Source organism: Leopardus geoffroyi, chromosome B1, assembly GCF_018350155.1.
Source record: "Leopardus geoffroyi isolate Oge1 chromosome B1, O.geoffroyi_Oge1_pat1.0, whole genome shotgun sequence".
Taxonomy (NCBI): Eukaryota; Metazoa; Chordata; class Mammalia; order Carnivora; family Felidae; genus Leopardus; species Leopardus geoffroyi.
The window spans coordinates 87898166-87970254 of NC_059327.1; positions in this window are offsets into that span (position 1 = coordinate 87898166).

The following is a 72089-nucleotide window of genomic DNA, read 5'->3' on the forward strand; positions in this document are numbered from 1 at the left end:
AAAGCTTCCAAATACATTCTAACTTTTTTTTTTTTAATTTTTTTTCAACGTTTATTTATTTTTGGGACAGAGAGAGACAGAGCATGAACGGGGGAGGGGCAGAGAGAGAGGGAGACACAGAATCGGAAACAGGCTCCAGGCTCTGAGCCATCAGCCCAGAGCCCGACGCGGGGCTCGAACTCACGGACCGCGAGATCGTGACCTGGCTGAAGTCGGACGCTTAACCGACTGCGCCACCCAGGCACCCCTAAAAATACAACCAAAATACCAGCAAGATAAAAACAATTCTATTTACAATTGCACCAAAAATAATAAAATTCTTAGCAATAAACTTAACCAAGGAAGTAAAAACAAATGGAAAGGCATACAATGCTCATGGATTAGAAGAGCAGATATTGTTATAATGTCCATACTACCCAAAGTAGTCTACAGATGTAATGCAATACCTATCAAAATACTGACAGCATTTTTCACAGAACTAGAACAAATAACCCCAAAATTTGTATGGAACCACAAAAGACCCCAATAGCCAAAACAGTCTAGAAAAATAACAGAGGTATAACAATCCCAGATTTCCAGGTATACTACAAAGCTGTAGTAATCAAAACAGTATGATACTGGAACAAAAATAAACACATAGTTCAATGGAACAGAATAGAGAACCTAGAAATAAACCCATGGCTATATGGTCAATTAATCTACGACAAAAGGAGGAAGAATATACAATGGGGAAAAGAGAGTCTCTTCAATAAATGGTGCTGGGAAAACTGGACCATTTTCTTACACCATACATAAAAATAAACTTAAATAAATCTAAGATCTAAATGTGAGACCTAACACCATCATACTCCCAGAAGAAAATATATGCTATAATATCTTTGACATTGGTCTTAGCAACATTTTTCTAGATATGTCTTCTCAGGCAAGTGATTTGTTTCAGCAAAACTGAACTATTGAGATTCAACAAAATAAAAAGCTTTTGCACAGAATAGAAAGCAACCAGCAAAACCAAAGGGAACCTACTAATTAGGAGAAGTTATTTACAAATGATATCTTTAATAAGAGGTTAATATCCAAAATATATAGAGAACTTATGCAGCTCCACACCAAAAAAAAAAAAAAAAAAAAAAAAGATTAAAAATGTGTAAATGACCTGATTAGACATTTTTCCAAAGAAAACATAGAGATGGCTAACTGACACATGAAAAGATGCTCGACATCACAAGTCACCAGGGAAATGCAAATCAAAACCACAATGAGGTATCAGCTCACACCTATCAGAATGGCTAGAATCAAAAAGATAAGAAATAACAAGTGTGGGTGGGGATGTGGAAAGAAAGGAACCCTCCTGTATAATTGGTGGACTGTAAACTTGTGCAGCCACTGTGGAATACTGTATGGACATCCCTAAAAAGTTAAAAATAAAAATGCCAGATGATCCAGTAATTCTATTGGACATTTACCCAAAGAAAAAGAAAACACTAATTTGAAAAGATATATGCAGCCCTGTGTATTGCAGCATTATTTACAATAGCCGATATATGGAAGCAACCTAATTGTCTACTGATAGATGAAGTATAAGAAAGAAGTGATACACAACACACACACACACACACACACAAGAATGTTATTCAGCTGTAAAAAAGAATGAGCTCTTGCCATTTGTGATACAGAGAAAGACAAATACCATATGTTTTCACTTACATGTGGAATCTAAAAAAAAAACAAAAATAAACAAACAAAAAAGCAGGAACATACCCATAAAGGTAGAACAAAATGATGGTCGCCAGAAGGGAAAGGTTGAGGAGACAGGCAGGATATATGATGAGAGGAGAAAGAAAAAGTTGTGGAATGAATACGTCATTGGGATTAAAGGTACAGCATAGGGAATGTAGTCAACGATACTGTAATAGCATTGTATGTGACAGATGTTACACTGTGGTGAGCATGGCATCTTGTAGAGAGTGGTTGAGTCACTACATTGTGCACTTGAAATTAATGTAACATTGTCCACTATACTTCAATATAAATAAAAATAAATAAAACAGAGAGCAAAACCATATAGGAAAGGAAGAGGGAAAGAACACAATGAATAAAATGATGGAATAAAACCTCAACTATGTATAATAAATGTAAATTACATAAAATTACTTAGTAAAACAAAAGTATTCCTATATTTGAAGAGAAAATTAATCCAAAATATGTGATCTTGTATTAATGAAAAGCTAGATCCATAACCCAGCTTTCCCAATTTTGAGCTATGTGTCCATAAGTTAAGATATTTTTACCTCTTTGAGTCTTTTTCCTTTATCTTTCATTGGGGCTAATATAAGTACCTATGCCACTGGATTGTTCTGGAGATGAACTGCTAATATTTGTACGGTACTTATAACAGTGACTATCTTATAACAATCGTTATGGAGATTGCTAAATAAGTAAATTAATATGATGATTTATAAATAAACTATGAGGCATACATATTCTGGAAAAGGATATCTACAGTGATTGGAAAATTGTTAAAGATATACAGTGAGCAGATTGCAGTGTTGTATTATGTCCTTTGAATGTCTCCAAGTACTAAAAACAAATACAAAAAAAACATTTTAACAATGGCACCCTCTGGGTTTTGAGATTGGCAAATTTGGAGTAATTCACCTAAAACAATTCTCTTGGAATTATGTAAATTTTTCACAATGAGTAAGCATATATTTTTTTAAATGTTCATTTATTTTTGAACTAGAGAGAAAGGGAGTGGGGAAGGGACACAGAGAGAGAGGGAGGCAGGAGATCCAAAGCGGGCTCTGCACTGACAGCAGACAGCCCAATGTGGGGCTCAAACTCATGAACTAGGAGGTCATGACCTGAGCCAAAGTCAGATGCTTAACCGCCTGAGCCACCCAGGTGCCCCTAGGGATGGTTATACTAAATTTATGGAGGGAGGACCGAGAATCATTTGAGGAAATGGGAATAAAAACACCTTTTTGGTCCATATCTATTGCCTCTCCTTTCACATGTCTGCATGAACATAACCATGGCAAAATGACTTTGCTAAACCCCAACTTATATTTTATTCTGCTTAGTTGCCTTGCCAACTATGGAGATTTCAAAAGTGAGCTGGTGCAGATTGGTGCATCAGCATAGGGGCTTTTCATAGTTTTTCTCTGCTCCTTGCTTCCCAAAGTCTAACCCACACCCCCCCTCCCCGCCACTGAACTCCTTAGCTTTCATTTCTGACCGCTAGCAATAGGCTGTACTTCTGTTTAGATCTTTGCCTTATTTTACAGTGTCTGCTGCCTCCATAAAGGGTATGGAAAAGAAGATAATAAACATTGTAGGCTCTGGGAACAAAGTGCTGGGTTTGAATCCTGGCTCCGCCACTGACTCGATGGGTACCTGAATACCCAGTTTTCCTCTGTCAAATATGAAGAGAAAGGATGCTGCTGCCCTCAGACAGCGTTGAGAAGATTGAGTGGGATATAGCCATGTCTTTCTCTTTCTTTTTCTCCCTCAATACATTTCTCTTTCTTTTTCTCCCTCAATACATTTTTCTTCCTCCTCCTCAGCAGTCATTGAGTTATAAAAATGCAAGAGTTCATTCATGTTCTGTAACAATCAGTACTATGTTTCACTGTGTTTAGTGGCTGTTTGAACAGACCTTACCGTAACTCTGAAAGAAATGAGGAATCTCTGTCTACATTCTTTGTTCCTCACTTGCAACGTTATCTGTGAAATGCAGATTTACAGACTTTGCCTTGACTTTATCTTTCTTAATACAATGCCTCTATTCAACCTGTGTTAACTTAAATTACTTTATTAATGCTATAACCTTAAATTCTACCCATTTATGTGTACCATAGATCTAGTTTTAAAGGATTAATCATTTATTTCCCCTGAATGTCGTAAGTTCTCCGACGTTTTTAAAATTTCGGGAAATGCACGTAAAATGGAAGCTAAACTTTAATCCAATTTAAGTAGATCAGACAAAAAAAAATGTCTTTATTGGGCTAATGTACAATGGTTTTCTCTGCAGGTAAACCACAAGAAAGAAGAAATCATCAGTTTTAGTACTCCTATATCCAAAAATATTTATGGAGAATCTCAATTATCAGTGACCAATGCCTGGCAAATTCTATAATCTTTTGTTTCTTTATAATTAGAAGAAATTAAGTAGTGATGATACTAGGAATTATTATTATGATTAAACTAAATGATGCAATGAGAAATCACTCAACTTAGTGTCTGGGATGTATCAAATGCCCAATAATTATTTAGTTTTCTCCTCCCAGAGAATTGGCCCACACAATGCATGCACATAAAACAGCCACCCTCTCTACAAGGTACAAGGCCAAGTAAACAACATGGCAGTCCCCAAATAAGATAATTCTAGCCAGAAATCATTTGGGGGGAATACAAAACTGCAATGCCTCTTTCCTCTCAGTTCTGAGAAATGTAGCGTGGATAGGTCTATCTCCCATAGAGTGGCTTTTTTGGCCTTTGCTCTATCTTCCTGTTTGTCCAAACCCTATTTCCTGCCAATCCTATTTCACAATTGACATGATTCCAGGTGCTATAACTGCCAGTTCTACATCTTACCTGCTTCCCATCACAGGACTGTGAGAACAGTTTATGAAAGAGACAGATCTTCACTGCCTGCTGTGGCAATGAGCCTGCCCCTGTGGTCACCTTGGCTTTCACTTTCTTTATGTTGGATCTGGCTCCACTTTTAGATTACCTGCCTTGGATTTGGAAGTAAAGCTTCTGATATTAATGCCATAAGCCTTACCTCCTAAATTACCCCGACTATCCTTTCCATTATAGAAATGCTCATAGCATGAATGGCATTTAGCAGACATTCAGTAAGCAAAAACTAATGATCAAGTACTATGTGAAGTATTAGGGACATAAAGATAACTAACCATGACTCCCTACCCTTCAAACCTTCAGCTAATAACTTTTAGCAATTTCCTTTCCTATTTTTGTTGTTATTCACATCCTGAAGAGAACGGAGATCCAGAATCAGAAACTCCACGTCTCATTCGGCCAAATTGCTGTACCAGATTTCTTAGCATAAATGTTCAGAGGATATTGCTGGCAAAGAGTTTCAACAGGGTAGTAATAAAAATAACATCCAACATTTACTGTGAGTGTATTCAAAAGGGTTTTACATATATTAACTCATTTATTCCATATAATCATAGTGTGGTGCCATTATTCTGTCTTTTTTACTGATGAAATGGAAGCACAGAAAAAATAACCCAGGTCACATAGCTAGTATATTAGAGCCATATTTTGAACTCAGCTCCATAGAACTGGAAAAAAATCACTCACATACACACGATTACTAGTAATAAATATAAATATACATAGATATATTACTACACTAGTGGGAGGCTAGAATATTACTATACTAGACTATTGAATTACTTCACTAGTATTTTGAGATTCAAGTGCTGCAAATTGAGTCATATACTACAGCCATTCCCATAAATATATATGGGTTTTACTTTCAATGAATCTTTAAATTATACAGTATAAACATTTCCTTGATACATAACGGAAAGACCAATAACAGGCAAAGGTCAACACACAACATACATATACTACCCATCCCCTGGATTATTTTCCTGGATTTATACGTTTGGTGTCACAATTTGAAGATTACTATTCATTGCCTACTTATCTTCCTACTTACAGTTAAATTCAAATTTATCTAGTCAAATTCAAGACTTCATGCGAGAATGTGAATTTCTTAAAATACTTGATGGTACTGTCCACTTAGATACAATTTTCTAATTCTGTTATGATGAATTTTGTTGCAGGGATTATTTCAAAATACCAGACACATACAAGCATAAAAAGCTTACTATAATTTGTACAGGTTTTTATATTTCCTTGTATGCTCTCATTTCTAGAAACTTATTATTACATTTAAATTGCTACAGAATAGAGTTCCTATGTAGGAACAGCAATGCATTTTTAGCAATTGTAGTTGTTCTGGTATCAATGTCAAGCTGTATAGATTGCTTCTTACAGAGTTTTTCAGGGTTAACCAAAGTAGTCCAAAATCTATGGCCTGACACATTCTATATATTAGCCCTTTCAGTATTTCACAGTGATTTGAATCCAAGCTAAATTGAGAGTCCTGAATTCCTGAACTTTAAAATAAGTCAGAGCTATCTAAACACTATTTTCTATAGTCTCTAGAAAATTCATAGTGGCATCCCGCACCACCACCCCTCCCCCGCCTCTTCTCCCCCAGTATCTATTATAAAGCCTTCTTTGCCTGGCTGATTTTGAACAAGTTAAAAACCTTATTGGATATAACAAATCTCATGTTCCTTGGACTTTTATCCATATAATTAGAAATATGGCACTTCAAATGTAAAACATACCCAACATGTAATTGAGAATTTATGAACTTATAGAAAATAAGGCTCTTTAAATATAAAAACATCTTGAGCAAATTAAGACCCACCCTCACCTATATGTTGACTGCTGATTAACAGTAAATGCTAGAGCAATAATTGGCAAACTATAGGGTGTCTACAACAATCACTCAGGATACACAGAAGTTCTTAAGGTATGAGATGACCCTGACATAAGTGTTAAGACCCACATTTTAAGAAATGTTTGTTAGAAGGTTAGAATGTCCTTAGAAAGTTTTAACCATCCAAAAAATATAGAACATACTAATAAAACCAAAAAAGATAATGGACACTAATATTAATTTTCTTTGGCAAAAATACAGTGAACAGGAGCCTTTAAAGATACAATATTGTAAGGTGTGGCCAATTGTGGAAATATGCTCTGTAAACTCATACTTGACAGAAAAGATTGCATATGAGGTTTGATTCTTGGTCCTTAGAATTTTACATACTGTTCTGACTTGTAAATATGTGGTTAACTTTGTAACTTGTTATTGTAGGAACAGTTTTCTTTAGACTTACTCTGAATGCTGGACAACGTGGTTTTTAGTCCAGATGTTAGCTATAACTTGCTTACGTGGAATTATCATGGTGTATATTGGAAGAAATGTAGGTATTTTGCAACTTGCAATAAACTGGCTCACTTAGCGGTCAACTTTAGCTATAAGATTTGACAAGCTTGGACAATATTAAGTTTTAAATTATGTCTATAATTTGCATATAACTTATACAGCCTTATCAGTACAACTTTAAAGACTCTAGCCCACTGGCATCACAAAATAGTACATTAATTATTAGAATCTCGAGGAAGGAAAAATGAAATCTAATATGGATTGTTTGTTGCTTAAACTGAAACTTTATAGAATATTTTATATTCTATATTTTATATTCTAATAGGTAAGGCATGTGAAGCTGATTTAAAACATTATTTAAAATGCACTTTTTTCAAAATATATAATAAATTCTTTAATATTTGATTTAATAAGTGCTTGGTATGGCTGAATTTCCCTTTAATAAGATAATGAGCCTTTTCTGAACATGTTCTCCTATGTTCTTATAAAAAACACTCCTGAAGCATCTGCTGTAGACTTGATATCCAAGAGACTGTCCTTTACATCGAGTAATGAAAAGCCATCTGTCTCCGTTTATAATCATTAGAATTGTACTACCTAAAAATGAGACTGAAGATTTTCTTGGAATTAGAAAATATGACTTTCCAACTAATTTTTGGAATATACTATTGTCTCTTCTAAATGGAAGGATTTTTGGGAAAAAAAAATATCTTAAATTTATTTTAGCTCCTAATACCCACTTTATACTTTCTTGGTCAAAATACTGGAAGAGTAACAAGGAAGGTGATACTATTGAAAAATAAATCCTGTCTTTATATAATAAGGTTAACAAAGGCTTATATTGATCATATTTTAAATCATCACTGCACTTGTCTTATTGCTGAGTTTTGTAGTCCCACATCAGACACAGATGCATGTTACAGAATATATTTACCTCTATAGGAGAAATATTAATGCATATTAAAGAGCTCCTATTTTGCAAAGACACCTAGTAATCCTAAAGATATGCCAAAGCAATAGTCAAATAAGAATATACCTGGACAGTTGAGGTTAAAAATGCAGAACTCAAAGATGTTGCAATTTGAGTGGAGGGAAAAAGAACTGGATGGTAGGACAAGTTTTATTCACTGGAGAGTAGGGGGGAATGAACTCTATAAAGTAACTAGCTATCAAAATTAGACTTGACAAAGATACCTGAGCAATAGGAATCCGAGAGAACAAATGGTATAGCAAACTGCAGAGGTCAATTACATGAATAGGATTTAAGGTTTAATCCAGAAGATGGAGAATAACTGTGAAGTCAGTCTAGGGGAAGATGAAAACACAGAGGGGTAACGGAGTCTGGAGATTTGTCTATCGGCAGATGTTGGCAGGGCACAGTGAGGGAAAGGTCTAGCCTTTTAAGAGGCTAGAGAAGTGTTCTTGACTACTGTAAGATTGCCATTCTTTTGAACATGTATTTAAAATTTGGGGTTTTTGGGGCGCCTCGGTGGCGCAGTCGGTTAAGCGTCCGACTTCAGCCAGGTCACGATCTCGCGGTCCGTGAGTTCAAGCCCCGCGTCAGGCTCTGGGCTGATGGCTCAGAGCCTGGAGCCTGTTTCCGATTCTGTGTCTCCCTCTCTCTCTGCCCCTCCCCCGTTCATGCTCTGTCTCTCGGTCCCAAAAACGAATAAACGTTGAAAAAAAAATTTTAATAAAATTTGGGTTTTTTTCCACTTCATATAATTTGTCAGGTTATCTCTTTGTTTTCAAATTGAAGTGTTGAGTTCTTTCTATAAGTATTTCTATATTAATTTATATGTATGGTACTATCTTCTCCCTGTGGCTGGATTGACTTTTAACATGTTTATCATTAACATTATGAAATGTCCGGATTTCAAGGTTTTTATTAAAAAAATTTTTTTCAACGTTTATTTATTTTTGGGACAGAGAGAGACAGAGCATGAACGGGGGAGGGGCAGAGAGAGAGGGAGACACAGAATCGGAAACAGGCTCCAGGCTCTGAGCCATCAGCCCAGAGCCCGACGCGGGGCTGGAACTCACGGACCGCGAGATCGTGACCTGGCTGAAGTCGGACGCTTAACCGACTGCACCACCCAGGCGCCCCTGGATTTCAATGTTAAAGTACTCAAATATATTGTTTCCTTAATGATTTATGCTATTTTGATTCTTGCCTAAAGAGTCCTTCCCTGCCCTGCATTGAGAAAGATTTTCTCCCATATTTTCTATAGTTTTCATGTTTTGCTATAAATATTTAGGTTAACTATGGCTGCAATTGTTTTTATGCATGTATATCTATAATAAATCCAGTTTCATATTTTTAAATATTAATAATCAATTTTCCCAGAAAACTTAATGATTTTACATTTCCCATAGGTTTGGAAAACCATCTCTATCAAAAATTAAAATCTTACTATTGGGTTTATTTTGAATTCCTTATTCCACTTCATTGTTTCTTTGTCTTAATCCCTTGGCTTCTCATCCTCATTTCCTTTCTCTTTACCTTTCCTGTATAGAGTTTCACATTTTAAAATAAATTCATAGAGGGGCGCCTGGGTGGCTCAGTCGGTTAAGCGTCCAACTGTGGCTCAGGTCAGAATCTCGGGGTTTGTGAGTTCGAGCATTGCATTGGGCTCTGTGCTGCTTGGGCTCTGTGCTCAGAACCTGGACCCTGCTTCGGATTCTGTGTCTCCTTCTCTCTTTGCCCCTCCTCCACTTGTGCTCTGTCTTTCTCTGTCTCTCGAAAATGAATAATTGTTAAAAAATAAAAATTAAAATATTAAAAAAGTAAATTCATGTAAGTGTTCATTTTTTTAATTGCCACATAAATAGTATTTTATTGTTGATCCAAATGGGGTACACATAGATTTTCTTGTTTTGATTTTTTAAATGTTTATTTATTTATTTATTTTGGGGGGGGGAGGGCAGAGAGAGAGAGATACAACATCTGAAGTGGGCTCCAGGCTCTGAGCTGTCAGTACAGAGCCCAATGCTGGACTTGAACCCATGAACCACGAGATCATGACCTGAGCTGAAGTCGGATGCTCAACCGACTGAGCCACCCAGGTGCCCCTTTCCTTATTGGTTTTATGTTTCTTAATTTGCATTTGTTAAATCTGGCTAATTTTGGATAGTCTCTAATCTCTCTGGAAATCTATCAAATGTTTATTATATTCTTTTTATTCATTTTTTTGGTCTTAGAAACATCCTTTTTGTATTCTCTTGTAAAACTATGCCTAGTACTTTTTCTGTCCCCCCCCCCCCCGCAAGTGATGCAATTTAACAGTTATTGGTTTATTCTGATTAATTTCTTCCTTTCTTTTGGTAATTTTTATCTTTTCTAATAAATCATCAACTTCATATAAGCTTTTAAATTAATGGATGTGAATCTGTCCATGTTGTTCTCTTTAGGTTTATTTAAATCTCTATTTTATCTATTTTAGTGCCACTTAAAAAAATCTTGTTACTTTACTGTTGAGTAAAGTTGGTTACTATTGTTGACTATTATTGGTTGACTATTACTTTACTTTTCGTTACTTTTGATTTGGTAAATTCCTTCTTATTTCTTTGTATTCCAGCATAAACACAGGGTTAAATGTGGGAACCAGAGCAGTGTGGACAGTCCTACCTAACTTGATTACATAGCCCCAACCCCCCCACCCCCCATGCTTCAGTAGATCTGCCCTTTCCAGTCATGCTTACCTCAGTCCTGGTGCAGCAGGCCCCTCCACCAGAAGACCAGCACAAACTCCCACTAATTCCACGTCTCTCAACCCACGTATTTGCAGGTTCTTGGTTCTGGTGGCGGCAGCAGCAGGTCTCATTTCACAAACAGACCAGCCATGTACCTTGTTAAAATGTGCCCCACCCCTGCTGGGGACCAAACACTTCCCATAACAGACAATGAGAGCCTCTGTAGATGACTGGACAGAAAAGAAAAACAGCTAGACACAATAACAGAACACATGCAACACACATAGGAGATGCTGCTAAAAGCACCAGCCCTGGGGAACAGGGGGCATTGCACTGCAGGGCACTACAGGACCTCTTCTTTGTAAAGCCATTACCTTCAAGACCAGGATACGTAGTTGACTTTCCTAACACAGAGAAACAGACACAGAGATTTAGATAAAATGAGGAAATAGAAGACTATGTCCCAAATGAAATAACAGAACAAAACAACGGCAAGAAAACTAAGCAAAATGGATATAAATAATATGCCTATAGAGAATTTAAAGTATTGAGTGTAAAGATACTCACTAGCCTTAAGAGAAGAGTGGAGGACATCAGAAAGAACATTAACAAACAGATAAAAAAGAACCAATAAATGAATAAATTAACAGAATAAATGAAATTAAAAATACACTTGATGGAATAGATAGTAGGCAAGAGGAATCTGAGGAACAAAAAATGATCTAGAAGACAGAGTAATGGAAAGTAATCAGGCTGAACAGGTGAGAGAACAAATATGCAAAACAAAAGACTTAAGGAACTCAGTGACTTCATCAATGTTAATTCATACATAATGTTCATACACAATGTTAATTCAACATTATAGGGATCCCAGAAGAGAGAAAAGGGAGACAGAAAATTTATTTGAAGAAATAGTTGAAAACTTCCCTAATCTGGGGAAGGAAACAAATGTCCATATCTAGGAGACACAGAGATCTAAATGTGAGACCTGAAACTATAAAAATTCTAGAAGAAAGCACAGGCAGTAATGTCTCTTATATCGTCAATAACAACAATTTTCTAGATGTCTCCTGAGGCAGGAAAATAAATGCAGAATTAAACTATTGGGACTATATCAAATGAAAGGCTTCTGTATAGTGAAGGAAAAAAAAAAAAAAAACCTAAGGTAAACTTGTTGAATAGAAGTTATTTGCCAATGACATGTCCAATAAAGTATTGGTATCCAAAATTTTTAAAAGACTCATACAACTCAACAACCATAAAACAAATAATCTGATTAAAAATGGGCAGAACACACTGTTATTCAACATAGTATTGGAAGTCTTAGCCTCTGCCATCAGACAACACAAATAAAAGGCATCCAAATTGGCCAAAAGGAGGTCAAACTTTCACTCTTTGCAGATGACATGATATTCTATATGGAAAACCCAAAAGATTCCACCAAAAATTACTAGAACTGATTCATGAATTCAGCAAAGTTGCAGGATATAAAATCAATGCACAGAAATCGGTTGCATTCCTATACACCAACAATGAAGTGACAGAAGGAGGAATCAAAGAATCGATCCCATTAACAGTTGCACAAAAAACCATAAAATACCTAGGAATAAATTTAACCAAAGAGGTGAAAAATCTATACCCTGAAAACTATAGAAAGCTTATGAAAGAAATTGAAGAAGACACAAAGAAATGGAAAAAGATTCCATGCTCCTGGATAGGAAGAACAAATATTATTAAAATGTTGATACTACCCAAAGCAATCTACGTATTCAACATAATCCCTATCAAAGTAACACCAGCATTCTTCACAGAGCTATAACAAATAATCTGAAAATTTGTATGGAACCAGAAAAGACCCCGAATAGCCAAAGCAATCTTGAAAAAGAAATCCAAAGCGGGAGGCATCACAATCCCAGACTTCAAGCTGTACTACAAAGCTGTAATCATCAAGACAGTATGGTACTGGCACAAGAACACTCAGGTCAATGGAACAGAATAGAGAACCCAGAAATGGACCCACAAATGTGTGGCCAACTAATCTTTGACAAAGCAGGAAACAATATCCAATGGAGTAAAGACAGTCTCTTCAGCAAGTGGTGCTGGGAAAACTGGACAACAACATGCAGAAGAATGAACCTGGACCACTTTCTTACACCATGCACAAAAATAAACTCAAAGTGGATGAAAGACCTCAATGTAAGACAGGAAGCCATCAAAATCCTTGAGGAGAAAGCAGGCAAAAACCTCTTTGATCTTGCCGGCAGCAATTTCTTACTCAACACATCTCCAGAGGCAAGGGAAACAAAAGCAAAAATGAACTACTGGAACCTCATCAAGATAAAAAGCTTCTGCACAGCGAAGGAAACAATCAGCAAAACTGAAAAGCAACCAACAGAATGGGAAAAGATATTTTCAAACGACATATCAGATAAAGGGTTAGTATCCAAAATCTACAAAGAATTTATCAAACTCAACAGCCGAAAACCAAATAATCCAGTGAAGAAATGGGCAAAAGACATGAATAGACACTTCTCCAAAGAAGACATCCAGATGGCCAACCAACACATGAAAAAATGCTCAACATCACTTATCATCAGGGAAACACAAATCAAAACCACAATGAGATACCACCTTACACCTGTCATAATGGCTAACATTAACAACTCAGGCAACAACAGATGTTGGTGAGGATGCAGAGAAAGAGGATCTCTTTTGCATTGTTGGTGGGAATGCAAGCTGGTGCAGCCACTCTGGAAAACATTATGGAGGTTTCTCAAAAAAACTGAAGATAAAACTACCCTACGACCCAGCAATTGCACTGCTAGGCATTTATCCAAGGGATACAGGTGTGCTGTTTCGAAGGGACACATGCACCCCCATGTTTATAGCAGCACTATCAACAATAGCCAAAGTATGGGAAGAGCCCAAATGTCCATCGATGGATGAATGGACAAAGAAGATATGGTATATATATACAATGGAGTATTATTTGGCAATCAAAAAGAATGAAATCTTGCCATTTGCAACTATGTGGATGGAACTGGAGGGTATTATGCTAAGTGAAATTAGGCAGAGAAAGACAAAAACCACATGACTTCACTCATATGAGGACTTTGAGACAAAGCAGATGAACACCAGGGAAAGGAAGCAAGTATAATATAAAAACAGGGAGGGAGATAAAACAAAAGAGACTCATAAATATGGAGAACAGACTGAGGGTTGCTGGAGGGGTTGTGGGAGGGGGGATGGGCTAAATGGATAAGGGGCATTAAGGAATCTACTCCTGAAATCATTGCTTCACTATATACTAACTAATTTGATGTAAATTTTAAAAAATAAAAAATAAAGTTAAAAAACAAAAACAAACAAAAAAAAATGGGCAGAACATGAACAGACATTTCTCCAGAGAAGACATACAGTTGGCCATCAGATACATGAAAAGATGCTCAACATCACTCATCATCAGGGAAATCCAAATCAAAACTACAGTAAGATATCATCTCATACCTGTCAGAATGGCTAAAATCAAAAGCACAAGAAACAACAAATGTTGACAAGGATGTCGAGAAAAGGGAACCCTCATACACAGTTGGTGAGAATGCAAACTGGTGCAGTCACTGTGGAAAACAGCATGGAGTTTTCTCAAACAATTAAAAATATGTTCCAGTAATTGTACTACTGTGTATTTATCCCCAAAATACAAAAACACTAATTCAAATGGATACATTTACCCCTATGTTTATTGCAGCATTATTTACAAGAGCCAGACAATGGAAGCAGCCTAATATCCATTGACAGATGAATGGATAAAGAAGTGATATATATATAATATATAATATATATATATAATATATATTATATATATATAATATATATATATTAAAAGGGTTATTATTCAGCCATAAAGAAGAATGAAATCTTGCCATTCGCAACAACAGGGATGGAGCTAGTGAGTATAAAGCTAAGTGAAATAAGTCAGAGAAAGACAAATATTACATGGTTTCACTCATATGTGAAATTCAAGAAACAAAAAAATGAGCAAAGGTAAAAAGAGAGAGAGAAAGAGAAACAAAAACCAAGAATCAGACTCTTAACCATAAAGAACAAAAGTGATGGTTAACAGAGGGGTGGTGGATGGGGGGATGGGTGAAATAGGTGATGGGGCTTAAAGAGTACATTAATCATCATGGGCACTAAACAATGCACGGAATTGTTGAATCACTATATGGTACACCTGAAACTAATATAACACTGTATGTTAATTATACTGGAATTATAACTAAAAGCTTAATAAAAAAATATCTATAAGAGAATATATTTTTAGGTAAAATTAGACTTCAGAAAAAAAGTAAGAGATTTCGAGGTACTTTTTCCTGCAAGGAACAGGACAGAACATGAAAATGAACAGAAAAGGGATATTTGTTTTTAATGTCAAGTAAATATGTCCTTTAAAAAAAAATATGCATAGCTTATTGGATCAAAACCTATAACATTTCATTTACTTTTCCACCAGGTCTTTCACTAAGATGGAAGTCTCACTGTCATCATGATAGGTCTGTTATTTCCTACTCTATGTACATTGGAAATAAATCTATCCATATCAAAATCCATTCCTTCCATTTTAATGTCTTTGAAGTGTTTATTAGTATCTCAGAAATTGATATGCCATATCTTCAATTTGTATTAGAATTCAGTGAGAACTCCATCACTTGACTTTGAAGTAGACTCTTATTTTCCAAACACTGACTCTCAAGCTATCTGGCAAGTCTATAGTGAACCACTGCTACCCTGATTTTTCCTCTGAATCATTTTTTGACTCCCTGTTCTAGGTCTCGCTCTACACACATGTGGGCATACACAATATCCTAAGTGATATAATACTTAACTCAAGAATCCTCTCAATCCTCTCTAATTTCTTTAAATCATTCATTAAAAATCAAATAAATCTCTGACACTCCCTGGTAGTACTCATGTGTGCACTTCATACCACACAACCATCTTCTAAAGTCCTCAACAGATTCATAGCAGTCCACTGGTTTCATCAAGTCAGAGTATTAAAAAAAAATTTTTTTTAATGTTTATTTATTTTTGAGAGAGAGCGAGCGAGCGAGCGTGAGAGTGAGCGAGACACAGAATCTGAAGCAGGCTCCAGGCTCTGAGATCATGACCCAAGTCAGACACTTAACTGAATGAGCCACCCAGGCGCCCCATGTCAGAATATTTTTAAAGAACTATACGCATGAAACAAGGCATTTTGTAGTGCTTTCAGTACAGCCAATGGGTACCAAGAGCTGACTCCTGAGGACCAAGAGGATTTATGTGCTTTGTCTTTATGAAGGGGCAGAACTGGTCCAACCAGTCAAGCACTACCATGGTTGCCTTAGAAGTGGAACTCTATGTCTAGGAACTTCCTTAGAGTCTTTTAAAAGAGGCACAGGGACTCTTCCAGATAGAGCTAGTATTTTCTACTTGCCACAAGGAGGTCATCAAAGGCCAGACAGAATTAGCTAAAGACAGTAACAATTAACAGAAGGTTCAGACACCAGACTCCTCTGCTCTAAGGTGGTAGAGTGGGAAGAAGAGTAAAGGGCAGAACAGGCTAGCTTGCACAAACCTGAATGGTGCTTACAAGAGGCAGACAAGTAGGTATGGGGCAGATGATCAGACTCTTAATCACAATATCATAAACACTTTATAAACTCTGGGTTATATGCCAAATATAATGCATTAGTATTTAAATATGTACTATTTAGCATTCCTCTAGATACTTAATTTGATATAGATAAATGGTTCAAATGGTTTCCTGGAATTGGGATATCAAAACAAAGCACTAGCTTTTGAGCTTTCTCTATCAAGAATTGGGCATATTCCTAGAATATAGTCCTATAGTCATAGTCAATACACTTCCTACCCAACCCTTCAGGCATTTACAGAAGGATTATTTTTTTTTTTAATGTTTATTTTATTTTTGAGACAGAATGGGAAGCAGGCTCCAGGCTCTGAGCCATCAGCCCAGAGCCCGACTCGGGGCTCGAACTCACGAACCGTGAGATCGTGACCTGAGCTGAAGTCGGACGCTCAACCGACTGAGCCACCCAGGCGCCCCCAGAAGGATTCTTTTTGTGAAAACACACATACACACAACCTAACAGTAGGTTAGTCTGCTTTAGAAATGAAGGAATAGAGGAAAAGGCAAAAATGAAGGGAGGTAAAGAGGGAAAACCGAAAGGATCAATAGAACGTAAGTTGATGGCGATATGGATTGTAAGAGAAAGAAATGGAGTTATCTAAATGTCTGCATATAGTTTAGTTTGCCAAGGTAAAATCCCAATTAAGAAAATTGACAGGGTTGCTATAAATAGTAACTGACTCCAAAACTACAAAAGTTTCTTTATGCCATTACTTCTGTTGTGAATATTAGAAGTCTCTAATCTCCTGTTGAAGTTAAACTTCATTTGCCATCCCCTAAATGCAGAGAAATTGCTTCTGTTCCCAGACCATTATGGATTAGATCACATAAGCACATTTTATATCCAATACTGATGATTAAGCCATCGTAGTAAAAGAATCTATCTGCTCCAAAGTCAGAAATAATGCTAAAATATAAAGCCCAGCTACAAATATGGTAAACATCAAAATAGGAAAAAACTTTTTGTTGAAAAAACATTTGAAAAAGAATATAGCAGTCCACTTTTGGTTAGACATATATGTTACACAAAGCAGCTGTTTTTTATGGAACACTTCATTTCTACCAATGCTATCTTCCTAATCCAGCTCATCTGTGGATATTAAGTGCCTAAAACTTGCTTTATTTCCTCAGTATTTCACAGTCTTCCTTTAATTTAACAATGTCTGTGGTATGTTTCGGAAAAAATAACTTCACAAGCCTCAAATTTTATGATTGCTGAGTTTTTCCCCTGGGATAACTAATCAATTGTTTAACTTTTATCAGAAGTGGTAATGACAAAGTTGTTATGTTCCACCGTTAAAATTATCAAAAAAGGAAGAAAAATTAACAGCTCAAAGTTCAACTAAGCTTTGGTGAATTTCTCTTGAAAGCAACATCTATTACTTTTATTGATAAATAATGTGTTCTACATGTAAATGCTATATAATCCATTTCCATGCCTCACTTGATTCAAGTGCTCAACTCCCTAATTAGGCATCTGTTAGACAATGAAACTTTGTTTTCCTGCACATAATATCGGTCTCTTCACTAATGTAGCTTGAATAATAACAGCTTCTTTCTCAAGAGATTAATTTGATGACTAAAGTGTCAGGAACAAAGATTCAACATTTACATTATATTAATTGATAGGGTGTGAATATTGTTATTCCACAAAGCCACATATTTTTAAATAATAGAAACCAAAACTTGACAATTTTCAACACAGGAAATACTGCATTAGCAACATCAATGACATATGAATATTGTTTCCATAATATGCTATTATTTTCAAATAGACCAATGACACATCATTCTTCTGTACTTTGTAAGTATAGATATACATAGCCAGCATTTTCATCTGTATTCTTAGAAGAGGACATCTTCTCCAATGGAAAATTCACAATGTACAAAAATAGTTGTTGATACTTGGTCATTAGTTTTACAAAAGAAAGTTGCGTTCAAGGAAAACTACCAAATGAAAAGTGCAGAGTTATAAATCATGTGGAACTCTTGGATGTCATGGCAGTGAGTTAGGACAAGAAACAGAATGCAGGCAACAATCAATCCTATTCACTTATTGTTAATAGTGTAAAGAGAGGCAAAAGTAGATGCCAGCTCCCCATTGTCCCGTTTCTCCACACAGAACAGCAAGGCAAGGGTTAGATACATGAGTGCAGTCGGGCCATTGTCTAACAGACAAGAAGCCCCAGACAGAAGCCCCTGACTTTTTGTGGTCCTGAGGGGCTTGGGGAAAAGTAAAGGGAATGGTCGAGAGTGATCAAGTACTGAGCCAGGTTGGAGAAAAGTGACTTCGTCAAGGTCCCCTACATAGAAGGTCTTAGCAGAGATGCCTGAAAAGTGCCTGTGCCGGTTCCCCTGATAAAGAGGTTTCTTTATGGAGCTGCCTAGGGTAGGGATACAGATATGTTCATGGGCATGGCTAGCCTGAGGGCCTTCAGTCCCTAACTGCAACTCCCTCCAAAACACTAATGCACAGGCTGTGCACCAAGTCTAGTCTGAGGGCAGCTTTCCCCACGAGGCCTGCACGGCAATGCCCGTGGAATTACCTATGGTCAGGCCTGAAAGGTCATGTAGGGAATTCTGGCCTGGAGCCAAGCTGGATTCTCAAACCGATAGTGTCAGATTCAACAAATATGTCCTATACTTCTGAAGACCTGTAGCCTTCGCAAATGGCATGGGAGAAATTGTGCTGTTTTTCATCATTGAAATTAAAGTGCAATGCTCAATTCAAATATTCTACTTTATAAGAATGCCTTTCTCTTTATATACTGTTGAATTTGGTAGAAGTAGAATAAAGTGTTACGTAGCTCTAATTTCAGTGTTCATAGGATGCCGGACCTCAGATGCTACGGCGTGTGACATTTATAATGTAGATGAAATCCTATCTCATCTCAGCCCGTGAATGACCGTTTCTTAGGGTGGAATATATTACAGGAATAGGTACAGGTTCTCTGAAAGAAAAGCAATATTTTTTAAAGATGTAGCATGGTGAAGCAAAAAATATTGGCTACAATGATGCAGTTATCCATGATAATGAGGAAATAATGAGAAAAGAAGAATTATTGTGGAGCTGGAAACCTTGGAAATTAATAGTTAAATAGTTATTCATTAAAGCGAACTGTATATGAAATGCAATAAAGATGAAAATTTTACTGAAGTAATTTTCTCTTCATTATGGAAATGTTTCTGACAATATTGAAGAGCAATGTAAAGGCAAAAACAATCCTGTTTTGCTTTAAAGAATTGTTTGAAAAAGTAATGGATAAATAGAGAAATTATACTAGCTGCAAATCCAAAGACTTATTTCCTTACCAAGAAATCACAGCATTTAATCAAATACAACTTCCATCTCATTTTTAAATTAGTTTTTTTAAGGCAAAAAGAAATATGTGAATTATATAGAATGGTAGGACAAAAAATAAAAAGGGAATTTAACCTAGTTATATTATAAATAATATGTTTTTAATACATATTTATAGCGGGGCGCCTGGGTGGCTCAGTCGGTTAAGCATCCAACTTTGGCTCAGGTCATGATCTCATGGTTTGTGAGTTTGAGCCCCGCATGGGGCTCTGTGCCGACAGCTCAGAGCCTGGAACTTGTTTCGGATTCTGTGTCTCCCTCTCTCTCTGCCCCTCCCCCCGCTCATGCTCTGTCTCTGTCAAAAATAAAATAAACATTAAAAAAATTAATACATATTTATAGTATGTACTATAGAAATGTACATTATGAATGTTATAGATTATAAATTATATATCCTACACATTTACATAGGTCCTAATCTTTGAAAAGTATCATTTATCAAGTTTTTAAACATTTTTTTAATCTTTATTTTTGAGAGAGAAAGAAAGAGTGACAGCAAAGGAGGGGTAGAGAGAGAGGGAGACAGAAGATCTGAAATGGGCTCTGCGCTGACAGCAGAGAGCCTGATATGGGGCTGGAACTCAAATTATGGGATCATGACCTGAACCAAAGTCTGATGCTTTAATGGAGTGAGCCATCCAGGTGCTCCTATTTATCATTTTTTAATTGAACAATTATTTTGCGTCCTAAGTTTTTATTAGTTTTAAGTCATTGTTTCTTCTGACTTCAGATATGAATAGAATCTGAGCAAAGAAATCAAAGTAATAAGCACAAAAATATACACATGCAAAACATCACACGAGAGGATGTGATACACGTTATCTTACAGTTCCTTTTACAAAATCGCATGACTTACTGAGAGGATCTAGAACCTAGAAAGTAGGTATGTCTAAGTGCTATTTCCCACTTATCACTGGTGTGCCACCTGGCTTGTGAGTGACATAAGACACTGACGAACAATCACGACAAACTTTCCAACCTAATGGATCTACTGTGAGTAGCACAAGAATAAAAAATACAAATGACTTGGGAATTACGTAAGAATGTTTAATCTAATCTTTAAAATAATAACACATTTTGCAGAAAACTGAGCCATCAAAACAATATTTGTTTCCTAATTAGAGCTGAAAAATCATAATATTATACACAAAACAATATAAACAGAATTCAAATGTCCTTGTGCTGTTACAGGTTACATTTCTTTACATTTCTCTTCTCCAAGAAATGTGATGGTGCTGTGTAAGATCGTCAACATTCATATCCTTAAATAAGTTCCTTCACACTTTATTTATCAAGTAGTTTTGTTACTTACGGTCCTGTGATTTCAACAATCATAAATATTACAAAAAAGTGTAACAATAATTTAATGTCATATAGAATTGAATGTTTTTCTTTCAAATATATGTTCCTCCATGATCATTTAAATTACAATGAACACATAAAATTAGAGTTGTATTCAATAAAGTTAAATATTGTCTTATCAAACTCAATACGGATGCTCAAAGACTTTATATATAACAAACCAAATCACATTTTTGTCCTGATTCCTGTATCTATTGCAGTTAAACATCAATCATGTTAAAATGAAATGGACATTGCTGAAAACTTTCTTGTTGTTTTTCTGCTAGCACATTTTTGGTTTCCTAAACAGGCAAACAGCATAGTGAATTGCATGGATCTTCTTAATGCTAAATCAAAGACGATTTCTTTGCAGTACCAAATTATTTTTGATATTTGAGTTGGAAACTCCAGATAAGCCAGCAGAGTTCCAAAAATAATTGATAAAGCAAAATTCAGTTAGTCAGATGTATCTCAGCTACTTCTTCCTTGCAGCTTAATCAAATTTGTGAAACTTTTTAATTTTGGGTGAGTCGTAATGCTACAAAATGCTTTAAGAATACAAAGACTGAACCGGGATTTTGATATGAAAACTGAAGCTACGTTTAGTAGTTTTACTTTTACAAAATAGTGTGACTAATTGAGCTACTTTGCTAAGACTATACCTATTTCTGCTTCATCTATTCTGTGTCCTAAAAGCATGAGAAGCCCTGTGCTAAAGAAAAAAAAAAAAAAAAGGATTCAGTAGTCAAATGATAATACCATCATGTCTTTATATTTTTGTCTTTTCTGGAGATTTTCACTTTGACCCAAAAGTACGTAGATGATTACAAGTTGATCTCCAATTATGTAGATTTAAGTAACATATATTTGTATATGCCTTTAGTATAGCTATGGTCAATCTTCTGTTTCCTGACATAGAATTCCAGGCTTGAAAATTTATGCAGAGTAATTCTAGCTTTGGTTGTATGGTGAAATAGATAATATGTCTTCAATTCCTAACCCTGACCTTTAAAAACTAACCCTGCTAGAAATATGGGATGAAATTTAAGATGCATTCTTACAGGGGAAAACAGAAGTCACCAAGAAAAATAGGCAAAACACAACTTCTGTGTAGATTACAAGAAAATGAGCTGGCACTGGGGCTGTGGAGACGTCTTATTGTTCATTGTAACCTAATCAAAGATTTAGTACTGAGATTCCCAGGTAGAGCTGAGACCCTCAGATACTCCATTCTGAGGTTGCCCAGAGAAAATCGGCCTAGTTACATGTGGGGATGACGAGGAAGATAGTGTGCCTATCTAGATTCCGACTGGAGAAACAGATCTTATAATTCAAAGCAATGGATCTTCATCCACTGATTTTTTGGTTCAGTTTGTATTAACCAAATGGTTTTGGAAACCCTACAGTAAGAAACCTGAAACAGGCATTGGCTCAAAAGACAGAGCTAGGCTTGGGGAACTAGGAAGAAGCAAATGGTAAAATCTCTCCAATCATACAGGATCCCTATAAATAAACCCTGGGAAGGTGAGCTCACAAGTCAAAGTTTCAAAGCACTCAAACAAAAATGTCCCCTAGAAGAGTCACAGCTGTGACAAACTGTAAGAATAGAACCTCAGAACATTAGCTAATAAAGTCAACTGTGGACATGAAAATGGGTGTTTAAAATAATTAAAAACAATATAAAATTGAAACTATAAGAAATAAAAAGCAAAATTAAATAAGAATGGGAATATTTGAAAAACAACTAAATATAAATTTCTTAAATGAAAAATTAGCGTTGGAATTAACATTTTAACAAGTCAAATTATCAGAAACAGATGAATAGAAGATTTGTGACCTGGAAGCTAGATAATAACAATGCCTATTGAGTGCTTAGCCTACAAAAAAAGTAATTTGTATACTATTTTTTTAATGTTGTTTGTTATTAATTTTATTACTGCGAGAATATTCATTATTATATCCGGGCTGGCTGGGATTTGTTAGTGACAAGCAGACTGGTTCTGTCATCCATGCCATCAACCAGTCTGCTGTTTTGCCTCTGAGGAAATTATTCAGAATTTAGCGTAGAGTAATAACTAGATTATCGATATGGAGATTATAAAATGTGAAGGATGAAATGTAAAGGATATGTGTCTCTAATATGTGTCGTATATGTGTCTCTAATCACTCTACCTTAACACTCTTCGGAGATGCACACACTACTGGATTTCTCTAGCTTCTTCACTGGCTACGGCATCTAGTGCTCTCATGCTTGTTCTTCCCCATCTCTAATGTCGGAACATTGGACCACCCGAGGATCAGTCGCCACCTACTTCTCTCCTCTGTGGATTACTCAACTCACTTGATCTCATATGGTCCCATAGTTTTAAATCCTTAAATACCTCCATGCTGATAATTCCCAATTGCTCTTCTATGTATATATAGATCATATATACAACTGCCGATACGGTAACCCAAATTAGTATTACAGAACCCTCCCCCTTGACCACCAGTCTGGCTCTCACAGTATTCCCTAACTTAGTCTCTTCCTGTTCTCTAAGCCATCTAAATTATCAAAAAATCCTGTTAGCTCAAGCATCTAACCACTGCTTACCCCCTGCACCAACCACCCTGGTCCAAGCTACCATTATCATTATCCCAGATAATTGCAACAGTCTCCTAACTTGATCGCCTGCTCTGTCCTTGATTCCCTTCAGTCTATTCTGAATACAGACATTTGTATGATCCTACTGAAATGTAAGTCAAATGATGCTACATGTTTGCTCAAAGCTGCTTAATTCACCCAGAGAAATAAAAGCTTATAAGACTGTAAATAATTAGACTATCGTCAGCAGTCATTCTCATAATTTCCCACTGTTCCCTTTTTTCACTGCACTTCAGTCACATAGGCCTCTAAGTATTCAAGGCATGCTCCTACTTCAGCATATTTGCACAGGTTCTGTCTGCATGGAAAATTCTTCCTTACGTACCACATGGCTGGCGTCTGTCTTCACCTCCTTTTTTGTTCACTTAAATATTACCTTTCCTCACCATCTATGTGAAATTACAACCCTTAATAACTCATTCCCTATACCTGCTTTGGTTTTATCTTTAGTACTTCCTATTATACATAAAATATGTTCCTTTATCTTTTTTTTTTTTAGTCTATATCTCCTGAAAGGTAAACCCCACACATCACGACCAAATCCCTAAAGCCCAAAGAGGACATGGGCTAAAGCAGATCCTGAAGACATAAATAAGTTGCAGGACCAGAAAGCTTGCACTCACAGTGCACACATTCACCCTGTCTTATTGCCATTTCTTTTTTCAACTCTTCTCTATGGCCTCATAGAGAGTTCCTATGACTAGGCGACTAAGAAAAGAATTTTACCTGTCATCTAGATGGCTCTGTGTGATATGATATTACCAACTAAAATGGAAGTCCATAGCATTAAAACCTTCCTTAGAGGGTCAGTGGGAAAAGAAATCTTTGGAGTAGGTAGAATTTTGAGTAGTGTGCCTTGTAGTCTTTACTGATCTAGACTGATTTATGGATGATGAAGAATGGTTGAATGGTGAGGAACTTAGATACAATAAGATTAGTAGATTAGATAAAAAGCAGGAAAAGGTCGCAAGCCTCTGACTATGGGCTCTTTAGTTCTAGCAGATTCTTCCCACCACATAGGTTACACTGACCAAAATTTGTATGCACCTCTGTGAGGATCTGGGAAGAAATTGGGGAGCAGCTTCCGGTCATGTTGATTCTTTTCTCATAAACACTTTTCATGGCTTCTACTGGGTGTAATAACAACTACCTTGAACCCACCTGAGGTACTTTCTCATAACTTATGTAATATAGTTGGCCCCCAAAGGTTTGGCATAGCTTGCTTTGAGTGCTTTATGTTGGAAGCATTTCAGAATTAAAATATATAAGTATTTATACATGGAAATGAAAACTTATGATAATATTTCAAAAGTGGTACAGAGTTTCAAAGTAGATGAGCTCCAGACAAAATAGTTATGAGGGTTATTTCACTCTCATTTATATATTCTAAATCTGTTCATCTCGAAGATCTTCAGTAACTTTTACTTTACTGTTCTTTACCCCACTCCACCATCACATCCTATCTAGATTGCCCCACACTTCTAAGTTTCTTCCATAACTTTTGTTTTTCCTCTCTGAGTCAAAACTCTTATTTCCTAATATTTAACTTTCTTACTTTGAAGTCTTTACACTTAAATCTTCAAAGTATATAAGAGATTCCTATTCTGATTCCTCCTAATTTCTGGGAGTTGTGACAGGATGCTATTGATCCTAATGGATTATTCTCTCTCAAATTCTATTTTCCAAAGTAAGATATCTCTTTTCATCAGACATCCAGGAGAGAAGAATAAGATCAACTTTGGTCAAGGGAAAGCCAGAAGTAATTTGCAACTTTTGCCCTTATTTTTTCCTTCTGTCTCTTCCAACTCCTGTCTCTCTATTACATTTTACTTTGCTTATCACAAGGAAAAGCTCCTCTCACTTGTAAGTATTTTTATAAAGTTAGTAATTATATTATTTATTTTTCTTTGTATATAACATGGTTATTTCTTGCTCAGATATAAAGAGCCTCTGATTTTTAATAGTCTTATTTCTTTGGTCTATACTGGTGTGGAGAATTTTAATTTGACTAAATTGTTGTCCAAGAATATTAAATTTCATAACAGGAAAGACTTGTTATAAAAATTTATAATTAGCTTATTTAAATACTAATACTTAAATAAAACCACTAGTAAAAGACAAGCTAATTTTGATTTAAAAATAAAGCAAGTTACAAAGGAAACCATTAATTCAAAAAGATATATGCACCGTTATGTTTATTGTAGCATTATTTACAATAACCAACTTATGTAAGCAAAATAAGTGTCCATCCATAGATGAATGGATAAAGAAAATGTGTATTATATATATATATATAATATGTATTATATATATATATATATATATATAATAGCAACAAAAAACAATGAGATGTTTCTAACCGCAACAAGAAGGCAAGAAGGATGGACCTTGAGGGTATTATGCTAAGTAAAATAAATCAGGCAGAGAAAGACAAACACTATATGATTCTACTTTTGTGGAATCTAAAAAAAACATTTAAAGAGCAGAAACAGACCTATAAATACAGAGAACAGCTGATGGTTGCTGGAAGGTGGGACAGATGAGCAAAATGGGTAAAGGAGAGTGGGAGGTACAGGTTTCCAATTAGGAAATGAAAAAGTCACGGGGATAAAAGCATAGGGAATGTAGTTAATGATATTGTAATAGTGTTGTATGGTGATACACACGATAGCTATATTTGTGGTGAGCATAACATAACCTATAGAGTTGTCAGATCACTATGTTGTACACCTGAAACTAATGTAACAGTGTGTTTCAAGTATAATTCAATTAAAAAAATAAAACAAAAACTAAAAAGGGGTGCCTGGATGGTTCAATCAGTTGACTCCTGATTTTGGCTCAGATCATGATCTTACGGATAGGGAGATTGGGCCCTGTGTCAGGCCCTGCATTGTTAGCATGGAGCCTGCGTGCGATTCTCTGTCTTTCCTCTCTCTGCTCCTTCCCCTCTTATACATGTACATATGTGTGGTGCCTCTCTCTCTCTCTCAAAAAACAAACATTTTTTTAATTAAAAAAAAATAAGGCAAGAAATAAAATTCCACCAGTAACTAGGGCTAAACATTGACAATCCCTTGTCAAAATATGCAAGCATTTTTATGCCCCAATTTCAATCATGCATTTAAAAAAAGAAAATGAGCAACACTTTACATTTGTATAAGATGTTTATATTACCCCGGAAAAAAAAAACATGTAAAAATTAAATTAGTTACATTTTCCCAGCATTTTAATGTTTCGGGGGGGTCCTTGGAACTTCATATACTAAGCAGAACTTCACTTTGAAAGTATTTTCAAACTTTCCATTATGTAAGTTATTTTTATTTTGTAAAAACAGAAAATATTTCTGTAACTGAAATACTCATTCTATCTTTAGAAATCCTATATAAAAATGCTAAATGGTTAAGTGATAATGCCATGACTTCATTGATATTTTGTATCATGGAAGGACATTTAACCTGATTATCCAACTGGGTCTTTGGAATGTTTTGGAAGAAATACCTATTAAAGACTTATTTGTATGGTTAGACCTAGTATACTAAAAGGTGACTGTGAAGAATAATTTATGATGAAAAGTAGCCATTCAAATGATCTTATTCCTATTATTGGGTGGTATATAGAGTCAAGGGGTTATTTCTTTTTAAAAGAAAAACTTTTTTAATGTTTATTCATTTTTGAGAGACAGAGACAGAGCATGAGTGGGGAAGGGTCAGAGAGAGGGAGACACAGAATCTGAAACAGGCTCCAGGCTCTGAGCTGTCAGCACAGAGCCCAACGCGGGGCTCGAACTCAAGAACTGTGAGATCCTGACCTAAGCCCAAGTCGGCCGCTCAACCAACTGAGCCACCCAGGTGCCCCAGGAGCCAAATGGTTATTTCTGTTTTCAGTGCTTCCATCTGTGATCACTATGTGTATCTTAATAAGCAAAATGCTGGTTTTGGGTTCAAGATGGTAATATAAGAGGGGGCATATAAAAGAAGGTCCACATTGAAGCAGATAAAAGAGGCTTGGGCAAAATGTCACCATATACTTTATCTCCAGCAAAACAGCCACACGTTTGAATGAGAATTCAAAACCTGCAGCTTCTCCCTGAGGAACAAAGGTTTTAAATCCAACATTGGGGGGGCACCTGGGTGGCTCAGTCGGTTAAGCGGCCGACTTCGGCTCAGGTCACGATCTCGCGGTCCATGGGTTCGAGCCCTGCATTGGGCTCTGTGCTGACAGCTCAGAGCCTGGAGCCTGTTTCAGATTCTGTGTCTCCCTCTCTCTCTGACCCTCCCCCGTTCATGCTCTGTCTCTCTGTCTCAAAAATAAATAAACGTTAAAAAAAAAAAATTTAAATCCAACATTGGGTACTGTAACTTTAAGACCTACACATGAGAGACAAGACCCCAAAACATCTAGCTTTGAAAACCCATGAAACTTGCATTCAGGAGACCAACACGCCTATGGCAAAGTGAGAAACTATTCTTAAAGGGCTCACACACAAACTTACTGCCAAGGGGCTCAGAGCAGAAGAAGGTGATTGAGAGGAATCCAGACTTTATGTGATAGAGTCTCATTTGCTAAACATAAAGCATCAGCCTAAGGGGTAGTCATCTAATTTTACATGCATCTAGAGGCCTATTGGTTGGTGGGCACCATATTTGCACTCTCATTCTGTCCCCAGCCAGTGAATACTTTTTTCTTCCACCACTCTGTGGCATCACCTACACATTCTCCCTCTGCCTTATTGTAGCCAGTGTGTAATACCTCTTTTTGTTAAGTTTATTTATTTTTGAGAGAGAAAGAGAGGGGAGGGGGCAGAGAGAACCAGAGAGAAAGAATCCCAAACAGGCTCCACACAGTCAAGTGTAACCTGATGCAGGGCTCGAACTCACCAACTGCGAGATCATGATCTCTGCCGAAATCAAGAGTCAGACAGCTTAACTGAGCCACCCAGGCACCCCTTTTCATTGCTGTTTTTAAACTCTAGGCATTTTTGTTTTCTCCAGGCACTACACGTTATGCACCCCCTCTGTCTTGCTTCAGCTGGTGGGTTGAATATTCACCCTCCCCATCTGCCACATTCTAGAGCACCACTATCTCTGAGATGGAGACTTTTACATGCCTCTGGTTCCCTAGGCTTTTCAGCTACTGCCCAGAGGACACCCCTGGATTGCCTGGCTCTGGAGGCCATAAAGACTTGTGATCCTGAGTCACATGGGACTGAAGTAATCGAAGAGAAAGTTCCAGCACTGCACAGATAGCAGACTGAAACATACCTCTAGGCTTTCTGTGAAGGAAACCTATTTTTTTTTTTTTTTTGTAGACCTTTGGCCTAAGGGGCAGGTAGGTATGGCACATATTTAGGGGTCTGTGGAATGACCCTCAGGGAATGTAAGCTGATGGATGCCATCTTTGCAGTCTTCCTCAGCCTTGATATAGTTCCCTGGTATCTCACAGAAAGAAACATACACTTATCTTCAGCCCTGAATTTTTTTTTAATTTTTTAAATGTCTTATTTATTTTTTAGAGAAAGAGAGAGACAGAGTGCGAGCAGAGGAGGGGCAGAATCAGAGGGAGACACAGAACCTGAAGCAGGCTCCAGGCTCTGAGCTGTCAGCCCAGAGTCCAGCACAGGTCACAAACCTACAAACTGTGAGATCATGACCTGAGCCAAAGTCAGATGCTTAACCACCTGAGCTACCCAGGAACCCCTTGAGCCCTGAATTTTGTGAAAGCCATCCAAGAGATACCTACTGGTATCTCTTTGGTAGCCAGTGGGCTAATGCTTGCAGTCCAACAGGACTCTACTGAATACATTAAAAGCTGCTGCCAGATTGTCTGGCTTCCAACAGCCTGAATCTAGGTGCTGAACTCAGACTTTTCCCTTTGGGACAATGACATGTCCTGGCACACCTTCATCTACTGATAGCCATAAAATATAAAATACACTGCTTTTACCATCTCCATGGTTTGAGAGACAATCAAGATCTAGGGCAGGGTTGAATGATAATGTTAATTTTCTACATGAGGCCACTCACTAAAGACTAGGAGAGATGGCTATTTTATCTAATGCAATTTTAAGAAGATTGGAATCATATCCACTGTCTTTTCTGACCACAATGGTATGAACCTAGAAATCAACGGGGAAGCTGGAAAATTTGCAAACATGTGCAAACTAAGCAAAACACTTCTGAACAACCAATGGGTTGAAAAAATCAAAAGGGAAATAACATATCTAAAATCAAATGAAAATGGAAACACAAAATAGCAAGTCCTATGGGATGCTGCAAAAGCAATTCTGAGAGGAAGGTTTATAGCAATAAATGCATATATTACAAATTCAAAAGACCTTAGAAAACCTAACTTTACATCTCCAGAAACTGGAACACAAAACAAATTAAGCCCAAAGTTAGCAGAAGGACAGAAATAACAAAGATCACAACAGAGATAAATTAGAGACAAGAAAAACAATAGAAAGGATTAATAAAACTAAGATCTGGTTTTTTGAAAATATAACAAAATTGACAAATCTTTAGCTGCACTAAGAAAAAAAGAAGACTGAAATATATAACTAGAAATTAAAGAGGAAACATTACAACTGATATAAAAGAAATCTATAGGATCGTAAGACTCTACTATGCACAATTATACACCAGCAAATTAGATAATACAGAAGAAATACATAAATCCCTAAGACTGAGTCAGGAATAAATAGAAAATCTGAACATATCAATAACGGGTAAAGAGATTAAATCAGTAATCCAAATCCTCCCAACACAGAAGACCCCCACAAGACAGTTTCAGTGGTTAATTCTGTCAAACACTTAAGGATTTAATGCCAGTCTTTTTCAAACTCTTCCAAAAAATTACAAGAATAGAGAATACTTCCAAACTCATCTGAGATGACTATTACACTTATACCAAAGTCAGATAAAGACACTACAAGAAAACTATATACCATTACCTGTGATAAATTGAAGGTGCAAAAATTCTCAACAAAATATTAAAAAACCAAATTCAAGAGTGTATTAAAAGGATTATATGCGGGGTGCCTGGGTGGCGCAGTCGGTTAAGTGTCCGACTTCAGCCAGGTCACGATCTCGCGGTCCGTGAGTTCAAGCCCCGCGTCGGGCTCTGGGCTGATGGCTCAGAGCCTGGAGCCTCTTTCCGATTCTGTGTCTCCCTCTCTCTCTGCCCCTCCCCCGTTCATGCTCTGTCTCTCTCTGTCCCAAAAATAAATAAACGTTGAAAAAAAAAAAATTAAAAAAAAAAAAAAAAAAAGGATTATATGCCATGACCAAGTGAGCTATGTCCCTGGGATATAAGTATGGTTCAGCATATGCAATTGAATAAATGTAATGCATCACATTAATAAAATAAAATATAAAAATCACATAATTAATAGGTGCAAGACAAGCATGTAACAAAATGCATCTTTTCATGATAAAAACTTTCAACTAATTGGATATAGAAAAAATCACCTTAACATAATAAAGGCCATATACAACAAACTCACAGCTAACATTATACTCAATGATGAACTATTAAAAGCTTTTCCTCTAAGATCAGGAAGACAAGGATGCCAGTTCTCATCACTCTTATTCAATGTAGTACTGGAAGTCCTAAATAAAACAATTAGGCAAAACCTAGAAATAAAAGTCATCTAAACAAGAAAGAAAGAAGTAAAATTATCATTATTTGAATATATTATTTCATATACAGAAAATCCCAAAGATACAAAAAAAAAAAACTGTTGCAAGTAATCAATAAACTCAATACTGTTGCAGGATATGAAATCAACATACAGAGGTCAGTTGTATTTCTATACACCAATAATGAAACATCTGAAAAGGAAATAAAGAGAATTATCCCATTCACAATGACATCAAAAACAGTAAGACATCTAGGAACATATTTAATCAAGGAAATGAAATATCTTTAAATGAAACCTACAAGACTGTGTTAAAAGGAATTGAAGAAGACACAAATAAATGGGAAGACATCCAGTATTCATGAATAAGAATACTATTAGTTCTTAATGTAATATCTAATATTATATTAGAACTAACATTATTATAATGTCCATAATGCCCAAAGCCATCCACAGATTCAACACAATCCCTATCAAAATTCCAATAGTATCTTCACAGACATAGAGCAAACAATCCTAAAATCTGTATGGAACCATAAAAGACCCCCAACAGCAAAAGCAATCCCGTTAAAGAACAAAGCCAGAGGCATCATGTTCTTGAAGTTTCAAACGATATTACAAAGCTATAGTAATTAAAACAGTATAGTACTGGCATAAAAATAGACACATAGACCAATGGAATAATAAGTAACCCAGAATTAATCTCCTGTATATACAATCAACTAATATTCTACAAGAGAGCCAAGAATACCCAATGGGAAAGGGATAATTGTTTCAATTGGTGCTAAGAAAACTGGATAAACACATTAACAACAGAATCAGACCCTTATCTTACACCAATCACAAATTAACTCAAAATGGATTAAAGAGTTAAACATGAGGCCTGATACCATAAAACTCCTAGAAGAAAACATAGGGAAGAAGCTCCTTGACATTGGTCTTGGTGATGAGTTTTGGATGTGATACCAAAAGCATAAGCAACAGAAGCAAAAATCAAGAAATGGGACTACATCAAACTTAAAAGCTTCTGTGCAGCAAAAGAAATAATGAAATGAGGAGACAATCAGATAAGGGGTTAATATCCAAAATATATTCAATTTATCAAAATATATTCACACAATTCAATAAACAAACAACCTGATTAAAAATAGGCAGAGAGGGGGGCACCTGAGTGGCTCAGTCTGTTGGTGCCCAACTCTTGATTTCGGTTCAGTTCATGATCCCAGGGTTGTGGGATCCAGCCCCGTGTTGGGCTCCGTGCTGAACATGGAGGCTGCTTAACATTCTCTCTCTTTCTCCCTCAGCTCCTCTCCCCTGTTTGTGTATTTTCTCTCTCTAAAGTAAAAAGAAAGAAAGAAAGAAAGAAAGAAAGAAAGAAAGAAAGAAAGAAAGAAAGAAAGAAAAAGGAAAATGGGCAGGGGAACTAAATAGAGAATTCTTTATTTTATTTTTTTTTAATTTTTTTTTAATGTTTATTTATTATTGAGAGACAGAGAGACACAGAGCGTGAGCAGGGGAGGGGTAGAGAGAGGGGGAGACATAGAATTTGAAGTAGGCTCCAGGCTCTGAGCTGTCAGCACAGAGCCTGATGCGGGGCTCGAACTCACAAACCGCGAGATCATGACCTGAGCTGAAGTCGGTTGCTCAACCAACTGAGCCACCCAGGCGCCCCAATAGAGAATTCTTTAAAGAAGACATTAAGGGGCGCCTGGGTGGCGCAGTCGGTTAAGCGTCCGACTTCAGCCAGGTCACGATCTCGCGGTCCGTGAGTTCGAGCCCCGCGTCAGGCTCTGGGCTGATGGCTCAGAGCCTGGAGCCTGTTTCCAATTCTGTGTCTCCTTCTCTCTCTGCCCCTCCCCAGTTCATGCTCTGTCTCTCTCTGTCCCAAAAATAAATAAACATTGAAAAAAAAATTTTTTTAAAGAAGACATTAAAATAGCCAACAGGTACATCAAAAGTGCTCAAAATCGTTAATCATCAGGAAAATGCAAATCAAAACCACAATTAAATGTCACTACATATCTGCTAGAAAGCTATCATCAGGAAGACAAGTGGTAACAAGTGATGAGAATATGATGAAAAGGAAACACCTTGGGAATGCAAGCTGGTGCAGCCACTCTGGAAAACAGTGTGGAGGTTACTCAAAAAATTAAAAATAGAACTACCCTAAGACCCAGCAATTGCACTACTAGGTATTTATCCATGGGATATAGGTGTGCTGTTTCAAAGCAACACATGCACCCGCGTGTTTATAGCAGCACTATCAACAATAGCTAAAGTATGGAAAGAGCCCAAATTTCCATTGATGGATGAATGGATAAAGAAGATGTGGTGTGTGTATGTATATATATATATGTGTGTGTGTATATATATGTATATATGTGTGTATATATATGTATATACACACACACATATGTATATATATATATACATATATATATATACACACATATATACATATACAATGGAATATTACTTGGCAATCAAAAAGAATGAAATCTTGCCATTTGCAACTACATGGATGGAACTGGAGGGTATTATGCTAAGTGAAATTAGTCAGAGAAAGACAAAAATCATATGACTTCACTCATATGAGGACTTTAAGAGATAAAACAGATGAACATAAGGGAAGGGAAACAAAAATAATACAAAAACAGGGAGGGGGACAAAGCATAAGTGACTCATAAATATGGAGAACAAACAGAGGATTACTGAAGGGGTTGTGGGAGGGGGGATGGGCTAAATGGGTAAGGGGCATTAAGGAATCTACTCCTGAAATTATTGTTGCACTATATGCTAACTTGGATGTAAATTAAAAAAAATAAATAAAATTAAGTATTATGTTGAAAAAAAATAAAATGACAGAAAAAAAAATCAAAGTAAATAGCAGCAAGAAAAAAAAAAGGAAACCCTTATACACTGTGAGAATGTAAGTTTGTCAGCCAATTGGAAGTTCCTCAAAAAAATTAAAAATAGATCTATCGTATGATCCTGCAATCCCTCTTCTGGGTATATGCCCAAAGGAAATGAAAGGAGGGTATCAAAGAGATGTATGCCCTTTCATGTTTATTGCATTCTTCACAATGGCTAAGAAATGGAAACCACCTAAATGCCCATCAAATGATTAATGGATAACAAGATATGATGTATATATAATAGAATATTATTTAGCCATGAGAAGAACATAATAGTATTTGTTGCAACATGGATGGAATTTGAGGACATTATATTAAGTGAGGAAAAGACAAAATACTGTATAATGTCACTTATATGTATAATCTAAAAACAAACAAACAAACAAAAAACAACAAAAAAATCCCCAAACTCCTATAAACATAGTAAAATGGTGGTTACCAGGGGTTGGAAGGTGAGGGGACAGGAAACACATGTAAGAGTAAATAAGTCCTAGAGATCTAATGCAGAGTATAGTGAATATGGACAGCAATATTGTATTATAATCATCAGACTTGCTAGGGAACTAAACCTTAGTTATTCCAAACACTAAAACAAAACAATTTTGTAATATGATAGAAATGCTAAATGTCACTATGATGGCATTAGAGTAAATGTATCAAATTAACACTACATACCATTTATTTACACATTATATACCAAATATACTATTAAAAAAACACGTAATAAAGATATTTGTAGGTGCTATATGTGAGGGGAAAGAAGAAATTGATTTAGTTTTCAAATAAAATAAGATCGAAGCAGGGGATTACTGCTTCTTTAGGAACTCACTTTCAGGCTAACTTCCTTTTTCTGTCTGATGGAAAACCTGTCTTGCAGAAGTGCAAAGTTTATTAAATATTATAAAGATAATACTCCAGCATAATTAATTTATGGCATAGTGTTAGAGTAACGCTACCAAGTTAATAAACTGGCGGTGTGCTTTATCAACTCTAGTACTAAGAGCTAAGACAAATTGTTTATTATACATCGGTGACCCTTAATTTTTGCAGAACCCTATGTGGTAAGCACTATTGTTATCTCCACTTAACAGATGAGTAAAATTAGACAAAGTTTAAGTTATCTGTTCACGGTTACCAACTCAAAACTGTGATCCAGACCCAGGCAGTAAACCTCCCTGAATCAAACTTTTAACCAATATACCAATAGGTTCCCAAAGTGAGTTCTGCAGAACCCCAGGGTTTCCAGAGAATTTTCAGAGTACTCACAATTATTTTCAAAATGCATTTTCAAAATACACACACACACACACACACACACACACACACACACACATATATATATATTTTTTTACTCTGCTGTCTTTGAATTGATGATGCAAAAAGAAAAAAAAAAAAACAAAAACACGGGAAAAACTGGTACCCGACCATGAATCAAGGCAGTAGCATCGGAGTGCTACTATTCATTATTACCATGCTTTTGCTAAAACTAATTTTTTAAAAGGCTAGTTTAAGATTTTCCTTAAATAAACAATTATTTTTAACGTCTACTTGTGAGTGTATATCATTTTATTTATCTATATGACTAAATAGAAAATACATATTAAATAACTGTAAACATAATATTGTAGTTGCAATAAGCAACTCAAAGGATCAGTTGTTTGAGTTGCGAACTGAAATGCCCGCTTTTTTCATGAAATGCCATTTTTTTTTTTAACGAAAAAACAACATTCCTACAAACTAAGGTTATCCAGACTTGGGGTATTTTGCAGCTATTTTCTCAAAAAAATGAATGCAGTAAACTTGTTACTTCAGGGAAAACTACTGGTAATACACTATTGTCAATAATAAAATTTGAACCTGAAAGTTCAAGCTAGAAGTTTAAAAAGTTTGTATCTACCACTATGAAATTCACAGCTTCTCAATATACACAGGTTTGTCTCATGAGATTAGCGATAGTATAAATTAATGTTGTTTTTTAAATATTCTCTACTGAAATACATTATCTTATGCAAGATCTGCCTAACTCAGTGAACCGATATTTTACAAATGATTAATGCACAGTGTTACAAAATCATTCATGATAATCCAGCCATTCAAAGTGCAAAATAGATCAGTGGCTTCGGGTGGCTCAGTTCGTTCAGCCTCCAACTCTTGGTTTCAGCTCAGGACATGATCTCACAGTTTGTGGGTTCAAGCACTGTGTCTGCACTATCAGTGAAGAACCTGGTTGGGATTCTCTCTCTCTCTCTCTCTCTCTCTCTCCCTCTGCCTTCTCCCCCCCCCCCAAAATAAACATCTAATACAAAGAAAAGCAAAGTGCAAAATAGATCAAAGGGTTTTGATCTATTCATATTCTTCATATACATTTCACCTTGCAAATGACCTTTAATAAGCTACCATTTGTTGAGTTTTGGTATACTATTAAAGAAAAAATATCCATAATTACCTGAAAAGGCTATTAAAATATTCTTTCATCTGTAAGTTTGTGTGAGGCCAGATTTTCTTCATGTACTTCAACAAAAGCCATACAGATTGAATATGAAAGCAGATATGATAATCCAGCTCTCTTCAAGTGAGTCATCCATTAACAGACTTGAGAAAATGCTAATTTTGTCACTATTTGTTTTGAATAATATAGCTACTTCTCATAAAATGTTATTTATGTTAAATAGGTTTATTATTTAATTGAATTAACAAACATGGATTTAATTTTTTAATTTTTTTTTTTACTTTGGGGGATCTTTTTAATTTAAACTAAACCATGCTTTACATTCCAGTATCACAGTTTTGTGTCTGTGGGTTTTTATTCATTTATTTTTGTTTCTTATATGATAAATATTTTCAGCTATATATAATGCACATTTTTTTTAAAGCACTTTGATGTCCTCAAGATTTTTAAAACGTTTAAAGGAATCCTTTGGGGCACCTGGGTGGCTCAGTTGGTTGAGCATCTGACTTCAGCTCAGGTCATGATCTCACAGCTCATGGGTTCAAGCCCCACATTGGGCTCTGTGCTGACAGCTTGGAACCCGGAGCCTGCTTCAGATTCTGTGTTTCCCTCTTTCTCTCTGCCCCTCCGCTGCTCACATCTGTCTCCCTCTCCGCCGCCCCCCCCTCAAAAATAAACATTAATTTTTTTTAATTAAAAAATTAAAAAAAAAAGGGATCCTGAGACCTAACATTTTGAGAACTCTTTAGAATATATTATGCTGCTTAAGTATCTAAACATAGTATAGCAATTGTATATAAGGAATTATTTTTTAAGTTTATTTATTTATTTTGAGAGAGAGAGAGAGAGAGAGAGAGAGCAAGCAGGGGAAGGGCAGAGGGAAGGAGAGACAGAATTCCAAGCAGGCTCCATACCATCATGTAGAGCCCGATGCAGGGCTTGAACTCACATACGGCAAGATCATTACCTGAGCCAAGATCAAGAGTCAGATGCTTAATCAACTGCACCACCCAGTCACCCCTATAAGTGATTACTTCTAAAGTGCTTAACATAAGTATGGATGTATATGTATATATATTCCTATTATGTGTAGATTGCTTATTTGGACATATGCTCACCAAAGTTTGCACTTTTGAGAACTAGAACAGTTGAGAATTCCCAACCTCCAGAGGTAATTCCTTTCATTTTTATTTATTTTTTTATTTTTTTTTAATTTTTTTTTTTCAACGTTTATTTATTTTTGGGACAGCGAGAGACAGAGCATGAACGGGGGAGGGGCAGAGAGAGAGGGAGACACAGAATCGGAAACAGGCTCCAGGCTCTGAGCCATCAGCCCAGAGCCCGACGCGGGGCTCGAACTCACGGACCGCGAGATCGTGACCTGGCTGAAGTCGGACGCTTAACCGACTGCGCCACCCAGGCGCCCCTCCTTTCATTTTTAGAATGCTCTACAATGAGAAAGGTTTGGGTTCTTTTTAACCCAAGTCATTATTTTAAAATTCTTCAACCTAACACAGCTACCATTCTATTAATGTAGGCTAGCATTGTATTTGGCATATGGTTTGGTACATTATACCAATGTTGACTATTACTTGAGATTGACATGGAGCTTACTAACAAAGCCATGTCTCCTGACTTCCTAGGTATTGCTGCTCAATCAAATTGCCATTTTCATCTATCCTATTTAGAACTAAATGTAACAGTTTATATTTACCCACTTTCAAGTCCATCCCAGTAGACTGATTGCTTTATTACACTAAATTCCTTTAGATTCTAGTTACTTCACTAATGACCACTTCCTCTCATTTGGAAATTTAAAAAAGGTATTCAATATGTTTTCATATTATTGGTTAAAATGTTTTGAAAAAAACTTCTCTATAAACTTCTCTGCATCACCCACATTTCTTTTACTATCCGCTAGGTTACATGATGAACCTCTATAAATGCCATACCAATTCCACATAACTGAACAGAGACAATTAGATTAGTCATAATGACAGTTATTAATGAACCCATTAGTGCTTATAGTGATTAATGGTTTAATTTTCTAAGCACACAAATTTAAAACATCTAATTCTAGAAACTTACCAAAGATCTATATAATCACAGCTGCTTATAATTTACAGAATCTATTCTTTTTATTGAAAACACAAGCTACATCTTGCCTTCTTTCTCTTCTCCATTATTTTGCAACACTGATGTAACTCCTTTAGTGACTTTATCTGAAACTTCTCTCAGCATCCTTCTACAAAATTCATCAGTTTTGTTGTCAAATAATGCCCAGATCAGATTCTTCCCATCTGGGAGACCTCTCTTCCTAATAAACAAAAGAGCTTTCCTTAAACCTGAGGGAAGGCCCAGCCGGCAACGAATGAAGGTATGCTAATCAAGACTTGCCCTCAAGTGCCAGTGCTGCCTCCTACTGGCTGAATAAAATGAAGGCTGGTTAGTTACTTCATTAAACAGTTTGCCCTAGTTACATTATTACATAATAATACCCCCCCCCATGGAGGAACTGTATATTACATATTCAAGACATAATATATAACAAAATTTTCAATAAATCTTAGCTTTAATGGTCATTCAGTGCCCAGTTTCTAATTTTTACATTTCTCTATTCTCTGTGCTGCTGTCTTTTATTGTTTCATGGCTCACATTCATTTTAACTTACCTACAGACTCACAAAATCAGATTTTCATAGGTTTGTTTGGTTTGTAGAGCTGCAGGGGGCATGGGTTTTTGTAACGAATGCCCTCCATTTTTCTTCAAGAGATTTTGTAATTTTCTTTTTATTTTTTTTAACAGATTATAGTCTTGAATATTCTTTCAGAACATAAATATAGGAAAAGCAAAAAAAAAATCACATGTGATTGCTGTTAGTATTATTATGAAATGATTATTAATGAAATATAGAAAAATACTAACAGAAATTGAGAACTCAGTATTATATCAATGGCTTCAGTTATTTCTATTTAATTTATAAAATTTTTACCCTCATTGCTAACGTACATTGCCTAAAATAAATAATAAGGTAAAAGGGTTTACATTCTTAGGAGCCACGGATGAAAAATATTTTTGCATTGCCTATTATACCTGTTTTATTCTCGGGACTGAATATATGATTTAAATATTTACAGTGATGCCTTGAGGAGTATCTTACCTATGTGAATAATGTGCTTACACATGGTTATACAATTCAGAATTAGACGATGCATTCCCTCCATGACCCTGTACATATTTCATGAAGCTGCTGTTAGTACATTTGCCTTTGTACTTTGTGTTTGAAGACTGCATCATAATTCTTATATTCATAATTTGTTATTTCTATCAGTTCTTAATATCATTAGTTTCCACATTTGCAATCAGAGTGACCAAAGCATAAAATAGGTTGTTGTCCACATTAAATAACAATGTCGTCCATTAAATACCACACAACTCTCTGTTTCCTTGTTTACATTATAGTACATAGCCATTTTATGAATTTTCTTTTCAACAGTATGGAGCTAGAGCGTGTTCTTTTTTTGAAGAGAAGACATGTGACATTTATGTTTTCATATTCTATATGTTTACTACAGTAAATAAAATACACGAATCAATAAAAAAAAGTGAAAATTCAGTTTGACACTTGACTTTATATAATAATTTAGCTCTGGCTTTTCAGTTTGGATTTTTCTGGTGCACTCAGCTGCAATAATGATTATTCATCCTGAAGCCAGTGAGGGCAACGTTATTGCAATCACAGAGGATCACAAGAATCAAAGTATCGATTTTTGGTTTTGCTTTTGTTTTTTTTATACTCGTAATCAGAACCTCAGCAACATGTAGGCGCTAGCTCAGAGTTTCGAAAGTTGAAAGCTGTAGAATGTGAACTGTTTTTTTTCCCCTCAAGGCGATAACTTTATTTTTCCTTCCCAATTCTAGAGAGGTTACAGAGAATGAGGGGTAAACAGACCTTAGCATTTTGCACTTAGTCTCAGAGCTTAGTTGGTGCCTCAGCCTCCTGTGTAAGCAGCTGTAACAAAAAACTTTGCCTGCAGGCAAGTGTCCACAGAAGCCAGATTTTTCCTAGCTTGCCTAGGAGCTGTGCTCCAGGCTAAACTTATGGCTTCGGTTACTTTTCAAATCTGCATTTGCAACAATTTTATTTGAATACCAAGTCACCTTTCAGGTTGTCTGTATTTAAAAAATTTATCACTAACGTGTCCCTGCTTTCTTGTGTCCCCCACACCTATGTTCAAATGATAAATAAATATATATATATATATATATATATATATATATATATATATATATTGGAGCAATATATATATTAATAAAGTAGTACTAGACCCTACAGTTCATCAATATTCATGTTTACTTATTGGAAAATTCTCAAAAACAAGGAGACAAAACAAATGTTTGAAAAGTTTTACAGAGTTGATATTTGAGACTGACTCAGAAATCAGGTATATGGTGATAATTAGAGCATAAAGCTGTTATGTATATTCTACAGTAAGAAATGATGACATTTTTAGATGTTTGTTTATGTTTTTGAGAGAGGGAGAGGGAGACAAAATCCAAAAGAGGCTCTAGGCTCTGAGCTGTCAGCAGAGCCGGACGAGGGGCTCCAACTCACAGACCACAAGATTACAACCTAAGCTGAAGTTGAACACTTAACTGACTGAGCCACCCAGGGGCCCCGAAATGATCTAATGTTTCAATAAAGGTAAATTAAGTGATAAATTGGAAAACACAACTGTAGATAAGGGAGAGAAAGATGAAATACACAACTAGAAAATCTTTAAGACTGGCCAATATGTATAACCAGATTCCAGTAGAGAAACTGAAACTTGACATCATGCCCCCCCAATACTGTATTTTAATGGCTTTTTAATAAAACAATCAAATAAATAGACATCATAAATGTCTCAAAACCTTTTTCACATCTTCATTAATTCTCATGTGAAACAACGTGGCATATAGAAACCAAGGCTGGGTAGTTCCTATCAGTGTTATTAAAGTCGAGATGAAATGTCCACAGGGAACAAAAGGAGGAAAACTGCACTCCTGACAGAGGCTGTCTTAGGGAATACAGTAATGCCACCTGTTCACCTCTGCCTCACATTCTGTGGCATCATGAAATTTATGCAATTCCTGTGAATATTTCTACATGCACCTAATATAAATTTCAGTTTATCTATAGACTATTTTCAAAGATATCTATAAGTTTCTAAAAGCATTTTTTAAACTTTATTTATTTTGAGAGAGAGAGAATCCCAAGCAGGCTCAGAGCCTGGTGTGGGACTAGAATTCACAAACCCTGAGATCATGACCTGAGCCAAAATGAAGAGTTGGGTGCTTGACCAACTGAGCCACCCTGGCGCCTCACCATAAAGTTTTCTTATATAATCAGAAGTATATAGTCAGAACCTTAAAATCAAAACAAAACAATGACAATATATGCATCACACACACACACACCCACACACAAAACTGGCACTATTTACTTTGCTAATATCAATATGTTGAAATGTTACATTTATATATTTTTATTAATAGTCTAGTGGAAAATTAATATGTGCATATTATAAATTAAAAGGTGCATAAAAGGATTCTTTTCTTAATTTTATTATTTTTAATTTATTTATGTTTATTTACTTATATTTGAGAGAGAGAGAGAGTGAGCAGAGGAGGGGTGGAGAGACAGGGAGAACCCCAAGCAGGCTCTGCACTGTCAGTGTGGGAGCCCAATGTGGGGCTCTATCTCATGAACTGTGAGATCATGACCTAAGCCGAAACCAAGAGTCATACCTAGGCTTAACAACTGAGCCACCCAGGTGCCCGGGAAAGATTCTTTTCTATAACAGATTCCACAGCTCTCTTTTTGATACGCAAACATTATTAACATTATTTTGTGCGTCCTACCATCATTTGACTAGAAATTTGCACAAATGTTATATTTTCTAACAAAAATGAGATATGACACACATGTTTCCTTCTATGCAATTTTCTATTTTCAGTAAATAATATATATTTTGGCTCCATATCATCTAGTTGTGTCTACTTCATTATTTCGGCAGCAGCAGGGTGAATACTCATTACAAAAATATACTACGATACGTTTAACTGGCCCTATGCTAATGAACATTTTATTCTTTTCTATCATTTTGCTAATGCAAACTATGCCACAATGAGAATCTTTGTACATATTTCTTTGCACAGTTGTGACCAAGTGATGTGCTTTAACTAATAGAATATGGAGGACGTGACATCTTCCTGCTTTTGTGCTATGGTAGCAAGTCGCCAAGTAAGAAATCCAACTACCAGAGACCACAATGCCCTCCCAAACTATAGAGTTGTGACTAAATAATACAATGTTTTAAGCTACTGAGTTCTATGACAGCTAATTACATAGCCATAGGTAACTGAAAGAGGCTTCATTAAATTTAAGACATCCTGTTCATCAAAAGACACCATCAAGAGCTTGAAAGAAGCCATGGATTGGAAGACATTTACAACACATACAACTAAAAAAGGACTTATATTCAGATTATATAAAGAACCTCTATAAATTAGTAGAGAGATAGTCCAAAGAGCAAATGGGCAAAATACTTGAGACACTTTATAAAAGAATTTATTAAGACAAATAATAGTTATATGAAAGGTGCTCAACGTCAGTAAGTAATCAGAGGAAGTACAAATTAAACTGCAAGGGATATCAGTACACATCCCCCAATGGTTAAAATGGAGGGTTCACCAATACCAAATGTTGACGGGGATTTTGGTAGCAAGTGAAATTTGTTTGCACAGAATATAAACAAGCACAACCACATCGGGGATACTAGGCAGTGCTTACTCAGCAACCAGAAATTCCCCTCCAACGTAGGATCTCCAGTGACATGAGTGCACGTGCCCTCTGATGACAGAAAAATGTTCATGATAGCTTTCCTGATAGCTAAAGTTCGAACCAAGCAACCATAGAATAACTGTGACATGTGTGCAGTGAATACACAGCAATGAAAAAAGTAAACTATTGATGCCTACAATTACCTGGGTGGATTTTGGGTTTTTCTTACTCGATAAATGGCATCTTTCGATCTAAAATGTTTATTTTGCTTATGATGCACTTCCCCCAACCAAAAATTCTTTTAAAAATTCAGAACTACCCTGTTTTATTGTGCTTCGTTTTATTGCACCTCACAGATGCTGCATTTTATACATGTTGAAGGTTTCTGGTAACCCTGTATTGAGCAGGTCTATTGACACCATTCCCCCCCACCAATAGCATCAGCTTACTTTATGTTGCTGTCACATTACAGTCATTAGTGATCTTTGATGTTACCATTGTAACTCCTTAGGGGCTCCATGAGCCACATCCATATAAGACAGGGAACTTAATTGATAAATGTGTGTGTGTCCTGACTGCTCCAACAACCAATCATTTCTCAGCACCCCCCCCCACACACCCCACATCTCTCTTCCTCTCTCAGGCCTCCCTATTTCCTGAGACACAGCAATACTGAGGTTAGGCCAATTGACAACCCTACAATGACCTCTAAGAGTCCAAGTGAAAGAGTCATATGTCTCTCACGTTAAATAAAAAAAAACTAGAAGTAATTAAGCTTAGTGAGGAAGGCATATTGAAAGCCAAGGTAGGCTGAGAGCAAAGCCTTTTGCACTAAACAGTTATCCAAGTTGTGAATGCAAAGGAGAAGTTCTGAAAGGAAATTAAAAGTGTTACTCCAGCGCATGCAAATAATAAGAAAGCAAAAACAGTTTTATTGCTGATATGAAGGAACTTTGAGTAGTCTGTTTAGAAGATCAAACCAGCCACAACATTTTCGGTCAAAGCCTAATCAGAGCAAGGTCCTAAGGATCTTCAATTTTATGAAGTCTGAGAGAGGTGAGGAAGCTGAAGAAAATTCTGAAGCTGGCAGGGTTGGTTCATGAGGTTTGAGGAAAGAAGCTTCTCATAATGTAAAAGTACAATGAAGTAGGAAGTGTTGATGTAGAAGCTGCAGAAAACCATCCAGAGGAGCTGAGATAATTAATGAAGGTGGTTACACTAAACAACAGGTTTTCAGCAGAGATGAAACAGCCTTTTATTGGAAGAAGATACCATCTAGGGCTTTCATAGCTAGAGAGGAGAAGTCAATGGTTGGCTTCAAAGTTTCAAAGTGTCAAAGGACAGGCTGACTGTTTTATTGGGGCCAATGCAGTTGGGGGACCTTAAGCTGAAGCCAATGTTCACTTACCATTCTGAAAACCTTAGGGGCCTTAAAAATTATGCTAAATCTACTCGGCTTGTCCTTTATAAATGTAACAACAAAACCTGGATGATAGCACATCTGTTTATAATAAAGTTTCCTAAATATTTTAAGCCCACTGTTGAGACATACTATTTAGAAAAAGAGATTCAGAATATTTCTGTTCACGGACAATGCACCCGGTCACCAAAGAGCTCTAATGAAGATGTAATGAGATTGCAGTGTTTTCATATTTGCTAACACAACACCTGTGCTGCAGCCCATGGATCAAAAAGTCATCTCCACTTTCGAGTCTCATTAGGTACATTTCATAAGGTTCTAGCTGCCATAAATACGGCTTTCTCTGATGGGACTGGGAAAAATAAATTGAAAACTTTCTGGAAAGGATTCTCCATGTTAGAAGCCATTAACAATACTCATGATTCAGGGGAGGAGGTCAAAATATCAACATGAACCGGACCGAGGGAGAAGTTGATTCCAAGCCTGATGTACGTCTTTGAGGGGTTCAAGTCGTTAGTGGAGGAGGTCACTCAAGATGTGGTGAAAAAAACTTTACCAGAGGAGGAGTTGCTTATTATATATGAACATGAAAAGTGATTTCTTGAGATAGAAGCTATTCCTGAAGAAATTGTAAAGATTGCTGAACTGACAAAAAAGGATTTAGAATATTACACATACTTAGTGGGTAAAGCAATGGCAGGGTTTGAGAAGATAGACTTTAGTTCTGAAAGAGGTTCTACTGTGGGTAAAATGCTATCTAACAGCATCACATGCTGCAGAGAAATTGTTCGTGAAAGGAAGACTCAATTGAAGCAGCAAACTTCATTGTTGTCTTATTTTAAGAAATTTGCCACAGCCACTCTAGCGTTTAGCAACCAACACTCTGATCAGGCAGCAGCCATCAACATCAAGGTAAGAGCCAGCACAAAAAGCTTCCACCAGCAAAAAAAAAAAAAAAAAAAAAAAAAAAAAATAGGACTCACTGAAAGCTTAGACAGTGATTTACATATCTTAGCAATAAAGTATTTTTCAATTAAGGTATATACCCCCTACCCTGGCCCATACCTTAACCATCATCCTGGTCCTAACCCCTTAATCCTAACCCTAGATCTGAGGGGGAAAAAAAATATATATATATATATATTATATATTATATATATATAATATATAATATATATATATATAATATATATATATATAATATATATATATACACACATACATATGTATATATATAATATATGATATATAATATATAAAATATATGAGAGATATATAATATAAAATATGTGATATATAATATATAAAATATGTGAGATATATATAAAATATGTGATACATATATATAAAATATGTGAGATGTGTATACACACACACACACACACAATAGGATATTACTCTGCCATAAAAACAATGAAATCTTTCCATTCGCATTTGCAATGACGTGGATGGAACTAGAATGTATTATGCTAAGTGAAATAAGTCAGCCAGAGAAAGACAAATACCATCTCATTTCAATCATGCGGAATTCAAGAAACAAAAGAGGGGCCCCTGGGTTCTTCAGTCGGTTAAGCGTCTGACTCCTGATTTCACCTCAGATCACCATCTCATGGTTGGTGGGTTCAAGCCCCATGTAGGGCTTTGCACTGACGGCATGAAGCCTCCTTGAGATTCTGTCTCTCTGCCCCTCCCCTGCTCATGCTCGTTCACTCTCTCTCTCTCAAAATAAATAAACTTAAAAGAAACAAAACAAAGGAGCAAAGGGTAAAAAAGAAAGAAAGAGGCAAACCAAGAAGCCGACTCTTCACTGTAGAGAACAAACTAATGGTTACCAGAGAGGAGGTGGGTGGGGGGATGGGTTACATAGGTGATGGGAATTAAGGAGTATACTTGTGATGAGCACCAGGGTGACGTATGGAAGCCTTCAATCTCTATTGTACTCTTGAAACTAATATTACACTGTATGTTAACCGGAATTTAAAACTCAAAAAAATTAAAGGTGTGTACATCTTTGGGCACAATGCTGTTGAACGCTTAATATACTACAGTGTAATGTAGACATAGCTTTTATATGCACTGGGAAAGCAAAAATTTCATTTGGCTTGCCTTACAGCAACATGTACTTTATTATGGTGGTCTGGAACTGTCCCTGCAATATCTCTGAAGTAAGCCTTTATATTATTTTATTCTATCATTGTTATAGATTCAGGTTTTAATAGTTAAGTCTTTGATCTATTTGTAATTATTGTTTGTTGCAAGGGAGTAAAAGTCAGCATTATTTCCTTCTGATGGCTAGCCATGTATTCCAACATTTACAGAGATCTTGTATTTTCTTCACTAATTTGGAATGGAAATTTGTCATATATTATGTTTCCATATTTGTTCATGTTTGTTTCTCAATTTTCTAATTAGCACCATTAATATGTTTATGTGTCAATATGAAGTTATTTTCATTATTAAAATCTAACTTACCTTTTACTCATTTTCACTTTAGAATATCCTGGCTTTTCTAAAAAAAAAGCTTTTGGACTTTTTTTGTCTGTTTGTGTGTTTATTTACTTATTTATTTAACATTTATTCATTTTTGAAAGACAGAGAGAGAGTGCAAACGGGGGAGGGCTAGAGAGAGAGGGAGACACAGAATCTGAAGCAGGCTCCAGGCTCCCAGCCATCAGCAAAGAGCCTGACGCGGGGCTGGAACTCACAGACTGAAATCATGACCTGAGCCAAAGTCAGACGCTTAACCGACTGAGCCACCCAAGCGCCCCTTTTTAAAAATTTTTTTTTAATGTTTATTTATTTTTTTGAGAGAGATAGAGCATGAGTGGGGGAAGGCTAGAGAAAGAGGGAGACACAGACTCTGAAGCAGGCTCCAGGCTCCCCACTGTCAACACAGAGGCCAATGCGTGCTCGAACTCATGGACCATGAGGTCATGACCTGAGTTTAAGTCGGATGCTTAACCGCCTGAGCCCCAAGGTGCTCCGACATTGTTTTTAAAAACTTTAACATTAGAACTGTTGAATTATATTAAGTATTTCATAGGATTAGAGTTCAGGTGAGTTTAGGGGAGAAATGACATATTTAATTATACCGGACTCTGTGGGGTGCCTGGGTGGCTCAGTCAGTTGGGCGTCTGACTCTTGATCTTGGCTCAGGTCATGATCTCAGGGTTCCTGAGACTGAGCCCTGCATAAGTCTCTGTGCTGACAATGCAGAGCCTGCCTGGCATTCTTTCTCCCTCCCTTTCTGACCCTCCCCTGCTCTTTCTCTCAAAATAAACTTTTTTAAAAAAGGAAATAATGCAAATGAGGTCTTTTTCTCATTAGATTTTCTTTGTTCTACTTATCACACGAATGACTTTTTAATTAATTGTGCAGTTAACCACCTTAAAACATTTTTAATAGAAATCTACCATTTTCCAACCATATTCTGGTTGAGTCTTCAGAGTTTTACAGAAATGCAGCAACAGCATCTGCCAAAGGTATTTTTATTTATATACTGAATGTATACATGTATTTGAATGTATACTGAATGTATACTAATAATACTATCAGCATATTTAAAATCATCGTTGTTTGGAAAAACTTTGTGTGTTTATAATGATGATGTTTAACTGAGATAATATATTTTAATTTCTTATCTGCTAGCCAATTATTCCTTAAAGGTGTCAAACTATTTTTCCTACATCTCACCTTTATTTTAGGTAAAGTGTGTATATGAGTGTGTTTGTTTTCAAAGAATGCAGTTCAAGTGTCTCTTTTAGTACCTATCATCTGTTTTCCTCCTTTGTTCAAGTAAAATTAATATATGTCCTAATATTGAAGATTCTATATTCCTTAGATAAAATTCACTCATTTGATGATACTTATGTATTAATATTACATTTAGCATTATTGAAATGATATTTATAAGCAATATTGGTCAGTAATTTTCTTGAATTTATTCTTTGCCATTTTCAAGCTTGGGTAATGGATAGCATTTACCTAGCTTTCTTTTTCTTAATTTTTTTTTTAATGTTTATTTTTGAGGGGGGCGGGGACCATGTGAGTGGGGGCGTGGCAGAGAGCAAGGGAGACACAAAATCCAAAATAGGCTCCAGGCTCTTAGCTGTTAGCCCAGAGCCTGACCTGGGGCTCAAACTTAAAAACTGTGAGATCATGACCTGAGCTGAAGTCAGATGCTCAATTGACTGAACCATCCAGGTGCCCCATACCCAGCTTTCCTAAAAGAATTTTACAAATTTCTGTCTTTCTCTATGATCTAGACAAATTAAAATATAAGAGGAGCTGTTTATCCCCTATAGAAAAGAATGCATCTGTTATATGGACAACGTTTTTGAAGGATAGTTCTTTGGTAATTTTTTCAAACAGTTTAGAATTATTGTTATAGATTTTCCATCTCTTTGGGGTCCAGTTTTTCTAAGTCCGGGTTTTCAAATTAACTCATGATGCTGAGAGAGGTAGTAAAAGAAATCTTATTTATTACTTTTCTAATATCATTTGTGCTTCAATTTTGCCATGTTTTAATTTGTATTTCATAAATGTTTGCTTTTATCCTTTAAAATTATTTTCTTCTCTATTCCTTTGTTGAATTTTGTTCTTTTAATGATTGCATAAACTCAAAGTTTACTTTGCTTCCAGTTTTTCCTTTTCTTTGTAACCTAGGTATATATAATAATTTTTCATCTGAACATTTTTACCAGTATCACAAAAATCTGGTAAGTAGTGCTATTGCCTTTATATTCTACAATTTATAGTTTTTGTTTATTTTATAAGCCAAGAGTTAAGATTTACGTTTTACATTTCTAGCTGTTTTTTTTTTTTTTTTGGTCTGTTTTCAGTCTCTATTTTTATTATTTTATTCATTTCTTGTGTTATTACACTTTAATCAGAAAAAGTGGTTTTGGGGCACCTGGGTGGCTCAGTCGGTTGAGCCTCCGACTTTGGCTCAGGTCATGATCTCACGGTTTGTGAATTCGAGCCCCGTGTCGGGCTCTGTGCTGATAGCTCGGAGCCTGGAGCCTGCTTCGGATTCTGTGTCTCTGTCTCTCTCTGCCCCTCCCCCACTCATGCTCTGTCTATCAAAAATAAACAAAATGTAAAAAAAAAAAACATTAAAAAAAAAGCAAAAGTGGTTTTTCTTTTTCAATAATAATAATGTCTAGGAATCCTGGTAAATGTATACTTAAATACTTCTTGAGTGGTTACAAAATGTATTCTGTGTGCTCAGTGTATATAAGTATACAAACATATCTATCTTTGTATCCTACCATAATTATTCTCTCTATATACTTTATTTTATTGGGACTATTTCATCTATTATTACCAAGTGCATACATAGAAAGTGCTGGTAATTTTCTAGAGTTCCTGCTTTATTAATTTTAAAGCTTTTTAAACATTTAACATATCCAAAATACTATATACCTGACTCCATTCCAAGTCTTTTATAAGTATTAACTGATTTAATCTAGAAGTAACTTTTTGAAAATGTACTATTTGCACATTAGAGATGAGAAAATGGAGACACTAAGAACCTAAGTGACTGACTTAAAATCACATAAATATAATCAGTGAACCTAGGATTTGTGCTCATCAATAATGACCAGAGTCCCTGCTCTGAATTATTACACAAAGCACTAAAGAATCTACAAAAACCAGGCTCCAGGATGGCTCAGTCAATTAATTGAGGGACTTTGGCTCAGGTCATGATCTCACAATTCCTGGGTTTGAGCCCTGCCCTGCATCAGGCTCTGTGCTGACAGCTCAGAGCCTGGAGCCTGCTTCCAATTCTGTGTCTCCATTTCTCTCGGTCCCTCCCCCACTTGCAGACTGCCTCTCTCTCTCAAAAATAAACAAACATCAAAAAAATGTTTTAAACAATGTACAAAAACCTATCAGAGCTAATAAACAAATCCAGCAAAGTTGCAAGATACCACAGTAACACAAAAAAGTCAGTTTTAAAATATCGTTAAAATGTCAATAAGACCTAAAGCAATCTACATATTCAATGCAATCCCTATCAAAATAACACCAGCATTCTTCACAGAGCTAGAACAAACAATCCTAAAATTTTTATGGAACCAGAAAAGACCCCGAATAGCCAAAGCGATCTTGAAAAAGAAAACCAAAGCAGGCGATATCATGATCCTGGACCTCAAGCTGTATTACAAAGCTATAATCATCAAGATAGTAAGGTACTGGCACAAGAACAGATACTCAGATCGATGGAACAGAATAGAGAATTCAGAAACGGACCCACAAACGTATGGCCAACTAATCTTTGACAAAGCAGGAAAGAATATCCAATGGAATAAAGACAGTCTCTTCAGCAAGTGGGGCTGGGAAAAATGGACAGCGACACGCAGAAGAATGAACCTGGACCACTTTCTTACACCATACACGAAAATAAACTCAAAATGGATGAAAGACCTAAATGTAAGACAGGAAGCCATCAAAATCCTTGAGGAGAAAGCAGGCAAAAACCTCTTTGATCTTGACTGCAGCAACTTCTTACTCAACATGTCTCCGGAGGCAAGGGAAACAAAAGCAAAAATGAACTACTCATGAAAATAAAAACCTCATGAAAATAGAAAGCTTCTGCACAGTGAAGGAAACAATCAGCAAAACTAAAAGGTAACCGACAGAATGGGAGAAGACATTTGCAAATGACATATCAGATAAAGGGTTAGTATCCAAAATCTATAAAGAACTTATGAAACTCAACACCCAAAAAACAAATAATCCAGTGAAGAAATGGGCAAAAGACATGAATAGACACTTGTCCAAGGAAGACATCTAGACGGCCAACTGACACATGAAAAAATTCTCAACATCACTCATCATCAGGGAAACACAAATCAAAACCACAATGAGATACCACCTCACACCTGTCAGAAAGGCTAACATTAGCAACTCAGGCAACAACAGATGTTGGCGAGGATGCGGAGAAAGAGGATCTCTTTTGCATTGTTGGTGGGAATGCAAGCTGGTGCAGCCACTCTGGAAAACAGTATGGGGGTTCCTCAAAAAATTAAAACTAGAACTATCCTGTGACCCGGCAATTGCACTACTGGCATTTATCCACAGGATACAGGTGTGCTGTCTCAAAAGGACACATGCACCCCCATATTTATAGCAGCACTATCAACAATAGCCAAAAAGTATGGAAAGAGCCCAAATGTCCCTCAATGGATGAATGGATAAAGAAGAGGTGGTATATATACACCACGGAGTATTACTCGGCAATCAAAAGAAATGAAATCTTGCCATTTGCAACTACGTGGATGGAACTGGAGGGTATTATGCTAAGTGAAATTAGTCAGAGAAAGACAAAAATCATATGACTTCACTCATATGAGGACTTTAAGAGACAAAACAGATGAACATAAGGGAAGGGAAACAAAAATAATATAAAAACAGGGAGGGGGACAAAACAGAAGAGACTTACAAATATGGAGAACAAAGTGAGGGTTACTGGAGGGGTTGCGGGAGGGGGGATGGGCTAAATGGATAAGGGTCATTAAGGAATCTACTCCTGAAATCATTGTTTCACTATATGCTAACTAATTTGGATGTAAATTTTAAACCTTTTTTTTAATTAAAAAAAAAAGAAATTAACATTGGGATTACTATGTAAATGCTGAATTCATGTTGTAATAAGCATGTACAAGTTTTACAAGTATTACAAGCATGTAAAAAGCATGTAATAAGTTTTTTTTTTAAAGGAGCCACTTGTGACGTAATTTGAAGTGGGGTTCGTGAGCAAACAGCTAAGAAAGAATTCTTGAGATATCTTTGGGGCAAAAAGGTGATTTTATTCAAGCATGGGGACAGGACTCATGGGCAGAAAGAGCTGCACTGGGGTTGGAGCCACTGATTATATACTTTTAGGTTTGGGGGTGGGTAGCAATAAAGTTAGTTTCCTAGGAATTTCTGGATGCTGAAGGCAGGATCTCACAGTACCCTGAAGATTTAGCTATTGTCAAGATAAGGTTGCTTTGTTTTATTTTTAAGGGAGTGTAAACATTAAGTCATTAAGGCAGCCATAAACGTCTTGGGGAGTGTTCCACACTGCAGGTTTCTGACATCTATCAATAGGCTGCAGGCTGTGAGGGAATTTAATGTAAACTATAGTTTTCTTGCCTTTGTTTCCCTGTTACTTTATACTTCCCCTCATCTCGGTTACCTCCTCCTAAATCTTTCTTCATTTAGCATTACTATATTTTAAAATAATTTTTAACATTCGTCTCTTTTCTTTTACCACCATTGTTTAGTCTGCACTGTGGTTTGTGGATTTATTGCTCGTCATTAAATATAGTCAAAAAATGTCTATGCATATCTTTATTGGTTACAATGTATTCTCAGGGAGGAACAATGGGTACTTCCTGAGCTTTCTTTATTTGATGATAGAACCTGTTTCTAATGGACTCTGAATCCCAGATTGGCACATACTGAATATAAAATACTTAAGTCATGGCTTCTGATCTGGCCCTGAGAACACATAGACCTTGCTACCCAGTTTTGTGTTGTTTTAGCACTAAATAGTGTTATTGACAAGTCTGAGAGGAGCTCTATATTTTTGCCCCTTTGAGATTTCTTGATTTTTTTTTACCTAAATCTTTTTTTTTTTTTTATTGAAGTTTTGTAAATTCATCAAAATTAGCCTGGTATTCATAAATTGTTTTTTTCCCTCCTTGGGACAGTGTGTGCTATTTAAGGGACTAGTACAGGTCTTCCTTTAATAAATTATTTTCCTTAATTATATATTTTTCCCAAGTTTATTATATTCTCATTTGTTACATGCTACTTCCTATATTCTTCATCATTAATTTCTTACAGCCTTTGTTCATTTCTAATTTGATTTCGTATCTGTGCAAATATTTGACTAAAGACCCATTTATTAACTAATACTTTCAGTATTTTTTCCTGGAACCAGTTTGCTCCCTTTTCATCTCTGTATGTTAGCTTGTGCTTGCCCTTTTGAGCAATTATTTCAGAGCCCGTATTTTTTTTTCATTGTTCTTTGCTTCTGTTGACTTTTAAATTTTGATCTGCCTGTGGTATAATTCACCTGTCATGTGTTTGTCCACCACAGGCTGTTTATTTGGGAGTGTCTTGGCAGAGGTTGCTTTGCTCAGTCCTTTTCAGCTTTCATTCATCCCTGAAAAGAGACCGTTCTCCAAGGATCAGCTATTTGTAGAAGTGCTTCTTGAGAGAGGAAAAAGGTCAATGAGCTGTAATAGCCCATCTTGGACATTTTTTTCTGTGGTTTCCAAATTTTTCTGTCCTTGAGATGGAAAGCAGTCTCCTTGGCTCTCAGTTTTGCTTCACAGGCTCATTGTAGGTTAATGTGGCATTTTCTTCCTTTCAGCAGGCAAGCTTGAAAACTGCATTTCTGCATGTACCTTCATCCTGCCTCCTAACAGCAAGCATCTTGCCCAGACAGTATATGTGTGTAGGTTCTTTTCTAGACCCCGTTCCCCTGACATACCTCTATGATGAATACGGTTTAAGGACATCTCCCTGCTTGACTATCCAAACATTGCAATTTCAATGAAGGACATCTTAAAATGGCCCCTTGGAAAATGATATCAGATCTGTAATTCTCTGTGTTCCTCTCATTCTGATCTAGATATGCAGAGACAATTTTCTCTCTTGCCTCTTCATTGTACCGATCTAATAATTTCTGCTGTTGGCAACCTTACTCTATATCTGATGTGTGTGTGTGTGTGTGTGTGTGTGTGTGTGTGTGTGTGTGTGTGTTCGGTCCTAATTTTATCAGAGGTGAATTTTCTATTTCTCTCTCTCTTTTTTTTCTGTCTTAGAGAAGTAGATTCAGGAAGAGAGTGGGCAAAGTGAACTTTGATATCTACAAGTTGAACTCAAAACATGCTTTATACCTTGATGTGTCCTGTAAGACACTCAGAACACAGAAAATTAAAAGATAAAAATGACCTGATGTAAGAATAATGGCTGAGTATATTCACATATTTATAATTGTACTCTTTTCCAAAGCTTGCAGCCTTAGGTTTCATCCATATAGGACATTATCATACATCATATTCAGTATAATACTCACCACTATACAAAATTCAAATTCTGTATTAAATTATGTTAATATATATTCCCAATAAGGTATTAAGTATCCCCACATCTATTATCTAAATGAAAACAAAACAAAACAAAACAAAAAGCTCATGCATAATACTAAGAGAAAAATGTACCAGGTCTTTATAATGTTATTATTCAAAGGGTTTTATATTTTTTTATGATATTGTCTGGATCTCTGAGAACTAAATTATAAGAATCTTTCCAGGTAGTATGCATAAAACAAGCATTTTCTCAGATTACATTCTCATTTCCAATATAGTATAATTTTTCTCATATATTTTGATTCATTTCAAATTTGTTTCCAATGGTTACTACTGACTTTGGCTACCTCATTTGAGTACTTGAATATTTCAAATGTTATTTCAATTCAGCACATTTAGATGCCCCATGACAAGCTGGGACATTTGGGTTGGAGGGAAGATTTCTGTGTTGTCAGGAACTCAAAGAGTGATGCTTTATGCTACTGTATTATTTATCTATTGCTGGGGAACAAAATGTCTCAAAATTTAGCTATTTAAAAGTAACAAATATTTATCACCCATAGCTTCTGTGGGTCAGGGTCTAGTCCCAACTCATCTGTGTGCCTGTGGTTCATTGTCTCTCTTGAGGTTTCAGTGTAGCTCTTGATTGAGGCTGTGGTCTCTTCTGAAGGCTCCACTGGAGGGAGAGATCCCAATCACAAGCTCACTCATAGAGCTGCTGGCAGACCTCGGTCCCTTGCCCTGTCAGTCTCTTCACAGGGATGCTTCATGATGTGGCAGCTGATTTTCATCAGGGCAACGAAAGTCACGGTCTTATTTCCTGATCTCATAAGTAATAGATCACTTTTTCCAATTCTCTTTGTAAGAAGGGAGTTGATGAATTCAGCTCACACTGAAGGGCAGAAAACTACACAAAGGCATGAATACCAATGGGTGGGGATCATTGCAGACCATCTTAGAGGTTGCCTACCACAGCTAGCTTCTGAGAGAGTGTGAAAATGGATCAGAAACACCAACATTATGGGGAGCCTGGATGGCTCAGTCGGTTGGGCTCCAGACTTCAGCTCAGGTCATGATCTCAAAATCTGTGAGTTCCAACCTTGTCTCAGGCTCCATGCTGACAGTTCAGAGCCTGGAGCCTGCTTTGGATTCTGTGTCTCCCTCTCTCTCTGCCCCTACCCCACTCATGCTTGCTCGCTCTCTATCAAAAATAAATAAACATTAAAATTTTTAAAAAATAAACATTATAATAACCTCTTAAATTGATAGTTTTTTTTATTATTACCTTTAAAAAATTTTTCTCACAGTGGTTCAAGGTAATTATCTGTAAAACTCTTTCAAAAAAGGATGTACAATGGGTAGAAGAGGCTGTGTATGTGTCTGATAAACAAGAATGTTTATAAATAGGAAATTGTTCCACTCCCTAGGCTGTCTCAAAAATAGCTTAGTTATTGGCGTTTGTTTCAGAAGGAAAAGGAGGACACAGAAAAATAGCTAGGCTATTAACTGTCCTGGGTTTTACAAGAGGAATATTTGTGGGGTCCCCATAGATTTCTGAACATCTCATCTAAACAGTGGGAAGAAGATCCACTTTAATTCTTTAAGCTTTATCTTTCAAAGGAAGTATAGAGCATCAGCAATTCAGGTTTGTCATTAATATTAATAAAGAATGAAATATACAGGCAGAGTAGTCATCTTTACATTGTCCTCTTATCCTCAATACTGTTTCCACTCTCCAGCCATCACTTCTAGAACACTGAAGAGTCTTTTGCCCCACCCAACTTGACGTGATTTCTCTCTCTCCAAAAAGTTACAGCAGTATGAATTTCCAATTCCATTGATTATATTTATCATTATATTTATTATTGCTCATCCCTGTATTTTGCAGTATTTTGCCAAGGTTTTATACATTGTACATATCCACAAAGACATATTTAATTCTATTGAGTGGGATTCATAAATAGGGCTAAATATTAATACATTTACATTAATAAAAAAAGAGTGTATGTTAGTTTACAATAGTATTCTACAAAAGTAATAAATGCCAAATTTATACATTTTTATTATTTGCAGTCATTGCAATATTGTCCTTCAGATGTGGTAATTTTGCTTTGAGCACTGAAATTAATTCAAACTCCAATTGATTCAATTTTTCAGTTTATTTTTTAAAGAGCCAAGTTGGTTTCCCATATGGAATGAATCCAGTGGGGCCATATAAATAATATCTAAGTTATTGACATGTGTATTTTGACATTAAATTTTCGTCTAGCTTTTGCTGCTTTGAGGATATTTGGCATTTTAATATAAATAGTAAATTCAAGGGGCAACTGGGTGACTCAGTCGGTTAAGCCTGAGGCTTTGGCTCAGGCCATGATCTCGCGGTTCATGGGTTCAAGCCCTGCTTCGGGTTCTGTGCTGACAGCTCAGAGCCTGGAGCCTGCTTTGATTCTGTGTCTCCTCTCTCTCCCTCCCCTGCTCATTCTCTGTCACTTTCTGTCTCAAAAATAAATAAAAATTAAAAAAAATTAAAAAATAATAAATTTATGTACGCATGTTAGAATAAACCCACAATTACTCAGCAAAACTGTACACATCAAGAGATATGCTCCTGTTTTACAACAATATGCCATCATCAAGTTGTGAGTCACTTACTTAGCTAAGGAAAAGTAACAAGTCTCTTGGAAAATAGAAGCTACTTTTATTTGCTGTGCAGCATTGGCCAGCTTGGAGAGATGAATATTGTTTTCTACGCCCATGACACTGTATTGTTTTTATGATAAAGAAGCTATATTTGAGAAAACCATAACTATTTTTTTTCTATTATTTTTGCATGGTAAAATATTTAAGGAGACAAAGTTACACAATTACCTTAAGTTGCATTCTTTTTACAAATATTTTTAAATATTTATTTATTTTGAGAGAAAATATGTGCATGCGTGTGCACACGCAAGAGAGAGAGTGAGTGGGGAGGGCAGGGAGAAAAAGAGACAGAGAATCTCAAACAGTCTCCATGCTCAGTGCAGAGCCTGATGTGGGGCTTGAACTCAGAGCTGTGAGATCATGACCTGAGCTTAAATCAAGAGTCTGGTGCTTAACCGACAGCCATCCAGGTGCCCCAACATTTTTTATTCCTAAAATTATTTTCATAAACGATACAAATAATTTAGAAGATTGCCTGGTACTCGATAACTAATTTTAAATGAGTTTTATAATTATTTAATTTTCTTAAAAGAGTTATATTATGTTTTCGAATAACAGTAATCACAATATGCAACAAAACCATGATTCTGAAACCGTCTTTTTAGATAAATAAGATGACATTTAATCTCGCCTTCATAATATGTGTGTGTGTATAGGCACACATATTGTATGTGCAGGTATATGTATATTTGTATGAAAGCAAGGACATATGTTTACCAACTATAAGTAACTTTGAAAATATACATAATAATTTGAACACTAAGTACTGATATTACAGCATATTCTATAATTATTATATATGGTAAAATTCAAATGAGGAATTCTTCTAATCTATATGGTTTACTTCTTATCTTCCTCCTTCTTCTCCTCTTCCAAATGTTCTGTGTATTCTTCCATACGTTATGTCACCCACATGTGTACGGGTGTGTATATACAGACATATATAAACATTGATATATCTATGTACACAAATATGTATAGACTATTTTGGCCATTCTTTTATATGAAATACTATAGTAAATACACTTTTCTAAAATGTGTTTTTAATAAGTTATGTTATAGAAATCTCCCAAACATTCCTATAACTTATAAAAATTATGAAAGCCTGTAAAAAAAATTTTTCCCAAATCAAAGGCATTTGACCAACACACAAAAATGACATAAATAAATCAAAGAAAGCATAGAAGTAACTCTCCCTCCCAAAAAGCAAAGGGCAAAAGTACACACAACCAACCATATTAATAATTATATTAAATTTAAATGGGCTTAACAATGTAAACAAAAGGGAAATATTATTAAATTTCAAAAGGGCAAGAACTAATGATAAGAGACCAACTTTTCTTATAGAATAATTGAAAAGTCAATATACTGTATAGATACAACAATTATGAATGTATACGCACTTAATAATAGAGTTTAAAATATATGAAGCAACAATTGACAATGTATAGGTGAGAAATAGACAAATCCACAATAATGGTGGAGACTTTCACCAACTTCTCTGTTTTTGATAAAGGAGCTTGACAAAAATAATGGGTAAGGATGTAGAACCTTTGGTCGACACCAGGAACTACCTTAGTCTAATGGACACTTGGATATCATTATATCCAATAACTTCAGAATGCAGAACACAATCAGCGAGAAAGATTATATATAAGCTGCACCATAAAATAGGCTTCAATAGATTTCAAAAACAATCTCCTGAGGAATCTTTTTTTGACTACAATAGAATTAAACTAGAAAGCAATAAAAATATAACATCTAGAAATGTCTCCAAATATCTGGAAATCAGACAAACTACACCTAAATATCTTATAGGTAAAAAGAATAAATAAAATTAGAAAACGTCTTGAACTAGATGATAATAAAAACAAAACATCAAAATTTAAAGCATTAATCTACAGAAACACTCAAAGGGAAGTGTATAACTTTAAATGTTTCCATTGGAAAATAACAAACTAAAATTACTGATTAAAGTTCTTACCTTAAAAAGTTAGAAAAAGAACAATTAAATTCAAATAAGTAAAAGGATAGAAAATAAAGACAAGATTAGAATAAAATAGGAATCAGATAAAAATAGAGACAAATTAAGAAAGTCCAATTTGTTAGAAAACACCAACAAGATTGGCTCCTACATTTAATAAGAAAAAAGGAAAGAGAGCAAAATTATCAATGCCAGGAATGAGAGAGTGGGCCCCACTAAAGAACCTACAGAAATTAAAAGTATATAAGGACACATTAGAACTTTATTGACATATTAGACTCATACTGACAACTTAAATAAAAGAAAAATTCCTGAAAGACATATTACTAAAACTAATACAAGAATAAATAGAAAATCTTAATCCTTGTATTTCTGTTAAAGAAATTGAAATCATAATAAAAACTTTCCTACACAGAAAGCTCCAAGGTCAGATTGCTTCACTGTTGAATTGTATCAAATATTTAAGAAAGAAGTAATATGAAGCCAAGATGAATATTTTCTAGAAATAGATGAGTAGGCAGCACTTCCCAACTCATTTTATTTGGCCAAGATTTCTCTGGTACCAAAACCAGGCAAAGACAATATAAATTACAAATAGCTTCATGAACATCAATGCAAATTCTTTAACAAAATATTAGCAGATCTATCTCCAACAATATATAAAAAGAATATATTGTGACCTCATGGAGTTCTACAAATGCAAGTTGTTTAACATACAAAAATCAATCAACCTTTCATCCAAAAGACATAAAGAACTCTTAAAACAATAAAAGAACAGACAATCTGATTAACAAATGGACCAAAAATTTGAACAGATACCTCAACAAAGATACCCAGAAGGCAAATAAGCATGTGAAAAGCCACTGAACGTCACAGGACATCAGGAAAATGCAAACTAACATGATAATGAGATACCATTACACTCCTATCAGAACGGTCAAAATCCAGAACACTGACAACACTGAATGCTAGTAGCTGGTGTGGCACCAGGAAGTTTCATACACTGCTGGTGAGAATGCAGAATGGTACAACCACTTTGGAAGATAGTTTGGTGGTTTCTTACAAGCACAGTCTAACCATCTAACCCTTCAATTGCACTCCTAGGTGCTTATCCAGATAAGGTGAAAACTTATATCTAAAGTAAACAAACTTATGTCCTGCATACAAATGTTAAAAGCAGCTTTACTCATAATGCCCAAACTTAGAAGCTACCAAGTATCTAAGATATCTTTCAATAGGTGAATGAATAAATAAATCATATATCCATTGAACGGAGTATTATTCAGTGAAAAAATAAATGAGCTTTCAATCCCTGGAAAGACATGGGGAGGGGAAGGGACTTTAGTGCGTATTGCTAAGCAAAAATTCAGTCTGAAAAGGCTTCATACCATATGATTCCAACTATACAACATTCTAGAAAATGTAACATTTCTAGTAAAAAGATAGTAGTTGCCTGTGGGGAGTGGGGGACGGTGCTGAGGGTGGAGAAAAGGACATATGGACAAATAGGTCAAGCTAGGGTATAATAATCAAATTATTCTGCATGATAGTTAATGGTAAATACAGGACATGAAAGCTATACAACACAAAAAATAAACCCTAATGTAAACTATGGACTTTGGTTAATAATATAGTATTGGGGCACCTGGGTGGCTCAGTCAGTTAAGTGTCCAACTTCAGCTCAGGTCATGATCTCACAGTCCGTGAGTTTGAGCCCCATGTCAGGCTCTGTGCTGACAGGTCAGAGCCTGGAGCCTGCTTCAGATTCTGTGTCTCCCTCTCTCTCTGCCCCTCCCCTGCTCCTACTCTGTCTCTGTTCCTCAAAAATAAATAAACATTAAAAAAATTAAAAAGATATTGTATCAATATTGAATTATAACTTGTAACAAATGTAGTATACCAGTGCAAATGTTAATAGTAGGGAAAACTTTTCATGGGTTGGGGGAAAGGGAACACACAGGAACTCTATGCATCTGTTCACTTTTCTGTATACTTGTAACTGCTTTAAGAAATAAAGTTTATTAATAAAAATTTTTTAATTCCATTGGTTTGCCATATCAGTAAATAAAGGGGGGGATGACAATTATTTTAATATATGCAAAAAAATAATTTGACAAAATTCAACACCATTTCATGATAAGTAAAAGATCTCTGCAAATTAGGAGTAGACATGTAAAGTAGGTTTATTTTAAAACCAGTCTGAGATAGCTTTGTGCTTGAAAAATGTGAAGCTAATACTTAACCAAGATAAGAATAAATTGTGCTACCTAGTACTTTTTAATTTTCGGTTGAAATTTTACAGTTTTCCTGGGAACAACTCTATGCTCTCCTCATTGTTTCCTGAAAATGTATACATTAACGTTATACACCTAGTTTAACTAGGTACACAGCCTGGTTTTAGATACTTTCCCAGTGGGGTATAGAAGATCCCTTAATCAACTTGTGCTTTGGCTCTCCAGAAACAAGGGCATTTCACATAGTTTGAAGATGAAACACGTTCTGAGTGGCTGAGAAACATCTCTAGGAGCTGTGTTTGGAAGTTTTCTGAACCCTAAGATAATTTCCTGTACTTTCTTTCTCTTGCTGTACCGTATCCTTTATGTTTATGAACACCTTACATGAATTTACTCTGTGGATGTTCTCTCAATTATCTGACTCTGTTTAATTGCTGAGTTAGCACTGGTAACAGGGTAACTGCAATACTCTTGACTCTGTATTATAAATAATTGCTAAGTCTTGATTTGGGGAAAAAGACGAGGAGTGGCAGAATAGACAATCTGTAAAGCCAAAGTGACATCTTGGCAACCTCTGCTTTGAGGTCCTCACTAGCATTGTGACCACTGAACCGAGGGAACACATACCAATAGAAACTGGAGGCGGTATATCCACAATAGGTGTGTGGGTGTGTGGGTGGGGGCGGGGTAGGGTAGCTAAATGAATTAGAAAAGAAATTCAAAGGGGGAAATCAGACACTTTGTATGGTAATTTGGTTGCTTTTGATCACTTTGGAGAAAATGAATGTAACTGATAACAAATCTCAAGGCTGCCAAGGCCTCCAGATTATAGTCCATGATCCTGTATGTTAAGAGGACAAACATGACACCAAAGATAGGTGGCCAGATCTGGCCCTCATTCAATAATAAACCACTGAAAAGATTTTAGAGGTCACACGGGATTGGAATTAAGAGTCTTAAAACATAGGAATATTTTTTCAACAATCAAGTCATATTGTGGGATACCATCAATAGCTTTCTTCTCAAACCCTATTGATTTAGGTCCTAAGCACTCATGGTCTAGGAACTATTACCCTTATAGTAGATATTACCAAATGAAAAGACACACCTGGTCTTGGTCAGGATTCTCATTAACTTCAACTTTTGCAGAAATATAGCAGGATGGATGAACTCTCAGTCTGTTGAGTGAGATAAAATGGAGATATGTAATTTAGAGCCTGAGAAGGAAATTGTCTAAATTCATCCTAAGAAATTAAATGGAATGTTGTTTCTGAGGCTGAAATGTGGCAAAGGCAAACACATGTGGATTCATTTTATGATAATACTAAAATATTCCCTAATTCTATGCTTTTGACCCAAGTGATGTTTGATAAAAGATGCGGTGATAAAAGAGGTTCCAATTGCTTGGACTCCTTATGTAGCCTTATTGTTACAATAATTCTGCTACATAAGGGCAGAATGATGTGACAGATGTTGTGATGTACCTCCTTGCTGAGCTTCCCCAGAATGGGGTTGAATAATGCAAAAATAGGATTTCAGAATAAAGTAAACAATACAAACAAAATGCATGAAATAGCATTAGGACAATTAAGCCAGGTAGAAGTGTTCTGACAGTTAATTAAAAATGACTTAAAAAGGAGGAGATAGATGTAGTAGCTAATAAAATTTTAATGCATCTCTATTTAAAAAAATTTTTTTTTCAACGTTTATTTATTTTTGGGACAGAGAGAGACAGAGCATGAACGGGGGAGGGGAAGAGAGAGAGGGAGACACAGAATCGGAAACAGGCTCCAGGCTCTGAGCCATCAGCCCAGAGCCCGACGCGGGGCTCGAACTCACGGACCGCGAGATCGTGACCTGGCTGAAGTCGGACGCTTAACCAACTGCGCCACCCAGGCGCCCCAATGCATCTCTATTTAAAAATAAATAAATAAATAAATAAGTGGTTTAGCTGCTCTACCAACTCCTAATACTGCACAAAGACCACAATTAATTTACTCTACTTACAGTAGCCATGGTGAATTTCTTTTTTTTTTTTATTTTTTTTTTTTTTAATTTTTTTTTTTCAACGTTTTTATTTATTTTTGGGACAGAGAGAGACAGAGCATGAACGGGGGAGGGGCAGAGAGAGAGGGAGACACAGAATCGGAAACAGGCTCCAGGCTCTGAGCCATCAGCCCAGAGCCCGACGCGGGGCTCGAACTCACGGACCGCGAGATCGTGACCTGGCTGAAGTCGGACGCTTAACCGACTGCGCCACCCAGGCGCCCCAGCCATGGTGAATTTCTAAAAAGGATAACGCAAAGAAGAAATCTAGAATCCCTTCAAAACAGTGCCAATTAAGTGTTGTGAAGTAAAGGAAGCATTACAATTTTGAATGGCAGGATGGCTAGGATCTCTTAGTACAACCCCAGCAGGGGACTCAAATCTATTTGCCTTGATAAAAATGGTCTAGTTATGGTGAAGATACTTTACTGGAATTGCTAGATACTGATGCATAAAGTACTGTCATAACTAAACCTGCCAATCAAAACTTAAAGGGTAATAGAATTATATTAGGAAGATGTTGTGATACAGCTTTAACAGACTTCAAAGTATGATTTTGGCCTAAAGCAAGCATTTAAGAACAAATGGCTAGAATTTTAGAAGAAATATTGGTACTTTGAACTTACCATAGTATACTATTTTAATGAGAGTGATGTTTGAATGGGAGACTGCTATGACCTTCTCCAAAGCATTGGAAAATGGATGGTATTCTATCTGCTTTTTGTACTGTTTTAATATTTATGCAAGCTAAGAACTTTTTTTTTTAATTTTTTTTTTAACGTTTATTTATTTTTGAGACAGAGAGAGACAGAGCATGAACGGGGGAGGGTCAGAGCGAGGGAGACACAGAATCTGAAACAGGCTCCAGGCTCTGAGCTGTCAGCACAGAGCCCGACGCGGGGCTCGAACTCACAGACCTCGAGATCGTGACCTGAGCCGAAGTCGGCCGCTTAACCGACTGAGCCACCCAGGTGCCCCGCAAGTTAAGAACTTTTAAAATTACCTGTGCACCCCCCAGTGGTTAATTTAGATCAATGTTAGATACCCTGGGAGATACCAAGAAATTTCAGCTTTAATGAAATATATGTTACATGTAAATCTATAAGCACCCACAAATTCTTTCTTTAATAGTCCAGTATGGCCTTGGAGGAAAGGTGATGAATCCAGGAGGTTAACTTTGGAGTATAGAGGAAAACATGGAGTGTTGATTCAATAGAATCAGTTCTGCCAATATGGTATTAATTCAAAGAGAGATTGGTATTCTGTGTTCAAGGGATCAGTAGTCTGTGGTCAATTAGGCTAACACTATTCAACAACAAAAAACTCTTTAAAAAGAAGAAAATTGAGGGGAAAAGCTAGAACCAATGTGCCATCATGTGAGACAAACTCTAATATACTTTTAGTGTTTATAATATTGTGTTTTTAGACAATTTAAATTCTCCTCCTTATTGCCAGAGTCTTGAGAGAAGAAACTTATACTTGATTAACTTGGAAGTACTAATATATTATATGGAGGATATACTGTTCATTCACAATCTGAATATCAAGCTAAGATTCAGTTCCAGATTCTGGTTAATCATATGACCTACAGTGTTTAGCTAATTAATCTAAGACACATTTCCCAACACAATTGGGAAAATTCTTAGGAAACTTCAATTAGCTAATCAAATCCAACAATTTATAAAAGGAATTATCCATCATGATCAAATGATATTTATTCTAGTTATGGAAGGCTGGTTAAAGAGTAGAAAAATGATTAATATAATTCATCACATAAACAGGCTAAAAAAAGAATAGCCATATGATCATATCAATAGATGCAGAAAAACTTTTGACAAAATCTAACAATCATGAGAAAAATTTTCAGTGAAATAAGATAATTGTCTCAACTTCAGAAAGAATGTACACACAAAAAAACTGCAACTAATATCATAATGGTAAAAAACTTCAAGCTGACCCACTATAATCACATACAATGAAAGACTGTCCCCTCTCACCAATTCTTTAGAACATCATACTGCAAGTCCTTGTTAATGCATTAAGTCCAGAAAAGGAAATAAAATTTATGCAGATTGGGATGAAAGAAAGAACTCTTTCTTTGTTTGGAGATACGGTCATCCACATGGAAAATCCAAAGAATCAACAAAAAAAATTCCTAAAAAGGGAGCTAAAAAGGGATTACAGCAATGTTGCAGGACACAAGACTAGTATACACAAGTTAATCATTTTCCTATATGTCAATAAACAAATGGAATTTGAAATTAAAAATACAAAGACATTTACATTAGCACCCACAAAAATCAAATACTTAGGTATAAATCAAATAACATATGTACCAGGTACATATGAGCAAAACTATAAAATTTTGATGAATAAAATCAAAGAATTAAATAACTGGAGACATAGTCCATGTTCATGGATAGGAAGATTCAATGTAACTCAAGATGTCAGTCCTACCCAATTTGATCTGTAAATTCAATGTAATGTCAATCAAAATCTAGTTACTTTGTGGAAATTGACAAACTAGCTACCAAGTTCATATGAAGAGGCAAAAGACCCACAATCACCAACACAGTATTGAAGGAGAACAAAGTTGGAGGGCTAATGCTACCTGACTTCAAGACTTACTATAAAAGTACAATTATCACATCAGTGTGGTAATGGCAAAATTAACCAAATGGACTCAATGAAACCCAAAAGAGAGCCTAGAAATTAACCCACATGAATATAGTCAACTGACCTTTGACAAAGGAGCGAAGGTGATAAAATGGAACAAAGATAGTCTCTTCAATATTCAAAAAAAAGAAAAAAAATCAATTTAGACACAGACCTCACTACCTTCATAAAAATTAACTCCAAATGGATCACAGGCCTAAATGTAAAATGCAAAACTCTAGAACTGTCAGAAGCTATCATAGAAGAAAACCCAGATGACCTTGGATAATGGTGATGACTTTTTAGATTCAACATCAAAAGCACAACGTATAATAAAAATGGATGTTAGACTTGATTAAAAACTCCTGCTCTGTGAAAAATAATGCCGAGAATATAAAATGGCACACAAACTGGAAGAAAATATTTGCAAAATATATATCTGATAAAGGACATTTAACTAAAATACACAAAGAATTGAAAATTCAACAATTAAACTATCTTATTAAAATAGTCCACAAACCTTAAAACCTCAACAAAGATACCTCACCAAAGGAGGTATACAGATGGAAAATAAGCCAATGTAAAGATGTTCTACATCATATGTCACCAGGGAAATGCAAATTAAAACAATGAGATACCAGTAAACACCTATTAGAATGGCCAAAATCTGGAACACTGACAATATGCTATACTGATGAAGATATGGACCTACAGGAACTCTCATTCATTGCTGGTGGGCATGTAAAATGGTACAAACACATTGGGAGACGATTTGGTGGTTTCTTATAAAGCTAATCATAGTTTACCAACCAGCAGTGTTACTCCTTGTTATTTACTCAAAGGAGTGGAACACTTACGTCCTCACAAAAACCTAAACATGGATGGTTATAGCAGCTTCATTCATAATTGCCAAACCGTGAAAGCAACCAAGATGCCTTTCAGGTAAATGAATTAATAAACTCTGATATATCCAGAAAATGGAATATTATTCAGCACTAAAAAGAAATAAGCTATCAAGCCATGAAAGGTTATAAGGGAACCTTAAATGCATATTATTAAGTGAAAGAAACCACTCTGAAAAGGCCACATACCATATGATTCCAACTCTATGACATTCAGGAAAAGGTAAAGCTATGGAAACAACAAAAAGATCAGTGATGCTAGGAGCTGGGGTTAGAGGGAAGTGATGAGTAAGTGGAGCACAGAGAATTTTTAGGGCAGTGAAAATACTCAGTATGATATCACCAAATGGGACCCATATCATCATGCATGTATCTAAACCCATAACATATACAATGCCAAGAGTGAAGCATAATGTAAACTATAGAATTAGAGTAATTGGGATGTATCAATGTAGGTTCATTAGCTGTAACAAAAGTACTACTCTGGTGGAGGATGTTGATAATTCAGGAAGCTATGCATGTATAAGGGAAATCTCTGTACCTTCTCCTCAATTTTGCTGTAAATCTAAACTGCTCTTTAAAAAAGAAAGAAAGAAAGAATAATAAAGAAAAGCAAATCACAAGTCCTGCTCACACTCAAGAGTAAGGGATCGCAAGAAGGGGAATAGTGGGAGGTGGGCATCATAGCAACCACCTTAGGATCTTTCAGGCACAATGTTTCTTTCTGCCTTATAACACAGAAGGATAATTTTCTTCCCTCTTTCCTCTTTCCTCTCAAAATTGCCCATATCCTTTATTACATCCTTCTTTTTTTTGCAAAAAATCACACTTTCAGATATGTCTACAAGTGTAAAGGACAATTTAGCATGTAAAGTCTTTCCATTTTCTTTCTCTTTTTCTTAAGTTTATTTATTTATTTTGAGAGACAGAGTATGCACGTACATGTGGGGGAAAGACAGAGAGAAAGAGGAAGAGAGAGAGAATCCCAAGCAGACTCTGCACTGTCAGCGCAGAGCCCAGCAATGTGGGGCTTGAACTCATGAACCCGGAGATCATGACCTGAGCCCAAATCAAGAGTCGGATGCTTAACCAACTGAGCCACCCAGGTGCCCCACCCCCCATTTTCTTTTTAAAGAAACTTAGAGTAGTTGGTAAATTCAGTACAGTCAAATGTACAATTGACTGATTTGCAGTTCTGCTCTTATCAGGTCTACATTCTACAGAGTCCTGATGTCAATCCAATCCAACATCAAATGAAGCAACCTCAACAAATACTCTTGAACATGAAATACTTAGAATTTTTCCTAGAAAAAGCAGATTTTTAGACTTAGAAATTAATGGTCTGCACTATAAAAATACCCACTTTGTATCTATAGCCTTGTTTTGGTAGATTGCCAGATGTTTGCCAAACAGGCCATTTGTATCTATATCTCGTCGTATAGACTAAGTCTAAAATATGCATAATTTTAAACATTCTAAAGCACATTTGGTATTAGAAGTTAAACCTTTCTCAGAGAAAACAATTTGAGAGCACAGAAGTAGTTGATCTTATGAAATAGAATTTGTATTCTATGTAAATTTAGTTTTAGTAAAGAAATTGAGAAATCTTATTTAGCTTGGCTTTCATCTCTGGTGATTTTTTTTTTTTTTAATTTTGAGTGTTAATTGCCAAAATGATGTATTTGTTTCACCATATCACTTTTTGTCAGAACTTACACAAAATACTGATCGATTCAGATCCTGCTTATTCCCTAAACTTCTTATAGCCTTGTCAAAGATCATCAAACATTTTAGAGAAACAGCATATACATTTTTATTTTATCCTAATCCTTTTCTCCATTCTCATCCTCATTACATTTCCTAATTACAGAAGGATTTTTTTCCCTACACTTTGTAAATATCTCAAGACCAGTATTTACATACAGCAGGCCAACCACACTATAGCACTTTTTACATGGTTTGCAACAATAAAAGCCATTTTATAAGTACACGTAAGACCCACATGGATAATCCGGGATAATCTCACCATCACAAGATTCTTTTTGGGGGAGGAGTGCCTGGGTGGCTCAGCTGGTAAACTGTCCAACTTTGGCTCAGGTCATGATCTCACAGTTCGAGTGTTTGAGCCCCGCATCAGACTCTGTGCTGTCAGCGTAGAGCCCACTTTGGATCCTCTGTCTCCCTCTCTTGCTGCCCCTCTCTGTCTCTCTCTCTCTCTTAAAAATAGACAGACATTAAAAAAAAAAAATTAAAACCCCAGGATTCTTTTTACTAAGTTTTTTATTTAAATTCCAGTTAGCTAACATACAGCGTATTATCAGTTTCAAGTGTACAATATACTGATTCAACACTTCCATACAATACCCAGTGCTCATCACTAGTGCCCTCCTTAATCCCCATCACCTATGTTGCCCATCCCCCCACCCACCTCCCCTCTAGCAACCATCTATTTGTTCTCTATAGTTAAGAGTCTATTTCTTGGTTTGTCTCTCAGTATCATTATTCATAATTTAATCACCGCTGCAAAATTCCTTTGCCAAAGAACTAACATACGCAGTTTCCACGGATTGGGACCTGGGTATCTTTGGGTGCTATCACTCAACATCTCAACATAACACATTTATCCATAAGTTTTCATTATGAAAGTCTCAGAATCACAGGTGAGAATATCATATTCCTTTTTAGCAGCGATTTTCTTTTTCTTTTTTTTTTTCCCCCCAACACGTATAGGACATTAGACAGGTCAGCTTTTTATTTTTCCCTATATGAAACCTACAGACAGACTAAAATTTGCCAACATTTACACGTTAGCTGCTAAATATGCATAGATAAAGTCTAGTGTGTACTTTGCCAAGATATTTGTTTCCTGTGGTTTCATTAAAATCTTCATAGTAACAATGAGATACTTTGAAACTAAATATTTCTCAAGTAAAAGTATCTAAGAGAACTTTTTTTTTTTTTGGTTGCATGATTTAATACATCACTTTACATACTCTAGAAAGCATGCCATTTGGTAACGTATGGCAGAATGAGCTCTAGACTTGTTTCACTTTTCTATGGCTGCCTTGGCAACTACTGCAAACTGAATGACTTAAAAGAAATTTATTTTCTCACAGTTCTGGAGGATGGAAGTTCAAAATCAAGGCATTGGCAGCACTGTGTTCCCTCTGAAAGCTCTGGGGAATAATTCTTCCAATGCTTCTTCCTAGCTTCTGGTGGTAGCTGGCAATCCTTGGTATTCCTTGACTTATAAATGCATAATTCCGATCTCTGCCTGTGCCATCGCATCATATCCTTCTTGTGTCTATGCATCTCTATGTCTTTACAGGGCTTTCTTATAAGGACAGAACCCACTGGATTTAGGACCTACTCTCTAATCCAGGATGCTTAACTTCAAGCTAACCTGATTACATCCTACAAGGACCTCATTTCCAAACAGTTTCGTATTTTGAGATTCTAGCAGGATAGGACTTTAGGGGAATAGTATTCACCCCAGAACAATACTATAAGATACTCAAACATCTGTTATCAAAACCTCTTGTCTGCCCATAGGATAATTTAGTTGCAATGTTTAAGATGGGAAATGAAACTGTGTTCAGTTTCAGAAAGCAACAAAAGGAACAATATAATAATGCAGATTCATTTGTGTGGTATACCCAAGCTAATTCATTGGCCACTTTTTTTTTTTCTCTGAACACTAGTATCTTTTTGGGAAACAAAGCTTTCAATGTATGTAGAAATACTTGACTGTATCCTTACAGACTTGAGAGATCCGGTCTCCACCATGCCCAATCTCAAATTGTTTTTTTTTTGTGTGTGTGTGTATTGTACAGTATGCTCTGCTTTGGTCCTAATGCCACTGTATATGTCCTTCCATTGCTAATAAAATAACCGAGTTAACCTTTTTGTAAGTGATATTGGAGCTTGGCTGGTGTTGGTATTGTAATCATCCTCGTTTTCATTATCCGAACTCTCAGAAAATATTGTCGTAATATTCACAAGGTTAGAGAGAAAACCAGCACGATTGCATTACAAGGCCCAACAGTTAATCCACAAATAATCACAACACACATGAACTGCATCACTTAGAATGGTGCCAAAAAAGGATTCATTACTGTGAACAGTAAATCATGGTTACCAATATCAACAGTTGGGTAAAAAGAGTGAGCATGACCACGGAAGGTGTATAATCTATGCGATATCTGTTTGACACTAAAAACAGTGTTGCTTTCAGTCCCTATATTTGGCCAATGATCCTGTTATATGGTTTGATACTATTCCACAACAATCTACACTGGCTACTAAAACCTTTTCCAGCCTACGGTAAGGTTTCCTGGATTTCAAAACTTTTAATGAAATTCATATACAAGTCAAGACAGTTGATCACCCTTCTTAGGGCCTCAGTGTTTAAATGATACCGTGTCATCCATCACGCTAACTAGAGACTCAGTCAAAAGCCCGTGACTGCTACCCAGCAGCAACTTCTGGGATTTTGGGCTAGAACTG